The sequence below is a fragment of the Trematomus bernacchii genome, unplaced genomic scaffold (assembly GCF_902827165.1).
Source record: "Trematomus bernacchii unplaced genomic scaffold, fTreBer1.1, whole genome shotgun sequence".
Classification (NCBI taxonomy): Eukaryota; Metazoa; Chordata; class Actinopteri; order Perciformes; family Nototheniidae; genus Trematomus; species Trematomus bernacchii.
The window spans coordinates 1,601,470-1,664,114 of record NW_022988098.1 but is presented as its reverse complement, the minus strand read 5'-3'; the positions used below and the strand labels follow the sequence as shown (position 1 = coordinate 1,664,114).

General features: G+C 42.2%; 1 protein-coding gene across 1 annotated transcript; it reads right to left on the bottom strand.

Moving 5' to 3' along the window:
* Nucleotides 1-3,356: 3,356 nt before the first annotated feature.
* On the bottom strand, nt 3,357-62,288 carry slc25a26 (solute carrier family 25 member 26). Its single transcript, XM_034121897.1, is given in 11 exon segments — nt 3,357-3,805; nt 10,045-10,118; nt 13,474-13,538; nt 18,827-18,896; nt 22,538-22,582; nt 44,435-44,482; nt 44,956-45,060; nt 52,766-52,840; nt 52,842-52,885; nt 54,562-54,718; nt 62,154-62,288. Coding segments are annotated over 11 exon segments (813 nt in total). The 5' UTR covers nt 62,187-62,288; the 3' UTR covers nt 3,357-3,708.
* Between the last annotated feature and the right edge of the window lie 357 nt (nt 62,289-62,645).

The window sequence follows — 62,645 nt, the reverse complement described above, 5'->3', positions numbered from 1 at the left end:
CTTTTACCAACATTCAGCTGCGGTGCCTTAATGCATGATCAAAGACAACTCATCTTGTAATAGCGTATATCCAGAGACTTTGTGAGAGACAGTGGTACACTCTTATAGCAAACAAAACAAACACTTGATTGCACTTGAATGTTTTTTCGCTGCCAAACATGGCCTTACAGAAACACAGTTCACATTCGTTGTTGTTTTATGAAGGAAGAGCTTTGATGTAAATTATTTTGGTACGGTTCATGCTGGGATATTTGTGGGCGGTCAGTTCAAGCACTTTTTGTATTCACGTCATAAGCAAGCAGATTGTGAACATGATATCTGCCAATGGGAATGCAGGAGCCTCCTCTATGTGAGGAGACTATCCTCTTATTTTGACACGGTAAAGGATACAGTACACACTGTACCATTAAGGCTCTTCCACCTGTTTCACAATACTACAAATTACTGCCAAGCTGTTCCGAGGTAGAACATGTTCCTCTCTGAGTCTGATTCGTTTCTTTATTTGTCCAAGAAAGGTACTTTGGAGACAAACGTTTGTAAGTTTTCAACAAAATGTGTTCAAATTCATTCTAACAGCTCATTTAAAAGCTGCGAGAAGCCAGTAATGCTCAATTCAGTTTGGAAATGGAACACCTGCTATGTGTTCTTGTTCACGTTCATTGGGAAATCTACAGCTATGTGACATTTAATTGGCTGAATGCTTAATTATACAATTGTTAATCCATGCAGACATTTTCTTCAATGTCCAGAGAATCAGGTCTGCACATTGTCCGGAGTTTCCCTTTCACACATGCGAACACACAACAGGAGATTAGTCGTGTCAGACAATGTCTCACTTAATGGAAATATTTAGTTTGTTTTGTAGGAGGCCCAACATGACACATCACACTGTGATCATGTAGCCAGTTTGTAATTTGGTCATAAGCCATCATAAATGTGTCTGCCAATTCCGATGCCAGCTAGAAGTTTGAGAATCTGGTCTAAACCGTAATCATTATTGTAAGCGTTTTTTAAAAAAAAATTGCTTTCTGCAGTTTTGGGGCGTTCCTTTTAAGTTTTGCTATAGAAATGTCATCAACGCCCCCAGACATCAGACATTTCATAGACTTCGTACTACGGATCTGGCAGGTTAAAGTCCGTTTTTATATTTAGTCTTCCTTGTTCTGGCTGTCCTAGTTAAAAGTTGCAGTGCATGTGTGAAAGGGGCTTTAGAAAGACGGAGAATGTTTAATTGTTTTACTGCTGTAATGTGCCTCAACATCCACCATTGTGCATTCACAGGCAAACGGCCAGTACTCTGCCTCTGTCTCATCACCACAGTCACAGTGTAACAATAACTTCATCATCATCACTTCAGTTGAATATTGTTTAAGGTATCTAAATGGTTGATGCTGTGAACAGTTGGGAAGCTTGTGAAATGTGCTCTAACCAAACTATTGGAGGAATAATGCAGTCGGGTGTGTCTACAATCCCTGCATACACTGGGTCAGAATTCAGTCAAAAGTAGTTGCATTGTCTAATGTATTCATGCGTTTCGCCAGTTGTTCAAACTGTGTTCCGTTACCAGTGGCCTTATCAAGGTAAACTGGAGGACATGCTCCTCTGGTTACACCTGATGGCACCTATCGGAGGTGATTTTACCAGCAGGACCAATCAGAGATCCCGGTTTGGAAAGCTAATCCCAGTGTAGCAGGTAAAAGGGACAAAAGGGAGGGAGGGGCAGTTCATGTTCTGAGTAATTTATTGAAAACTGTTCGAAAAACCGTTGTACCAATGTCGAAGCTGAAACAGTGAAGTGTCTAACATGGCATTGAAGTGTCTAATAAAAAATCACATTTTGCTATTATGGGATGTGTCTTCATGTGTTTCTTTGTATGGAAAGAGTGACAGTAGTCACAAACAGCTGAGTTAGCATTTAGCAACCGTCACGTCACAGTGGTCATGGAGAAGCCATCAATTAATGGAGCATGCACCAAGACATGAAATCCAAGAGACCTTGATCTTCAAAGCACTGAAGAAGCTTGTGCCTGGATAACACACACACACACGTACACACAACGCTAATCTTCCGACCAGGAATGTGTCCTGGCTCCCTGAAGCTCCAAAGACAGCAGGCATACTTTTTCCTTCTGCGGGCTGTTTAAAATATTTGCCATTGAGTCGGAGCTGACTGAGGGTCAGTGGCTGGCCAGAATGTGCATTCCAGATGGATGTTTGTCACCGGATGATTGACATGCTCCCGGCCATGGCCTCCACCAATCACACACTGACCATTGTTGTCCAACAGCCCAGTGACAAGCAGCATGACAAACGCTCCCACCTGTGAGGCCATCCGTCTCCTGACAGGATTTAAGTCTTCAGTTTTACCTCCGAAGGACAACACTGAGCTCATTCACTAAATACAAGAAGGGAAAACACTTGACTATGGCTAACTGTTCCTGCATATGTTTAAATATTCCTTCTTAAATCAGCGTAGGTTATCTTGGTGTGCTCTCAATTTGAAAAGAGGGAACATTAGTGGAGATTGGCAACAATAAGTATGCATTTGACTGGCTGTTGCAGAGGAAGGTGTCTTTTTACTACAGCGACAGTACAAGAAAAGATCATGTGTAACTTAAACACATAGGCTACCATTAAATGAACCTCTGAGAAAACCACCGACATTATACATTTTAAACTCTTCCTCCTTTTTCCTATAGTAAAATGTGGATACGATATCCAACATACATTAAAAAAAATACCAATACCTGATGCCTGTGCAGTAAGCCTATGTAGCTACAGCTAGCAGACTGCTAGCTTAGCCTAGCATATTAAAGACTGAAACAACGGAACAGCTAGCCTGGCTATAAGCTAGTAAGTTAGTAGGCTAGGTTAGTAGGCTAAGTTAACAGCTAATTGCTGTATTGTTGAATGGCTGTTGTTGTTTTGTCAAGCTAACTTTTTTTAACTGGCAAGTTTACAGGTTTGAGCTTTAGGAGTCACTCTACAAGGTCAAATCAATCAGGCTAACGACCTGATACAAATATTTCACAATAAACCAGACAGCTATATCCCAAACTGTAATACACCTGAGGCTAATAATACAACTAGAGCCTTGTTAATTTAACAAAGTGCTCATTGTTGTAGGGATCCTTAGTATCAAATGAAAGCCCTTGCAGGTGGATGAGCTCAGTTGTGCTCCAGTGGGATTGTAACAATGGTGAGATATTACTCCGTCTCCCCCCTGGTGGGTCTTAAAACAGGTGGCCAGACTTAGCTAAGAGAAAAATATGGATTAAACATTAAAATGATCATGAAATCACATATTGGAAGCTTAACAGGGCCTTCTATTGGGGATCAAATCAACAAACCTCACCTTAAAACATAAAAAGAGTCTTTAATTACATCACTCATTGGTTCCCACACATACATGTTGAACAGTAAAGATGCTAGACTTGTGGGACAGGGTGTGGCTCCATTTAACACGCTACCATTTGTTACAGGAGTGTGAGCTCAGGCTGTTAAACTCAACAGCACTGATGAGCAGGAATGCAGCGATCAGGCCCTGGACGACTCTTCCCTCGAGCACCAGGTGTTCCTTGCTTTTCGGGGGCCCAGCAGCATGGAGGTGCAGGGGCCCCCAGAGGAAGAGGGTGCTTCTCCAAGAGATGCTTCCTCCGCTGTTCCTCCACCAGGCTGGGGCTCAGGATGCTGTCAGAGGACGAGCTGCTACAGTAAAGTGCTGCAGACTTTCTCGTAAGCTCCCAGGAAGATGAAACCGCCCACACTGATGAAGGTCATCCTCGGTATGCAGCCTGCAAACAGACTGCAGACAAAGAAGAGAAAGAACGATACGTGTTATTGCTGGAATCACATTTTGTAAAAGAGTTTTGCTAAATGGTTTTCCAATACTAAAACCAAGAGGACACATGACAAACATTCATCTCTCACTGTTGTGCAAGGCAGTGTTAACAAGTGTGTATCTGCATTAATAAAGTTGAACTGTGCAGGTTCAAACCAAACACTAACACACTGTACTGCACAGTGATGGAGGATCATACCACAGTCTATGGCTAAAGAAAAAGCAAAAAGATAACTTGGGGCTAAAGGTGAACTAGTGTTGGAGCTAAGTAGTCTCATTTTGCCACTTGTTAGTTTTTTTTTTCAGACACATCAAAGATTACAAATTCACAAGTATTTAGGCGGCTTACCAAAAACAACTCAAAAAGCACATTGAATTGAAAAGAGATAAGGTAAACAAAAGTGCAAAATCGCTGATTCATTTTCTGATTTGGGTTGGCCTTCTCACATTTTTCGAGTTTTAAGGATTTCAGGATAACTGTTTCTAACCAAAAAAGAAGGCTTCACTATGGCATATAGTTCATTTCACAACACGGCCCGTACTAAGCGAAGCATGAATATGAGAGTTTCATTTCCACAAAATGTTTGGAATGACTTTTCGTGATCACATCTCCAAAATGTACCAGTTGTAGCTTAAAGAAACCCTTTGAACAGAGCTGAGAGCTGCTCCGACTGTCTCAGGTACTCTTCCACAGTATTTGTGGGTAATTTACCGTGCCTTCAGGTGTGGGTCAATCATGCCACCTCATAGAGAGCAATAAGAGCCCACGTTACAGCGACTAAGGCAAAATAAAAAGCTGTTGACGTTGCGGGGGTCGAAGGATGTGATGAGCTATGAGAAAGCACCAGTCTCCCAAGAACCCCCCTGCCTCTCCCCGCTCCACACAGCTGTTTTTGGGATTAGGCATAAAGCCCCCACCCTGAGGCCTCCCTGGAACTCTCACCCCCCCCTTATTTCTCCCTCTGTGCATGACTGATGGCCGGATGACATCCACACATGTCCCTCCGCTGTCCTCCGTCTCTCCGGCCAGCGGCGGCCCCCTCAGCTGGCTCCATTGTCCGGGGCTTTCTCCTCCAACATCTCCGTTGTCTTGCTGCGTCATCCATTTCTCAGACACATGCTCACGTTGTCCAGTCTGCCTTTCCATGTCTCGCTCTTCTTTTCAGTCCACTATTCTCTCTGCCTTGTCTCTCCCTAGTCGTGTATTTGCCTACCAACACCTTCTGCTTGCCAACACGCCTCCACGCTCACATAGTCCGACCCGGGCCAAGCTCGAAGTAATGGATGAAGAGGATTGTGCCTACAGGGATGTTTGCCTGTAAGTGTGTGTGTGTCTATGTGTGTGTGAAGGGAGATGCACACAAAATGTCAGTCTGCATTCATCATTTGGGTTGGTGTTTGTGTAAGTTCTTGTGTTTCTGTCCCATTTTGTGAAACTTATTAAGATATCAGAAACGTCTGTGTGTTTTCCATCACCTGTGGGCGAGCAGATGCTGACGAGAGGCTTTTGTATGGTCCTGTTTTTCATGGCAGAGGTTTGAATTGTTATAATAGAAAAAGCACAAGTGTTACTCATAACTGTAACGATGGCTCTGTTCTGATCACTTGTCCAATTGAGTCATGAAACAACACCAGGACCCTGAAACTGAAGCAGCTAAATGCAATTCAGTAATTTTTGATATAACTTTTTACAGCTGTGCTTTTCAAACTGTCAAATGTTAGATTATTGTTTCATGAGATAAAACCAATTACAGAGGCAATTGGACGATCATGTGATTTAGTTTTGATCTAAGTTTGAGATGAGCAAGTTTGGGCTTTATTTTATGACATCCAGTCTCTGATTCAACCGATTGATGGGAAATTGAGGACTTTTTTTCTCTGATGAGCATTAGACATGAAAGAACATGTTGGGTCGCAACACCTTCTCAAATTGAAGGACTATCAGGCCCACTAACAGTAACATGAATTGTTAAAGTTTAAAATAACATGTGACCATCGCTCTTCACAAGGCAGGCGGCACGTGATACAATGAAGGAAGACCCATGCAGTGGATTGCAGTCTATTGACTAAGGTTAAGAAAACAAAATATCAAAAGAACATGAGTCATTTTCAAAACGCTCAAGGACCCGTGGGAAACAGAGGATAAGTCTTTCAAAAGATCTTATCATCACAATTTGGCATCTTGGATTGATCTTAGCTTGGCAGTCCATTACAGTACATTATACAATGATGCACTAACTTTTTTCCTGACAACCAAGAAACAAGAACAAAAAGCTACTAGGTGGATCTTAAAGTGGACCTATCATGCTATATTTGAATAATATATTGTAGGGCCATACCTATATAAAACATGTCTGTGAAGTTTTTTTTTCAAAATACCAAACAGATCATGCATTTTAGCCATGCCTCATTTCGCTCTATTTGCTCTTTTCCAGCCCTGTTTTTGCAAGGGCTGATTCTGTGAGAAGTCTTCTTCGCTGCTTTTGTGGCAGACTACAGCGCTACTTACAGGCCTGGCATATGTACTACAGCGTCTCCAGCGCTTTCGAGCGGCAATGGCCGTGGCCGTGGCCCAACCCCCCATTCCCCTGATAGGTGGAGAGTTGCCCATATAGGCGGAGCTCCCTGTTTCTGACGTCAGGACAGTGTTCAAATCTGTATCAGCTCTGTTGCAGCCCCGTTTTTAGATATTTGGGTATGGAGGAAAAGAGAGAGGGTTGTGTTTTCTGACACTTGGTGAGTTCCCTGACACACATATTCATGTATAAAAGACGTACAAAAGTGCATTTTGCATGATATGTCCCCTTTAAGTTGAGGTTTTAACACTTCAGCTTTCACTGTTAATGTAAGATGTAGGTCACCAACAGACACTGCAAATGCAAAGCTGTACAAGGTGCAAAGCATGTCAGGGATCTCTCAGTCATCCCAAGTATTCACAGAATGCCAAGGCCCGGATCGGGTGTTTTCTAAAAGACGTCAAGTGAAGTCTTTAGTTGTGTGTGGGAGAGGCAAAAAGTGTGTTTGTGTGAGACAAGGAGAATCCAAGTGTGTTTGTGACTGGTGTAAAGGCTCAAAATAAAGAGCGAGACATTAGTCAGAGGTTGCTGTCCTGCCCTTCAGCGAGCTCTTTCCATCCCAACACAGCTTTCCATCACCATCTGCTGAAACATAAGCCACAGGCCCGCTGCAGGAAACTACTTAGCATTACTGACACAGCAATATTACATATGATATCCAAAGCTAATCAAAGAGATACAATCACGTACACAGAGCAGCTGGGCAGCTAAACAACGTGATAGACACAACAAGTCTGGACGTATTCACCTCTAACGTCTCATGTGATGGATCTGATCGCCAGCAGTGTGAGGAATGAACTAATTTTAAACTCAACGCTCTTGTTTTGTCTCAGCTCCGGACTACTGTTACATGTCCTGTCTGGGATCAGGCCCACCTGTGGAGTCCGAGACGTCAGAGCAGAGCTCAGATATTCCCCCTCGGCTCCCCCGGGTGCCCTGACTCGCTCTGACATCACAGCCTGGCCAGCCACTCAGAGCTGTCAGCCCCCTATTGTCGGCAAATCACCTCTCCTGAGGATCGGACTAAATATAGTTCCATTGCAAGACAGGAGAGTGCATGAGAACAGTGGTAGACTCCAAGAAAGGGAGTAGAAAAAGGCTGGGGTACTCGAAGAACAAGGGTGGAAATATCTTAATGTATATTAGAGTACATTTGTGGTACTTGTTGAAGAGCAGGAATGAAGAGGTTAACATTTTCAGAGGATGAGTTCAAAAGGAAGAGACTAAACTAAAGAAGTTACATCAGTTTGATGTTTTACACATCCCTTCAGTAGAGAGTGGGTCTACTTGAACTTCTGGGACAAAACGTGAGAATAACATAAATAACAAAAAGTAAGAAACACATGTACCGCCATGTCTCTAAAAACACGATACCTAACTTTGTCAGCCCAAACAGACATCGCAGGAAAAGGAAGAAAACACCTTCATAAGTCTAGTATTCAGGCTTGGGGATAAACAGAATGCATGCAATAGTGTTGTTTTATTAGGATAACAAATAAACTGTACAAAAGAATAATCAGATTGCCGATACATTTAACACAAATGGTGGTTATTAACAGGAGTTTAAAATACATTTTGTAATAAAGAAGGATATACAACCAACCTATACAGTCTATTAAAGGAAACAATCGCTCCAATGGGTGAACAACATTTTGCCAAAAAAAACAAAAAAGCCTAATGCACTTGAATTTTTTAACAGGATGGTTTGCGAGGGATTCCAGTTAAAAATAAGATCACGATAAATGGTTTTGCCGAAAACGTCCAAGCTTGAAAAAATGGTTCTAAAATGTAAAGCAGACTTCTGGTCTAGCAAGCAATTCAGGACAAACAGGGACATTTGCATCTAAGTTAATTAAATATGATTTATACGGGTACTGCTGTCGCTCTAAGTTAAATCCAGTAACAGAGATGCACCGAATGATTAGAGTCCCAGGATGATGACAGCATTTAGACATCTGGAAGGCAGCACTTGCACTGTACTGCGATGGTGTTCCCCTTCTGCTTAAGAAAGAGTGGGGAATTCTCTGACTTTATTTGCAGTAACTTAATAATTGTGATTCAATCGGAGTACTGACTAGATTTTCCAACAGGTAATTAACCTCAAAATGAAGACAGACAACTTTGTTAGTAATATTATATTTTTCCCTTTGTCAAAAGTGCTCAAATCGCCCAACTTACCTTTTCTTTTTTTAAATGGTGAAAAACAAATATTCCTTGGGCCATACAAGTATAATTAAGTTCATTCACAAACATCCTTTTGTTGTGTGTATGCGGCACAAACAAGTCCTTTGTTTACTTTTCCTCCATTTTGCTTTACATGAGGCACAAAGCAGACGCAGCCCGGAGGCCATGTTGCTTATTAGTCTTTGTTTTGACATGATTCCTGGTGCAGTTTGGTTACTAGAGATGGAGGGGGGGGGTGCGGGGTGAGCTCCCCTGCTCTCTGCTAACCCGGGGTCTCTGGGGCATGGCACACACATGGAAGCACTTTAGAGCTTCACTACACTGCAATTGGGCCTATTACCATAATTACAGCTTTAAAGCCCCAGCAATTTGTATCAGGCATGCACCAGCGCAACCACCAGGCCTTTGGCCCTGCGGAGAAAAAGCCCCCTCCCCCCTCCACCCTTTTTACTTTCTACACTCCCCTGTCTCTGCATTTCATTATATTAGTTGCTCTCTTTCTTCTCATTCGTCACCTTCTCTGGTTACATCAATATCAGAGGAGTTTCTTCAGGGGTTCATCGTGTTGTACGGCTTATAGCGATGCACATTATGAGTGAGTTTTACAGCTGGACCCAGGGGAGCGCTGGAGGAGATAGAGGAAAACTTCAAAGCGTGGTGCAGAGGTGGGGGACTGGCATCAAAGCGCTCCTCCGTACATTACCATGGGTTACTGTTGCAGCTGGGAGAGTGGGATTCAGGCTTTTTCCATCGGGGCCCGCCAACTATCACCTCATCGAGATCGTGCAGTAGTCTCAAACATGATCTTTATTAAAATTGACGGCTGGCTTATTACTGATGCTCGAGAGCGGTTTGTAGGGAATCACCCTTGGCTCATATTAAACACAAAGCTGAAATGTAATTTGTCTTTGATTAGATTCCAGCGCTGCAGCCCGCACAAACAAACACAGAGGTTTGTGTTTGTAAGAGTGTGTGTTTGTGCGTCCCACTGGTGCTTGGCTCAGTCCCAAACCAAATCTGCTATGAGCATTAAGCCGAGGTGCATCCTAACTAAGTGATGGCGGCTTGTACACAAGCGGGGCTATTATTCACGCCGGCTGAGTGTTTGTTTTAGTGCTGGCAGCCCTCGGCGGCCCCATTAGACCTGGCCTTTTGTCCGGTGCGCATCATAAACACATCACAACACTCAAATAAACCCTTCCACTTGGCCCCTGTAACACCTTAATCAATAGGCCGGTGCAGCGAGTGGGCGGGAAAAGCTTTTATAAGTCTCATTTTTCAGCTGCGGCTGTAAATTCGCCTGCCCCCGGAGTAGCGATTCTATCATCAAACTTGATTACGCGGGTTGAATCAAATCATGTAAAATAAGAGTTTTTAAAAGCGGTGTGTGTAAAGAGGCTGTTCAGCTGTCACGTTGACAATCCCTCTGAAATGAAGACTCACCCTGGTAGGCCGCGGCTCCTCCACACGTTGCAGAGCACCCTGGGGATGTTCCCCCCCGCCTCGCTCGACCCGGCCTATAGAGAGGGAGACAGAAAGAGAAAATAAAGGTATGATGACGGATGGATCGTCTCCTTCCCTTCCTGCCCCCCCCCAACGGACACCCTGTTTAGTCTTCTTCAGCCGAGCTTCCTTCACCTCCCCCTCGCTTTTTTTGTATCCCTTCATTTCTCCTCATGGACAGCTGGGTCAGCGAAGGTGACACCTCCAACACCCACCCAGGCACCACCCGTTGGAGAAACACCCAACCATTTGCCCACCCAAAAACACACTCGACAAGTTCTCCCGCCCCCCCCCACCTGTCAGTCTAGAACTTTTATTTACATAATAAGGCTTAGCCGGCCAGAGAGTTTTTAATCCATCACTGTGGAGTGGCACAGGGGTCTGAGAGCTGCAGGAGAGGGGTGCCGGGGTTAAGTGAGGGGGGGCATTTCTTGCTACTTTGCACTTCTACTCCACTACAATTCAGAGGTCAATAGTGTACTTTTACTCCACTTTTTAAACAACTTTAGTTACTTTGCATATTTGGAATAATGATGTGAAATATAATCAACACTTGAATAAGACTTTAGTTACACCTGGAGTCAAATTCCCCATGCTATCCTGTCGTTCACAAAGTGATTAAAAGCTTTGATCATTCCTAAATGCAGCAATATTTATAATCAAAACATATGCTATAATGTATATCATTCTGAAATTGGCCAATCTGTATAATGAGTACTTTACTTTTGGTACTTTAAGTAGATTTTGATGCCAATCATTTTCTACTTTTACTAAAGTGCAAAATTTGAGTACTTTTCCACCTCTGCCGACAGGAGAGGGAAAGAAAAAAGGCAGGAGTGTGTGTGTGTGTGTGTGTGTGTGTGTGTGTGTGTGTGTGTGTGTGTGTGTGTGTGTGTGTGTGTGTGCATGCACGGCAATCTACAGCTCACTGAGCATGTAGGAAACAGTTTGTAGCCACTGCCGTAAATTGTGACTCCCAGATCTGCTGAGAGGAAGGAGAGGATGATTTCCACATTTCTTTCAAGAGAGCAAGGGGAAAAGAAAACACCCCTATGTCTTTTGTTTCTGTTGGAGACAGGTGGCTGAGAAACGACTCTCTCCTCGTCTGACAAGTTTTCTTTTCCTTTACCGCTGGAGGAAGGAGGGAATGGAGGAGAAAGGTGTCCAAAACACACACACACACATACACAACCCCCGTGTAACTTAACGCTGACATAAAAAAAAAATGAAATCTTTAAGTTTCTTCCTGCTTATATTGGCTTGCTGCTTTGTTATCTGAGTTCCTTACAGTTATGTGTGAGTAGTAAAAACCTTTCCGTGTTCTCCAATAAAACGAGATGACTGATAAACAAGGTGGCGCACCAGCCTGATGTTGGCTCCTATGTTTGGGTGCATTGGAGGGTGGAGAACATGGCACTGATGGCAGCAGTGTGGTGAACCGGCAGGAAACACGCCAGCCCCGAGGAGAAGAGCCGTGTTGTACAGTAGCAGCGTGGAGTGCCAGGCAGCAGAGGAGCCCTGGAGAGGGGATTTACACGTCCAGCTACGCCCTGGACATCCGCCTGCTGTACAACACCGCTCTTTCATTCTGCAGGCCGTAGAAAAAGAAGGCTACTGCTACTGCGGTGACAGAAACTAATGTGACACGTTCCAGCACCCATACTTCCTCCTTTCATCCAATCCAAAGCATCCATACCCATCAACACCAGCCCGCTCTCTGCCTGTTTCCCTCCTGCCTGGACCTGTCAGCCTCTGCTGCTGCTGCGAGAGTTTATACAACTAAACCAAGCTTAGGTCTGACACCCTTTTAATGACATGTTACCTTTTTAGGCGAGGCACTTTAGATGCAAATGTTATATAGATTTAATGTAATCATTATAGTCTTGTTCCAAACTACCGTCATTGACCATCATTTGCTAGATTCAACTTCTTCCATTGTGAGGTTTTGTTGTTTTTCTTTGTCATATGTGATGAAAAGTATCACATTTTATAGTGTTGGTTGGCTCAAATAAGACATTTCTTTACATTAATGGTACTTAACGATGAATTTTTAAATGAATAACTAATCAACAGCTCAATATGCAGTAAGTGACAATGTACTGTATGCACCAGCTAGTTCAAATAAGGACAGAACAATTATGTTTTATGGCTAATATTGAGCAGCAGATTCCTATTATTACTTCCTGTAAAAGGTTAACAATGTAACCACCAAATCCAGCATGCTGCTTGTGTTCATAACAAAAACGTAAAATATTACACAAAGGAATGTATATATAGAATATACCAAAAGCAAAAAAATACTATTCCCGGTTACTTAGGCAATTCCAGGTTACAAAAAAATGTCAAAGAATGTAGGAAAATGCACCTTGAACGGATTGAAATATACCTGGCTTTATCATCCTGGCTTTTATTTTGTAGAATACAAAGTAAATACATAGCGCTGGGGTGCTATCAGCTAACTTTCGACTAGCAAAGCCTTAAGGAGTATTGACTCTCACTCCAGTTTATTTCCCAGCTTAACTGTCGTGCCTTCAAGTGCATCAACATCTTGGCCTTATAAAGTTATAACTGAACCCCGTGGAGGCAGCACAGGCCACCTCTGCTGGTGGTGAATTAGCAGCTGCATTTCAGATCATGTTTACAGGAAGCTTTGTAAACGCGCTGTTCCACCTTCAGCCAACGGCTTCTCAGCACAGATCAAGACCGTCTGAGTGTTTTGTTAATTCCTGTATCTCATTAGTTAGGATGGGGGGGGGGGGGGTTGCTGAGGAATGGAACACTGCGTCTTCTCCTAGGACGGTCTGTTTGTGTGTGTGTGTTTGATTGTGGGGGGGCTGATTGGGGGGGATAACTCTGAACTCACTACCCTTTTCACACACACATCGTGAGGGAAGCCAGACGTACAGTTGCGGCGAGCCAAGAGTGGAAGAGGAGGGGGAGAGAGGGAGAAAAAGTAGGGACACCACTACATGGAAATAGAGAGAGAGAGAAAGAGAAGGGGGGGGGGGCTGTTTGAGAAGACGGAGAGTAGAACAGGAGGGACAGTGGCCTTCTGCTTCACCTCTCAGTGACAAGCAGCCTTGAGATGGAAATTCCTCTGGAGCAGCAACAAGTTCTCGTTCTTACAATAACCATGCACCCAAACATGTCTTACCGAACACTGAGCATAGTCCGGATCGGATGATGGATGAGTGTGTGTGTGTGCGTCTCACTCCTGTCCCGGTGCTACCTTAGCTCCGTCCAGTGAGCGGACACTGTTGAAATTTGCTCAGGCTCTCTGCCTGCGAGGCATCACCTGACAGCAGTGTTTAAAAGTCGCTGCCAGAGAAGGTGGTGTGTGTGTGTGTGTGTGTGTGTGTGTGTGTATACCTTCGCGAGTATGATCCTGGTCTTCGCCACGTCAAGAGGAGTGGTAACAAATGCCGCTACCGCACCTTAAAGAGACACATACACACACATTAAGTGCAAACATAAAAGGCCCTCTCTCTGCTCTCCGAAGAGTCTTTAGTTTAAATACTGAAAATAAAACCATAAAAACGTCCAATTACTTAACCACAGTTACAGAAACGTATTATTTCAGCAATAAAAAGTGGAACTCTCTGCCCCTAACGCTACATTAACTTCATAAAAATGATAATATTCCCCATTTGAGACCTTCACTGTTTTTAGACCACTAATACTGGACAGTCACACTCTTATTCCCAACCCCCCCCCCCCCCCCCCCCCCCCCCTACTGCCTCATCCAAGCCACACCTTTCAGAGGTTTATATCTTTCTTTTTTACAATATAACATGAGTTTACTTTCAACTGAGTAAGGGTATAAATTCCCTAAATTCTATATTTCAACATGTTACACAATTTTCCTTTCAGACAAAAAAAGGTAAACAAATTAAAACAAAAATAAGACGTGTGAAAAAATGATAAATTCTGATGCATGAAACGCATATAAACACAAAGTCACACACACACACACACACACACACACACACACACACACACACACACACACACACACACACACACACACACACACACACACACACACACACACACACACACACACACACACACACACACACACACACACACACACACACAAATTAATTTTATAGAGCAGTTACACCCCAACTTCCTTCCATCCCTCCAACTTGGAAGCTGCATGGGCGGCACGATCCAGAGGTGTCCCCACTGAGCTGCAGTGTGTATCTAAAGTGAGAAACTGTGTGTGTGTGTGTGTGTGTCACTCCGCCACAAACATAGCAACTGCTCTCAGTAAACATATCCATATGGGCCACCGAGGAGCAATGTGACTGTAAGTGAGCTGAGGAAAGCGCTGGGATTATTGTGAAGTAACACACCGTTACATTTTACTAGTTAATATAGTTATAAGATTTATATGATTTTTCCCCCTACTTTGGCAGATTAAACTTCATCGAGCATTAAGTGTACAGCCTGTATTGCAGCCTGTGTTTTATTATTCTTGGATCGCAGTAAAAAGGATGCATTAGAGAAACAAATCTACATGCCGAGCGCTGAATTTGGAGGATCTAAATTTGTCTGGAAGAAACATATGATGTGATGAAGGTTAGGATGAATCAGACGGTGATGTCATCCCGTCTCGGGCTGGGGAGATTTGTTTTGTAGGCGGTTCAGACCGGGTCAAGTCCGTCGTAAGTCAATGCAGGGTTCAACTGGAGATATTTGGGCTGATTAAAGGAGTGAGCATTTCCAGTGTTGGCCAGATGATGTGTGAGGGGAAGAGAGTGTGAAGCGCGATGTAAGAGGAAGTGACTGAAACTCGAGGATCCCTCTTGGACAGCAGCTCCATCGCAGAGGGACGTGAACTCGATTCCCACCATGGACCCACACACCCCCACTACCCCATGCCCCCACCTTCTCTCCTCCTTGTGTTTCAGATTGTTATCTTCCAATACATATTTCTCAATCATTTTGCCTTCATATCCCAATTGACAAGTCTGCCATTCTACTGGATAATAAGGCTGCCTGGTTGTTTTGAGCGGTTACTTGAAAAGCTAAGAAATCCAAAGTACATCTTTGTCTCCTCTTAGCTATTTATTCATCTAAATTGTTTTGATACAATTTGCCAAGTGTTGTGAATATCGGCCTAAAAATGTCTGTTTTCTATCAAAAATGTATGGAACTAGATGGCACTTGGCTTGTGTACTCAAAGCACCAACAAATACATTTTCAAATCTGAATTCATGACCATTTCAGTCAAGAAAACCTACAGACCTAAAAGGGAACGGTTTCAGGCAGGGACTGTTTTATTTTTACCAGACTCAGCAAACCATAAACGTGCCTCTACTCATGGAGGAGAGCTTCATGCTCATGAAGGTGAGAGATGTAACTATTAAACACAATAAACGTAATGCTACCTAGTTCAGAAGAGCCTTGTTCAAAGAAGATACACACTTCTGTCTGCTCAGTGACCCAGTAGAAATAAAACAGTTCCTAAAGAAAACTGTAGTCTGGTATCTTTAGGAAATGGGTCATGATTTCTTGTAAGAGAAATTGCTGTTGAGTTTTTGACATATATCTTCTTCACTTTGAGTACCAAAAGTCAAGTGCCTTGTAGATCCATTATATTTCAGAGGAGGAAGACATCACAATTCGGTATCTCCAACAGTGCAACTCACACTTAAACCATCTCGATTGAAAATAGCACTACAGGTAAGAGGGAATACTAAAACTGTCCTTCTAATAGTGCACATCTTAAAACGTCCATACATATTTACAACTACTATATTATCATTAAGAGTTTAATCTTCACTCATAATTCTTTAGTCTGAGCCTGACGCCCACTCATCCACATCTCCTGGCTCCTCTGTTTCCAGGCTGGGTGGCGCATGGCCACGTCTCAGCTCCTTAGGGTGCTGTTTCCTTATCCCCTCTCCTCTCCTTAACTTCCATCTCCATGTCTCCATTGCCCCTGGAGAAGCTAACCTCAGTCTTCCTGTCCTGTCTGGCGCGTCTGTGGCGTCGCAAGAGTTATGGATTTAAATTGTCCAACAAATTCTCCACTTCTGCAAAACTGTTCTTCTGAAAATATGTATTTTGGTCGTGGTTCTCGCTTTTCATCGGGGAAAAAGGTGAAGACTGAGTGGAAAGATGGATGATGTGTAACATTTTTTACCCAGGTCTATCATATGAACGCTACACGCTATGTTGCTACATGCACCCTGTGGGTTTATAGTATTGTCTCTGGTTGCAGAGATAATGTACACTACACTGAATGCAGAGAGTGTTTTAGTTAAATAATGATTTATTTCCCCTGCCAATGCCTCTCCATCAATTTTACACTTTATGGAGGACAATCTAACTTCCTAAAAGCAGTACAAAATATCCAAAAGCACAAAAGCACACTTATAATATACACATATAAGTAAAAAATATATGTAATAATTTAAACAATCACCTGAATGAAGTGCACCTCACATCCACACAGGTGTTTTCACTTGATGGACTGATTAGACCTCTGCCTCATAGAGGGAGGAGCTATGATGTCTAGACTCTACGAGCCAATAAGAATGATTGTTGTACGAGACACTGTAACTTGTCCCGCCCCGACATGATGCATCGGGGAGAAGCCAATCACCTCCAGAGTGAAATCAAGCGTATTAAGTGAAAACACCTGTGTGGGTTTAACCGGGGCTATGCAGAGGCTTTAAAATGAATAAAGTTTGGGACTGTGCAATGCAGAATAAAGTGCTTTTATAGAATTGCACATTCCTACATGCTTATTAAAAGCCTTTCAATAACAACTGGTATAAAGCAGACTCAGGAGTCCCGTTGTTTTATTTGTATCTAAAGTTGGAGTTTAGATAAAGGCTGAACTCTTTGGAGTGGATGAGCGGGGCAGGGAGCATTACTTTTTGCTCATATGTACATAATAAATGTCCTGAACATAAGCTCTACAATCACTACCACCTTTGTTTTCTTGTTTATAAGACAAAAGCAACCATAGCACGGTGAGTAAGGGAACAAGCACTTCTACACCTTCTTGTGAATACTTTAAAAGTGTGTCTACAAACTAAATTCATCATCAATAAAAGTGCAATATATACATTAAAATGTATAATCATAAAACAATGGTCTACCCAGTGTCAGGGTAACAATGGGCTGGGACTTATCTCATTTGTTTGTGAGACCTTTAACTTGACAAATTGCACATTTTAAACGCTAACAATTTCTGACAAACTTATTTTCTGTATCTCTCTCATTTTACAGTCTGATCTAATCCATAGCTGTTGTCTTTTCCTTTCCCCTGTTCTTCTTGTTTTAGTCCACTCCCATTCCCCTCTTTCACTCCCTTCCTACGCCTTTCTCTCTCTCTTAAACCACTTCAGGCCCCAGTGCTCAGGAGGTCGCACAGCTGCAGGGGCCCATACCCAGGAACCGGCCCCTCTCATACCGGCTCTCTCCTCCCTCTGTTGTCCGTCTCTCCCCTGATACACATCCGGGCTAGGACAGAATCATTAAAGCTGGCTATGGTATGCTTTTCATTGGCTGAAGGGCATGGGAAATGTGATAATGAGATGTCTTTTTGAGACAACACTGCAGAATCACTGAGTTGAGGAGATGGTAGATTAGCGCTGTAAAAAACATTGTTAAAGGAAATAGCTCGAATAGCCTATTTTCATTACCTTTATCCATTCGTATCTACTTCTTTTTTTTGTGTTGCTTTAATCTGCTGTGCAGGTGAGAATGGGATTTGCAAGCTGAGCTCACCTTTGAGAAATCTTACAAGAATGTGTAAAAAAATTCTTGCTTAAAAAACTGAGGGTTAGGCTAGGTTTCTTCTACAGGAACAAGTCCTGTTTCTCGCTTGAGGCCAGGAAAAGGCTAGTCACTGTGACCTTTTGACCTGTGCTGGACTATGGTGATTTGATTTATATGAATGCACCTGCCAATTGCCTGGTCAAGTTAGATGCTGCGTATCACAGTGCACTGAGATTTGTGACAAACTGTAAAGCATTAACCCATCACTGTACCCTGTATGCAAGGGCTGGTCTGCCTTCACTAACTGTACGGAGGCTCAGTCACTGGTACATTTTTATATACAAAGCCATGTTAGGGAAACTTCCATCCTACATCTGCTCCCTGATCTCACGGCGAATTGTAAGTGGCTACTGCCTGAGATCGCATGCTGTGGTTTTATTAAATGTGCCAACTGCTAGGACTGTCTTAGGGAAGATAGCATTTAGATGCGCAGCTCCACTGTCTTGGAATAGTCTGCAATTGAAATGGAAACTGAGCAATTTGGTGCCACTAAATGTTTTTAAAGCTCGGTTGGATGCTACTCAATCGGAAGCTGTTGGTACCTGTTCATGTGGATAGTTATGTAAATTGTAATCCCTGTAATGATGCTGTATGATGTCCTTTTTGTTGTTCTGTTTATGTTTTTATGTTTCATGTGGAACCTACTTGAGCAGGTCTCCCTTGAAAAAGAGATCAATGATCTCAATGGGATACACCTGGATAAATAAAGGTAAAAATTAAAAAAAAAAAAAAAAAAAAAAATGTGGCTTTGGGTAAACTTGTTTTGACCCTGTGGCCATCTCTTCACCTACCATCCCTCCATCCCTCCTTCCATTGATTTCACTATCCATTCCTCCCCTTCCTTCTTCCACCCCTCACCACCCCCCCACCCCCCCTCCTCCCTCTCCGCCTCTTTCCCAAAGCAGCAAATAATCCTCTGCACCTGCAAAAGCTCCGCACACTGCAGACTGCCAAGAGTAGAGCGTGTGACCTTGCCTCCGTGACCACAGAGTCTGGGAAGAAAGAGAGGGAACATGTCGAGAGAGAAAGGGAGAGTTTGTCGATAGAGGAGGATGATGAAAGGGCAAGAGAAAGGGAGGGAAACAAAGAGAGAGAAGATTGTAGTTAGCGGAGATATCAGACACATTGAAAACACATTGTGAACCCTGGTTTGGTCGGGGGTCCAGCGCGCGGCTGGGAACCGGGCTGTCGGGCTATTTTTGTGTTTCTTTTCTCCCCAGTGATGTCATGCTACTTGTTTCCCAAGAACTGGGACAAGAGGGAGAAAACATGAGAATGTGCTGCAGGGCTCTCACTCTATCATCTACACAGTATGTCAACGCTTACAGTGTTAACATATCAACACATTCTTTAATTTGTTAACATTTAGGAAAATATCATTAAAAAAGTAGAGTGATATAAATATAGGCTATATAACAGGGGGCTAAACAAATACTGGCCACTGTCTAAATTGTACGGTCCAAGTGGGGCCACTTAAACATCCTAAAGAACAGAAAATAGAAAAATATGCAACTATATACACTAGGAAACCTTTTTCTTCACGTTTCCCTCCTACATAATATACTCTTGTGCAATTTCTATTATCGTATTAATAGATATATTATACTCCTGGAGAGCTGTAGCGTGAAGTAGCACAAAATTCAATATATAAAACTAATTTGTCCATGCCTCTTAAAACTGTCTGTGCTCCAGTTCAACTTCTCTTAAAAGTCTTTATGTTGACAGCGGTAAATGACGTCAAACATCCAATAAAGAGGCAATTTTTTGGAGCATTTGGAGAGCCAATCACAGGGTAAAGTAAACTAAATTGTAATTCATGATGGGGTCCTGAGCATAGAAAGAAGTTTGATGAAAATCAAGCCAGTAGTTATTCCGTAATCCTGTTGAAAGACAAACAGACATACCAAGCAGAAAACATTCCCTCCTTGGTGGAGGTAATAAGAGATTGGGGGGGAGGGGGTGTTGTGAAACTGACCCGTAGTCGGATGTGGTCTGGTAGTGGGGCAGCCCTTCTTTACAAAGGGTAGCTAGTTTTATTAGGATTTTGTCAATGAAAAATACATGAAATAAAGTTGAATGCAAGCACTTTGTGTGTCTGAAAAATGCTCACACCACCGGGCAGCTTGGAGTGAAACCTTTGAATATTCCGAGAATAAACACTTAGTTTTTTCTCTCCCCTAACTAGTTTCAGCAAAGCGATGAGGAGAGCGACTACGCGGGGTTAGCCTTTGTCTGAAATGCATGTGGACAGCTGTGGTGCCTCGGGCTCTTTAAGGTATGATTACTTCTCAGGGAGAGCAATTGAGCAACAGCATGGAGCGATTACTAATATTTTCTTTGTCCATTCCCCCCCTGTGAGTTTAATCGGCAGCACGTTATCTCATTCTCCTCCTCTCTCTCACACACACATGTGGACATCACAGAACCCATGTGTGTGTGCGCAACACATGCAGACACAAACAAGTAAACACGGGGAGAGGAGAAGAGCTGGCAGAGTGCGCGCTGGCTCAGGATGTGTCATGTGTGTTCCATTAGACGGCAGATTCAAAAAGGAGATTTTTTTTTTTCCACATCAAAGGCTTCACGCTGGGGGACTCCTCTCCGTCTCTCTCCTTCTGCGAGTCCCTCCCTCCCTTCCTCTCTGTTTCATGAATAAATAATAAGGGGTAAACCTGGGAAAACAAACTTTTTGACCTTTGAACCCTTGTGTCAGGGTCGGAGTTTGCACCTGGACGACTTCCCACAGGAAAGCAGTTGTCTGTGTGCATGGGAGGGTTTCAGTGCATCATGTTTGTGTGCATCATCATTGGTTAATTTGGAGTTCCCAGCATGCCTTTGGACGCAGATTCCTTGAATTTTCTGCGGCCTCTTCTTGGTGTGCAGTCCTAAAAGTGTTACACCCTCCTGTTTTGCTAATGTTGTTTTTGAGGTCTCAACAGATGGTGTTAACTATAAGTGTTATTCTACAGCTGCTGTTGGAAAACAACAGAGTAAACACTGCAATATTATGAAATGAATGTGAGGAGGAACAGTGAGAATTATTCACATGGATAAGGAATGGAATAACATTATTTCATATTGTGTGACTTTCCTGATGATGAATTTATAATCTTTTTAAAGAGGCCCTATAATGCTTTTTGGCCTTTTCCCTTCCCTTTAATGTGTTCTATAGGTTTGCCTCTATTTGAGTGCTTTGTTTACGTCCGCAAAATAGTGACATCACTATGTTAAACTTGCGCTTCTATTGGCTAGCGCTCCAACACATTTAATATGATAGGCTAAAGGGCAGGACATCTCTAAGCAGTTGACCAATCACAACAATGCCTGCCAGCTAACCAATCAGAGCAGACTGGGATCTGATTACAGAGAGAGAAAAGAGGTGCTGCAGCATCACTTTTTAAACATGAAAGCATGTAAACATGTCACAGTAGAGGCACAAAATACAAATATGAACCTGGAAATAAGCGTAATAGGGCACCTTTAATATTTAAGAAATGTACGGACATGTTGAACTCAATGCTCTCTACGATGTGTCTGCTCGCTCCTTTTCTAACAGGCCTTTAATTGGTTGGTCTTTCTCCATTTCTGACGCTCTCACTGACAGCTGTGCTGGCTTGGTGTGAAATAAAGAGGGAAAAGGCCATAACGCAGCACATTACCATCCCACGAAACAGATGTGAGAACTTGCCACACACATGCACTCGCTCTAAAATTCCTTCACTCTGGCATTTCTCATATTAAATCACATTATTCTTGATAATGAGAGCCTCTGAACCTCTTGGTGGTCACTCCAAAAGGATTGGCAGCAAAACAAAATCTTCTTTGGTTGTTTTGTTCCTCTCCTTCCTTGACTAGTCAGCCAGGCTGTGCCATTGTAACTGAGGAAACGGCTCATTAGCTATTCAGAGCAGAGGATACATATGGGAGGACCGGGAGTACTGAAGCCAATTGGATGGAGAAGAGGACAAGGAGAAAGAGAGGAGAAGTCCAGATTCCAGCAGTTCAGCTCTCCGCCAACGGACGTGTCCAGATGGCCTGGAGAGAGAGGGCCTTTGACTGAGGCACAAAGAGACACTTGTGAACGACAAAATCGGACTCTCACAAATGTATGGACGCACACAGCTGTGAAGTGTATTGTTCGTCTTAGCTCGGCCGTTAGCTCCTAATGTTGGAGGAATGTTCGACTGTCCGCCTCTCGCGCCCTTGAGACATGATGTCACTCCGACAAAACGCCATCTTTATCAAAGAGGGACAGCTTTTTATGTGGTTAGGGCCAAACAATGAAAAGAGAGAAAGGGCAAGGGGGGACAACGCTAGGAGGAGACATAAATGAAGGGCCGGATATTCTCTTGATAAATTGAAATCCGGTTTGATGGCAGTCGTGACAACCCATTAAAGCCGTGTGTAAAAGTCCCATTTCCCCCTGCCACAATGAAAGAGGGGAGTACAGAGGGTGAGCCTGCTGTAAATGTGTCAGAGTGTTAGCACACTATAACTTTACTGTGGATTAATCACAGAATAATTACTGTAAACGACTGTGCTGAGGAATGGTGGAGAGGGGAGGGGATACAAACAGATGGATAATAAAGAAAGAGAGGGGATAAAGCCAGTTAGGCAAAGATCTAATACATACCTTTAGATATTCCCAAAGTGGAAACTGCACCAGCGAGAACGGGATCTGAAAAACAAAGAGACAAGAGTTTTAATTAGAGTTGTAACCCTGTAGTGTGTTGTTTAGGTTTGTGTGCATGTAACGCCTCGATTAGACTCCTTGTTGTACTTCCGTAACATAACGACAACACTATGTAACATTCAAGCTATTATTGGCTAGCACTCCAACACATTGTACATGATAGGCTAAGGGGAGGGACATCTCTAAGTGGTTGACCAATCACAACAGAGCTGGTCAGCTAACCAATCAGAGCAGACTGGGCTCTGGTTTCAGACAGAGGGTGAAAAGAGGTGCTGCAGCACAGGTAGTACGGTAACACAAAGACCTTTTTGAACATTAAAGCATGGAGACATGTCACAGGAGAGACATAAAATACAAATATGAAACCATGCACAGAGACAGACACTAGATCAGATCAATAAAACAAATATCAGGTCACAAACCAGCTTGTAATGAAATAAAATACACATATGAACCTGAAAGAGAGCATTCTATGGCCCCTTTAAGGATCATGTTTCATCTTTAACCTCCAATCTCCTGCACTTGTCATTCCTGACACCTTTCTCTGTTTTCTCTCTTTCTCGTCTGACTGCTCCCTTGTTCCTTCTCACTGCTGATGATTAATGAATGAGACGGGCTGTGGTCTGGCAGTTCTCAATGGAGAGACGGATGGATGGATGGATGGCCAGATAGATGGAGCAAAGTTGGAGGAATAGAGGGAGGAAACTAAAGTGATGGTTGGAGCCAGAGTTTGGCCATTGAAAACACAAAATCAGCTCAGGCAGGAAGATACAGCGGGGGAAATGTGCCAGCATTACCATGGCAAGGAAAAAACACAAACACACACACATATATTTAGACACATGAAAAGGAATGGTCACATTTTATAGAACATATAGAAAACGGATTTGGATTCGGACACACACACACACACACACACACACACACACACACACACACACACACACACACACACACACACACACACACACACACACACACACACACACACACACACACACACACACACACACACACACACACACACACACACACACACACACACACACACACACACACACACACACACACACACACACACACACACACACTGCAGGAATGGGGCAGAGCGGGACAGGAAGGAAGAGAGGGGAAGAAAAACAAAAACCAAAGAGACAAATAAATAAAAGTGACACCGAGTTGTGTCATCAGTCTTTGATCACAGGAACAAGAGGATCATTCATCTATCTGCTCCGCCTCCTCCAACATGTTCCATCAGACTACGTCAGCGCGTCGGTGTAAGCTGAACTGATACAACTCAGAGTCAGCCGAAGAAAGAAAACAATACATGAGCTGTGTTTACGACTCTTAATAAGCAGCTCATATAAACACAGTAACCTAAAGGAATGTGCTGCATCTGCCCTTCGAGAGAATATAACGTTTTAAAAATCATTGAAACAGTGTGCGTGTGTAACCTTGCAGAGGTGTAGATTAAATTGATGAGCAATTTGTAGTTCAGGGCAGGCTGGAGACACACAAACACAAACACTTTAAACGTGTATGAACCTGAAGCGTAAAGCAGATCGTAACTTTCTGTTTGTTTATCTGGAGTTGTGAGATTTAATATACAGGGTGGAGGACACATCACTGTTAGTTCATCACTGCAGTGTTCTTTCTTCCAGTGCTGAAACGCTTTCTGCTCGTCTCACATCAACACGCTCCGAACTACCAATGCAATGCTTTCACCTGATGTTGGAAGTGATGGAAGGAGATGACAGATGTAATACATCTCTAAGCTGAGTGAGCAATGAGAGACAGACAGAGAAGTGGTGAAGAAAGGGAAATGGACAAGTATTTCCATCTGTATTTCTTTTTATCGTCTTGAACCAAAGTATCATCCCAATCAAAAACGAACCTGAAGCATTTTTATTTTCTGTCGTGGTGAGAAATGTGTGCAATAGGCGCTTTCACACCGGAGTACTTTTCCCGATTAGTTCCGATAGTTCCTGGGATTTTGCATTCACACCAAAAAGAGAATTTAGTTCATGAGAACCTTTATCCCCTTTTTAGTGCCTGCTAGAGAGGTGGGACTATCCTGGGGAGAAAAAAGTTCCAATTTCTATTGGCTGGGTGAATTGCAAACCACGCCCCGTAAAACTCTGAAAAGTTTTGTGAAGCCGCCATTGTATTTGCTGGCATTAGCATTATTAGCATTAGCATTAGCCCCGCGCGCCAATGGAGAGAGAATAATTTATGGCAACACAAAATAAAACATGGGAGCGGTGGAGATGAGGAGGTGTCGGCGTTCTGGCGATTTACTCTGAAGGCTTCAGTAGAAGCTGCTGGGAGTCCCAGCAGCTTCTACTGAAGCCATTCCCCAACTCCGGGGACTCCCGGCCGGGGACTCCGGGTGGCAGTATACGGCGTGAAGTTGTTTGCGGCCTGCCAGTAAACCCAAAGCAGAAGAAGACAAAGTGACGTCAGCGGCTTCATTTGCATAATCTTCCCTCAGGGAACTTATTCCGGTGTGAACGCGATCGGCTCTTAGTTCCATGGGGGGTACTAAGTGCTGGGAACTACAGTAAGTGCTGGGAACTAAGTAGGGCAAAGTACTTGGTGTGAAAGCGGCTAATGTGTTACCTGCTGTGGAATGAATTTCAAAACAACTTCAATCCTTGTGTCACTGCTCTGACTTGCTTTAAAAAAACAAAACAAGCAAGCTTTCTGAAAACAGCCCAAGGGAGCAAGCTTTATTTTTTTTTTTTGCGTCTGCTATGGTTTTTGAGGTGGGGTAACCCTGGAGATAGACTTATGCATCACCACAGCACCTGATAGACTGAACATTGCTCATAACCATACTACTACTGCAGTTTTTAGGGGAGGAGAGATTATTTAAACTCAGAGATATGTTGCCAAATTAGTAAAAAGGCCGTATTCTGCTCATTTTCAGGTTCATATTTGTATTTTGTGCCTCTCACACTGCCTGTGCTGCAGCACTTCTTTTCACCCTCTGTCTGAAACCAGAGCCCAGTCTGTTCTGATTGGTTAGCTGGCCGGCTCTGTTGTGATAGGTCAACTGCTTAGAGATGTGTCGAAAACGACTCGCCACGTAGCCTATCACGTACAATGTGTTGGAGCGCTAACCAATAGTGAGTGTTGTTACACAGTGATGTCCCTATGTTACAAAAGTAAACAAAGGAGTCCAATGGAGGCGTTTCAGGCAGAGGGCGAGTGTGTGGGAGAGAAACTCAGTCTGGAGGGAACTTTGGGATTTTAGCCTTTGCAGACCATTTACATGCACACAAACCTATAGAACACACTACAGGCAAGAGGACACCCCAAAAAGCATAATACGGCCTTTCATGAATTTACCTGATAATACATTTTAGGCAATCTACAGGTTGTATAATAAACCTTTAAAAGGTAGAAAGACAAACCCTCACACATCATACAAGAAGTGCATACAGGAATTATCATCACAGTGTCTGATCCAGAATCAGAGTTAGACATTGTGGGAACTGAGATGTTAAATCTGCGTTCAACTCCTCAGGCAAAACAGATCATCTCTGCGCAATATCAGAGATTAGATAATAAGCTCTTTAAGATTAATGTGTGACGGTTATTATTCGATTAGATTGTTGTGCAAATGCCTTAAGGTGGAATAACCACACCACAAACTCTGCCGCTGAGAGAAGATCCAAAATAATCACTGTGTTTCTCAACCGAGGGACAGATAATAATCAGTACAAATAAATAACAAAAAAAACATCTGTATCAGTTCCAAGTTTACTTATCTAACATTTAATGAAACTTTAATGAAGTTTTCACTTTAAGTGTAGCCTCTCAGAAGACACACGGGGAACCAGGGACTGCATATCACTCCATCAGAAACAACTCAGACTAACGGTATTTCATCACAATGGACATTAATTATTGTGCTTTGAAACACGTTTAAATGGACTGTATGTTATTTTAAAAATATAAAAGTTAAAACAGAAAAAGATCAAAAAAGTATATCGTTAAAATGTGGCTGGAAATCGTATAAAATGTCAAATTATGACAGATTCTGGCAAACAAGCACCATTCAAATGCATGAGGATACAATGTTTCAGGCGACCAGAAAAAATCAAGTTTCTCTAGATTTGAAAATTGTAAGAAACATTTTGTACATGTCCGCTTTGTTGACTCAAAAGCATATAGTTATAATACTATATAATAGATTTAGTCGTTTTTAGAGATTGGAATGCTTTTAAATGTTAGTGCGTACGGCAGTAGTTGCTAATCAAATATGTCAAAGCTTCACACTAAATGGCTAGGGACCTCTAAATAAGTTACTTTACTTTGAAATAAATGTTATTTGTACCATTATTTTCCTTTTTCGTGTGTCTGTGTTTATTATACCTTACCTATTTTAAACCAATCTTTAGACTGATGAAGTATATGTTTTGAAAGTATTTGGTTAGTGTGTTTGGAGTTAGTGTTTCTTACCTTGTAAATGTTTCTTTATATTACTACTCCTTACACGTTTAGACGTGTTGTTCAGATATAGTGCCAATGCTTTCTGTTTTAATGTCTGGGCCCCTATTCATATGTTTTGGACAGCTTATCGGGATGTCCCATTTCACATATCTACATTATGTCTTAGGGTTCTACCTATTTTTGTAATGTATTTTAACCGTTTGTGAATAAATGAAATAAATAAAAAGTTGAGTATGTATTTTTAAATCAATATCAAAAAGTAAATATTAACCAAACCATCACTAAGCTTTCATTCCACACGCCTCATACAGTTACACTGTTACCCTTTGTAGTTTGTGACTAAACGATTTAGGGGCTCAGCATATTGCTTAAGGACAGTGTGAGGGACCACCTGGTTGTAAATGGTTGCAGGTGCTGAACTTGAAGTCAAAAGGGGACATTTTCTCTAACCAGTGGACCAGTGGCAGAAACGCATGGTTTTGATATTCTAGAGTTACACAGAGGTCTGCTCCACGTGTTGAGGGCACATTTAGACCTGAGCTATGTCATGGTACACTAGCACACAGCCACGCAGACGGCCAGGGTCGTGCTACGCTAGGCTAGCATAAAGGCAGCCAGGCAGCATAAAATCCACACTGCTCCATGGTGCTAACTGCTGACTCTGTCTCACACCCCTGCGTAGTATAATGCCTCAGCTACCATGGCCTGTTCAGAGCCATGAAGCCAAGCCAAATTCACTAACCCTCAACCCAGAGCTGTACTGTTAACATAAAAAAAAAAGCAAAACTCCATGAATGCAAGTAAAAAAAACGAAATGTCTGTTAGCATCGTCGGGACATAAACAATCTGGACCCCACTGTCAAAATCTTTCCTTGCAAAGATGGGAAAACATATTTGGTTTTAGTGTGTCATTTCCATGCATGTGTATAAAGTCATAAAAATGATCAGTTAGCAGAGGAAATCACCACTCTGAAGGCAGAGCAGCAGTGATGTTTATGTCCATTGAAAACGACTGAGGTTTTCCTCTGCCTGCCAAAACTTTACTAGCGCACTAAACTCCAGCTTGAGCCAATCAGTGCACTTGCATGGCCATGTGAGCAGCAAGCGAATCGTAACGATAACCATGGCGACGAACACACCCAGTGCGTTTTACACATTGTTGAGGTTTGCAAACATGACCTTTCACTTAACATATAAAAATGTTGACATATAAAACACACTTTCAAGAAACAGAGGCATAAGCAGGCATTTTTCTAGAGCTATGGAATAAGAGGGGTTGCAATTGCAAAAAATGTACACAAACTGTAGTGGATTATTCAGACATGCAAGCAATAACTATTGGATGCTTTGATAAGTTGTACACATGTTCCCCAGAAGATTAATTCTTACTGACTGTGATTTTTCACAGTGAATTGCAATTTTCATGGTTTTGGACCGTAGCTTATTTATATATATATATAGAACAGATTGTGGGATATAATCATTAGCTGCAGCTCTATTGCCTGTGATTCCAAATTGCCAGGGGAAGTACAAACAAAAAACTCCATAAACCAAACATGACAGTCCTCAAGGCCTTGGAGGATTAACTATAAACGCATATCAAATATTTATGGACTTTTTTGCCTTATTACAATCCCTATGAATATACCTGGAACAAAAATATGTATAATAATGGATTAAAGGTTGCATATACCGTCTGTTACCAATTAGATTCTCTTGTATAGATATATTTACTCAAAACTAGATTTGTAAGAACATTCTTACACATAATAATCTGTAAAATTGAATCATTACTTCACTTAAACATTTATATAATTAAAGTTATTGTATTTGTTTTTATCATTATTCTGGACAGTCCTGTCTGAAATACCCTGCCTATAGTTACACACATGTGGAGGTGCATGACCAGGCGCCACGTCAACGTCACGCTTTCATGCTTTCCTTTAATACATCTGGCCTTCTGAACTACTGTATATCTTCCTGTTCACCGTCTGCTTCAAACTCCATCAAATTCTTCCTTCTCCGTCTACCCTCTCCATTCTCCTGACCACTATCTTCTTTTGATGCATTTTGCTGTACCCCAAAGTCAATAAATCACAATTTGTCACTTTTTTTGGAAAGAGCTGCATTAATATATTCACTATATACCTCCTTTAGATCAAATCATCCCCAAGTATGAGTGTGCATCTTGGCCACAAAGTGAAAACAGTGCAAAGGGGAATTTAGCAGCATCTGCTCCCAAAACCCACAAACATCTGTGTCATCCAGCTGGCCTCCAGGGAGCGGATTCCACTGCTGGGAAACACATGACCAGCTATCCTGCGTGTGGGTGTCTGCATTTTGGTATGAATATGTCGGCATGCTTAATCATATTTCAGCCGTGCGTGTGTGCTGAAGAGCGGGATTTAGTGTGAGCTGGCTGACACATTTTGTCCCTGATCAAAGGTGACAGCGCCACTTGCTGTGACTGTCAGGTACTATATAGGAATATGGAGATTGCGTCGGCTGTGTCATTTTGCTGACAGTGCTCCAGTTTGTGTGTGTTTGTATGCGTTCTTGCCAACTGTATTAGCGCTAACTTTATTAGCATTCAGAGCGGCTCAGGGCTGTCACAGGTCCTTAGGCACTCAGCGGAGGGCAGGAAAAACACATGTCAAAATATATTCACATTGAGCCTGATTGCAGGCAAGCCAGTTGGCTGCAATTTGACAAATGACATTTAATAGGTCATACTGCACCCTCTGCATACTGATGAGTGCTTAGAAAGGGAGAGAAAGAGTGAGGAAGATGGATGTGAAGATGGAGAGACAAGCAGACAAATGTATAGACGGCCAAATCAACAGATGGGACATTATTCATATTTTCCAACAGATCCCTTTCCAAAATAAAGTACCTCATGTCTTAATGTTCGCAGTTTTTCTACTTTAAAACATCTACCTGCTGGTAGTGTGGCATCGCTGTCCAAGAACAACCTTACTGGAAACAAAATATCTGATGCTTTCCAACAAAATGTAAGAATTGATCTCAGCATGTCTTATAGTTAGCATGAAATAGAGCCACTGAGGTGATATAGAGCCAGTTTGTGTGACCAAGGTAGTTTTTGGTCTGTTTAAAGTTGGCGGAAAAAACCTTCCATTTCATCTCAATGATTTGGAGATGAAATTATCTTTTGTTCTGTAGTTCAACTTTTAGCTGGCACCTTCTGCATAGGCATGCAGTCGTGGAAAATGAAATTGAAATGAATGAGATTGGGTTGCTTTTATTCAGGCAGGGCTCAAGCTGATCTGAACGCAGCTAAAGAGTGTAACGACATGCAAGTGCCTCTGAAGCCATTTAGCTAAATGTTTAAGTGGACATGTACACCATCTTAGCTTGGGGTGTTAGCAATTAGCATGCTGAGGCTGATGACATTTTTTGACAAAACAATATGTACACGTTTAAAACAGAATATGGAAAAAATAAAGAGATATCAACGTTTTTACAAATCACTCTCAGAGGAGCATGAGTTTCTGTCCCAGACTTAGTGACAATGCGTCAAAAAAGTTATTGAGACATTTCATATTAAACCACAAACCAGTATGAAACCTGTTTGTGGTGCTATAGAGGAAAAGTCCTTGGATCATCGTAGTCATGAACATCCATCATCTGTGCACCATCTGTAACTTATCTCATGACAATCCATCCAATAGTTGTTAAGATATCTCAGTCACCCGGGTCAAACGGGTCCGCGACCACCCGTTTTCGTGAGTGAAGAATTTCTTTTTGAAAAATAAAGGTTTCTTTTCTTCTTTTTTTTGGGAAAAAAGGCAAACTTTTATTTTGAAGGCCCGATTTTCTAACGCTGTGCATGCAGTAGGCGTTGGACTGGAAGTACCGACCATAAACGCCGGTTTTGAAAACTTCTGTCACGTAGTGATCATCTTCTCAATAAAACATCTTTGCTGATGTTTTTTCGAGTCCAAGTCCCCACGGAGAATAACTTTGCGGTAGAACTACTCTTGTCTTTATACATCCATGGGTACAACTTCAGATAAAAATTAACACATAATGAAATATGACCCCCGGTTTGATGATTGACAGGTCACAAAACAATGGGAGCTATCTACCCTAACCCACAATTGAAAGTAATTCAAACAGACTATCTACTCTTTGCTCTTCTCTCTGTGAGGAGCAGCAAGCTGTCAGAACTAAGTGAAAAACAAACAATGGCATAAAATATTATTAATATGTCGGGTAGCAATAGATTTATTTACCAGAATGCGTAGTTTATATGTTAGTATTTCTAAAAATCTCCTGGGGGCAGCATGTGTGCCTTTTTATGTTATACAGTTCAGCTTTGATACCATCATCTCATTAAACCTTATTTAAAAGCATTCTTCAGTTCTGTGAAGGGATATATGGACTGTACTTCACTTTAATAATGTATGCTGAAAAGCGTATATATTATAGCGATTTTTTTGTTGAATAGATTTGAGTGGTTCAAAATTTCGGGTCGCGATTGATTGACAAAGGAAAAAGTGGGTCCCGAGGCCTGACCAGTTGAGAACCACTGTTCTAGTATACCTCAACAATGGAATTAAGATCAGTAGAAATGGCCATGACATGGGACCTTTAAATAGCAAAAAGCTGCTCTAACAATTTGAATAAATTACTTTGTATGTCTTTATCTGGTACCGAAAAGCCTGTGACAACAATAGTTTACGATTAATGACATTGTTTACTGTCATCATCACAACTCAAATGGATACCCTCCCAGATTGTACTGCTTTATTATGAAATCCCAGACACAAGTGACAGTATTCAGAAAACCACTACTCGAGCTCTAACTCAGTCAAGACACTGTGGTGCAATCCTGAACCCCACAATGTGCACACTTGCAGCTCATTCTGCTCCGCTGTGGCCACCAGATGTGCAGCAAATGATTCATGAGCCAGAGAGGGCCGCTGTTAGTATTTGATACTGAATAACCAGTCCAAATCCATTTAGAAAAACCTCCTACACCCACAGATTTGGAATTTACCAAATGTACCATTCAAATGAGACCATGCATACTCTCTCAAATTGAATTTACACGTGAAATAAAATAAACAAGGTCTCCTTTCAAATGTTAAGGTAGTCATTTTAAGAAATATTGAGTCAGTGACAAGTTCAGGTTGAGACTAGAGAGGAGAGGAGAGGAGAGGAAACGAGACGAGACGAGAGAGGAGAGGAGAGGAGACGAGAGAGGAGAGGAGAGGAAAGGAGAGGAGACGAGACGAGAGAGGAGAGGAGAGGAGATGAGAGAGGAGAGGAGCTTTTAACAGAAAGCAGATGGAAGTCAGATGGTGAAGCGATCAACAGCAGCCTTATTCAAAATGAGGAATCACTATAGGCCACGTGAAGACCATAGAAACACATGAAAAAACCTCATATGGACTAACCGGGCGGAGCAAAGCTGAGCGTCTAAGTCCACATTTATTACCTGCTAATGCAACAGGGCTGTACGCTGGATTCATCGCCAAATTCATACACAGAAACATTCAGACACACCCACATTCCTGCTGCTGCGTGTCACTGAAGTACGAAGAGGAACTGACTGCGGTGACACGCCGATAGCAAAGAGATCAGATTTGAATATGTTGAAGGCTGATAAAGTCATAAATCATGAATGAGAGGGAGGCAGGTGGTGTTGGACACTTCTATATGTGACTGTGCCAAGTTTTAGAAAGAGGAAGCATGAGGAAGACAGACCTGTTTAGAAGGTTGAAGGACACTCTGGATGCATATATGGTGACACGCACATGTAGGAGAAATACAAGAACATGCACTAATGAAAAGTATAAAATAAATGTGCTTTTTTTAATTAAGTATGACAGATTTGCGATAAGGATCCATGCTGCAATATACCAAATAAGCTTTGAGTAAATGCTGGAAGGCAATCATTATTTCCTTAAAATAACTCCAGCTGGAATGTTTTTGAATTCCAGCTGAGGAAAGGGCATGATATATATATACACACACTTAATAATATTGTTTAATGTTGAAATATATAATGATATGGGGAATACAAAAAAAATCTTAAACAGTCCATATTAATTTACATAACATTTTATGTTATTGTTTTGTATTTATTTATATATTTCTCTACTTTATTTGTTGTTGTCCTTTTCAATGTATTACATCTTCACTGATATGCTTTGTTTGCACGCTCCATCTTCCCAATTATTGAAAACTATAATTTGATTTTGATCAATCAATAGTTCTGACGAATTGTTGTAAAAAAAGATTCAACATTGTCCCTATTCATTTTCAACTGTTAATTATTTTCCTATTAAGGTCAGAACTATGTTATGCTTCTTAAACACAGGACACTAGCTGGCATGCGCACATGAGCTAATGTCACACTTAGTTACTGCCGTGACGACGCACATTACACCCAGCAGTGACGCTGCAAAAACCCTGGCTAAACATAGGAGCACAGCCATTTGTACAGTCCAGTAAGAGATACAGAGAGTGTGTGTGTGTGTGTGCGTATGCGTGTGTGTGTGTGTGTGTGTGTGTGTGTGTGTGTGTGGCACCTAAGTACACCTCAGGGACAGAGGGGTTCAGGGCCTTTTAAATAAATAAACAAACACATAAATAAAGTCAATCGATAGAGGGAGCCTGATCCTGCACTCCGGGCCTGTGTTTGGCCTCTCACTTCATAAGAGAGGCCTGGGGGAGAGAGAGGGGGGAGAAGGGGAAGAAGGGAGGGGACAGGGGGGGAACTGAGAGAGAGAGAGAGAGAGAGAGAGAGAGAGAGAGAGAGAGAGAGAGAGAGAGAGAGAGAGAGAGAGAGAGAGAGAGAGAGAGAGAGAAGGTTGGATTACTTCTCTCTTGGTGGTTGTATAGTGCTGGTTAGTGAAAGCCAAGGCCTGCTCTCCCTATAACAGAAAACAGAACCCCCCCCGTCTTAAACACACAAATGCACACACACCTGTCTTTACACTTCCCTGAGGCACACTTCACACAAATCATATGCTTATCTAAACTTAAACCTGTAACACATACATCAGCATAACTCCCCCTGTGCTCAGCGCAGGTTCCTTAAAACCTAAATTTGTCACAGATTAAAGCGTATGAGGCCGTGCATCCTGCAGCAGGAGCATGCGTCCCTTAAAGGCCTAAACTGTGCAACTATGAGGAGTGTTCTGCCTTAAGCGACTAGCAATCACTCATCCCAACGTTCCCAGCTCCCCGGTGCTGTAAAAACTAGAATGAGAGTGAATGCACTTGCTGAAGAATTCCATCTGACAGTTTTGAATGTCAAGGGCAGCATGATGTGTCTGTGTGTGTGCGTGCGTGCGTGCGTGCGTGCGTGCGTGCGTGCGTTTGTTTAAACAAGCCAAACTAGGGAGAGGTTTAAGTATCGGCATATCTCCCGTGCGCAAAACTAATCACACCTGGTCCTCGCTCCCGTAAACCGCCGCAGTCCAGGCGAATGTCGGCACAGGGCAGTAATATTTCCGACAAATTAAGACTTGTTCCGATGTGGAGGTGGAGAGAGGGGGGGAGAGAGGGGGAGGTGGAGGGGGAAACAGTGTGCTGGCAAGGATTCAAGTGAGCAATTCCATCGACATGAGAGAAATGCTTCCCAGAAACTCAGAATAATATTTATGTTGTGCTGGTGATTTTTTTCTTCCTCCCACCTGTGTGCAGCTTGTTGCTTTAAAATGGGAGCCTGATACAGCAGAACAGGCAAAGGCACGAACGGGAAAAACAGAAACCTTCTCCTTGACAGACGACTTGTTTTTCTCCAAAGCTTTTAGTACATGGAAAAAGTAGTATAGCCTGCTGCTTATGTAACATTTTAGTTAAAATTCCCATGTGACGTTACATTTTAAATGCTTAACAAGATTAATGGGACTCACTCTGTAAAAACATATTCACAATTTGCGTATAAGAAAACATATGCAGTTTTACCATATAATTTATTGGTTAAATATTGACCAGGTGAAAGATTTAGTTGGGTTAAAACATGACAGTTTGGATCTGTCACAGCCGCTGACTGATGACATCAATGGCAGAGTGCATATTAGCCAATGAATGGTGGTGTGGTGTGACACAGGATGCCCTGAGGGTCGACCAATTAGCTGCTGACAGGAAGAGAGATGTGTGGCTGCCCGAGGGTCTGGCTGAGGCGAGGAGTAAGACGTGGGAGAGTGGACGGAGAGAAAATGTGTTGGTGCAAGGCATGGGAGAGGTTGAAGGTGCAACATTACCCTAGCTACACAGCTGGTGGAGAAGCAAAGAGGCTATTGAGCAACATATGTCTCAGTTGGGAAAGGCTGGAGCTTAAAGGGAAATGTGCTTTGTCATTATCTCACATTTGAAGTCATTCACAGAGTTATTTCTCCCACGGGTCTAGCTGCCAATTCAACATGTTCATTTGACTTGAAATGTTGAATTGGCCTAAAACCTGCTAACATGGGACGACCTTAGCCAACTCTGAGGGACACAACGCAAGAAAGGGATCACTGATACTCACTGACTTACCGACATTAGCCAACGGCAGGCCCTAGCTTGGTGTATCAGGGCATAAGATGTACTGAGCAAAGATGGATGATTAAATATCTCATAGCTTTTGACCTAACTATGTAAACACTTTAATTTGTAGCCCATCAATAACCCAGGTGTAGTGGGTGTATGGTGTAGTTACATTTACCACAGGCTGATTACTTCTGTCGGATTCTATTGGGGACGGCAAAGAATGTATTGTTTACAACCATAAATAACGTGATGAAGATTTGCTTTTCCATTTTACAGAAAAATGTCAATATTGTACAGTTATTTGTATTTTAACGCTATGCAAAAATAGGGGTGGTTTTGTCAGGCAAGACATTTGCATGCTAATTGTGGTTTACTGGAATAGGGTGGGACTGTGCAGGAGCAGCAATGCAATGAATACTGGTTATTTTATAAACATTTCAAATGAGCCAAAAGTTGGCTACAGGCAGAAAGCATTACATGGATTTTCCAGTATTATATTTGAACATGAACACAGGTAAATTCAAGTCTGTAAGATAACCTGACAAACTAGAGTGAAGCGTGCAGGTTGGTCCAGAAGAATGCTTCCCGCTTTGATATCTCCAGCATGGCACACACACCGATGCCTGTATTAAACACACACACACACACACACACACACACACACACACACACACACACACACACACACACACACACACACACACACACACACCACACAACACACACACACACACACACACACACACACACACACAACACACACACACACACACACACACACACACACACACACACACACACACACACACACACACACACACACACACAACACACACACACACACACACACACACACACACACACACACACACACACACACACACACACACACACACACACACACACACACACACACACACACACACACACACACACACACACACACACACACACACACACACTATGTTTTCTGGGAGCATTGCCCACAGCAATAAAACGCAGACCACAGTACTTCCAGCAAACCAACCGCTGCCTGCCGGCCAACTGAAATGCTTCTCTCTCTGTTTCTCACTAACAGAAACATCTTATCAGCTGGGAATCAGATAATAACAGCAGCAGCACAGCTGGAAATAACAGAATCTCCATACTGAGAGAAGTGTATACTGGCAGTGACGCAGCTACTTTGAAAAAGCACACACAGATACACGAGTTGGTCAAACAAAACCTTGCATGGACCTGATCAATCTGTTTCACGGCCTCGGCAAAGGCTGCTCAACATAAAGCTGAGCTGCACTATCTGTGGATATGAAAACACCAGCCTGTTATGGATAAGACACCCGAGCTGTTTTTAAATATTATCTAACTTCTCATCCAGTCACTAACTTTCTCTTTTTAGGCAATACAGCCAAAATACAATACATTCATAAAATGAAGGTGCTAAGCTAACATGATATTCAGGGTCATTTCAGTCATTTCCACTTCATTGTGTAAGTCCATCGCTGCCCTCTTATTCGCCCTTTTCTGGTGACTGAAACACAGAAATCATCTTTAGTTGATGTGAAGGAAACTGGGGGATAAAACCCTCATATTTTTGTTGATGGAATTTAAATTTTCTATGGGCAGTGCCAATTCTTTGGTTAGAAGCGATCACAGTCAGAAAGCTTTTGTTCGAGTGAAATCCATCCTCTGGGGACCTTGAATATCTAAACCAAATGTATACGTAATACTTCCAATATTTGCCTCATTATTGATTGACCCTAGCAATGATAAGATGGATAAAATTCAGAGGATCAAGTCAGTAGGATTCATCCTCTGGGGAGCATGCATGTCTGTATACCTCAGTTCCATCCCATGGTTGAGATATTTGTCTTCTGGACCAAAGTGGTAGATGATCCCAGCCGATTGGGCTAATAATCTTGTATAGATGTGTTTTACGACTGTCTTTTACAAGAACACTGCTCCTTTGTCTGGTAAAGACTTACTCATTGCTGGAACCAAACATGTACAAAAAAAAAAGGTGAATTATTGTATTAATCTGACATGGTTTGAATGACTTCTGTGGTATATTAAGCTCCAAGTATTAAACCATGTAAGCCCCTTGGCTCACATAAACAGCCGCTCCAGGTTTCACTGCCTTGAATGTAGATGAGTGTTGAATTATGAATTGTTTTGAACCCCTAACCTCTGCAGGGGTTGAGTGAGGTGAACGCTCGTGGTGCTAGTGACACTTTATATTTCTCTCTTTCCATTAGACATTAAGCAGTGACATCACAGCGTGACCCCTGACATTCAGGTGGTCTGTTCCAGATGCTTGTAGGTCGTAAGCGCTGCTGCTAGCATGATGATGGTTGTGACTGAGGAAAAAGGGGGTAGGCATATGAGTGGCTGTATGGGGGGGGGGGGGGGAGCAGGTGCTGTTTCTGGAGAGACTCATACGACTGTCTTGGAAAATGGGCAACAGAAAACCTAGCAAACTACAAAACAGTGTGGAAAGTATCTGCAAGTCACAGTGGATCATAGGTTTTATTGAATCCAAAGTTACTGTGAAATGAGAAATGAGACTGGTTTTGAAAAAGTGAAGGATATGCATCATTGTAATCCTTCAGTGTAATAATTACTGGTTGCTTCCCCATGTCTGGCTATAGCACAGCACTGATTTATCCTGCTTCCACTCCCTTAACTCTCACTTTCTCCTGTCACTCCAAGTGAAAATAAGGTGTTACTGTTATTTAAAGTGGCTCTGATTGAAGGTTTACCTCGTGTAAAGGTTTCCTACAGTGACTGTATAATAGGCTGGCTGATTGAGATGGGATTACCGTATTTAGGCAGTTAGGGTATTATGTCACTTCAATGCCTGTGAAACTCAAGTGGAACAGGTGTCCAATTCAAACAAAATCTACATTGCAAGAATTGCCATCAGGGGAATAATGCATCACACTCAATCGTGTGTACTGGCACCAGATCCCAGCGTAAGGGAGCAGACTCTTGACACGAGCTTCCTTCCACATGACATTTAAAACCACTGCTGTCCCTTTTCCCTCCAATCCAGAACTACTACCCTCCTCCGTTACATACTCACTCTCCTCCCCCCCCCCCCCCCCCTCCCAGTCCCTTGCCTGGCGGTTGAGGCTGTGCATTATTAGAAACACATGTGGAGTACCAAAGGTTTTCTGCTCGGATTGAGACAAACATGCTTTAAGTTGTGGGAAGCAAACATAGCCCCGAGACCCGGAGAGACACACTGACTAATACTGGCTGCTGTGGTCATGTTCACAGCGCTCACACATACAGAAGAGGGGAGACACATTAAAACAACTTTATCTGTGTAAAAAGAAACATTGTCTTCATCCTGGAAAAAAAAAAGTCTGGCATTAGGATCTGGTAATACATCTCCACAGGGAGACAAAGAAATGCACAGAGAATTCCTTTCTTTACATATTACAGTGTAATGATGGATTTGAGAGTGGATTGAAGAGCTCAATGGGGACACACGTACTTAACATAAGCGTGTGATGCATGGCTCACAGTGGCACAGACTTCCAATGCATCATCCTCAACAGAGAACCGCAGAGAGCCACTGTCCCCTCGGCCAAGTCTGCACCGAGCAGAAAGCACACATGTGGCTCTGACAGCATGGCAGCTAACTCCTTAAATACATCCGACTGTAGAGGTCATTAATAACACCACGTGTTGATCTTAGGAAGGTACTGAGGTTTAGTTAGATTACTGTAGCAGGAAAAGCCACCAAAGTTCACCCCAAGGAAGGCCAGATGTTTTAAGGGAATGTAAAAAAGAGGCCAGCTTGGATGTAGGAAAACGCACAAAAGAAAGTGAAAACACAAAATTGGATACCAAAAACAACACTAATGTGAATGACATGTGCACTGTGAACAGAAGCCCATCCATCCGTCATCAAGATTGGTGTAGGGAGTAAAGCATTAATCCCCAGAGGGACATGGTGTGGTAAAGTGATAGAGATCACGCAGTGACGAAGAGGCGTCGTTCTCTGAAGCTTAAGAAGGCCATCAGTCTTCTAACAAGGGTCAGATCGACCTGCAAACAACTCAACAAGAGAGAGGCGTTCCAAAATGATATTCCATACCTCCAGCAGGAAGACAGATAATGATCCATCAAAGAAATGAATGCTGGGAAAATTCTAAATGTGAATATAAACTTCAGGTTGAGGCCTCTCTTTAGCATTTCATCTTGCTACCTTTACATTCATGTCAAATCCTTTTATACAAACATTTATACAAAAGTTTCAAAGTTGAGAATCATTTAATGATGTGCTAATTGGCATTGCATATCTAACTGTGTCCACAATACTGTCAAAACACCTAGATAGAACACACTCTTCTATTGTTTGTCCTTATCACACAAGAGGTCAAACACCCGTCTATAGGTCAAGTCATGTCAAGGGTCAGATCTACAGAGGTCAACAGGTTTTCTCAGGTCTCTTGAGCTTCTTATTGATCACAGAGTAAACAGATAAGGTAGCACCAGTAGCTCATAGTCTTTCAAACATTCAGATCCATCTTTGAAACCAATAGAGCCATACTTCATTTAAATGGTTGTTCAACTGACTTGCAAAGGCTGTTAAAATATTATTCGTAATAATTTGTTTGCAAAGAGCAACACATTGAAACACAAATCTAAGTTATCTCACTGGTAAGCATTACATCCCACTTCTATATTGATATCTTCCATGGTTTAGCATTTTATTATTTCAGGGTGATCTTATGACATTTTCCATGAAATGTAATCCAGTCTTTGAGGTGTTGAAGCCTTTTAGAGGAGTTGGTTTGCCGTCAGACTCCGAGACAAACGGCAGCAGCTCTGACGATGTCCAACTCTAAACACAGTGCAGGAGGAAGCCTCCTCGCCTTCACACTTGTCCCACAAATCTTGCCTTTACATACAGTATGTAGCGCAAAAATAAACACATTTTGCCTCCCCTGGTCTGTCTGTCTTCCCTCTTTCTGCTCTGTCTCTCCTCTGCCTAAGTCATATGAGGGTGTATAAACACCAGCCTCTGTGGTTCAGCGAGCACAGAGACAGGATATGAGAGTGATTCCCCTCACCTCTCCCTTTTGAACATGCGTCACTGACGGTGAAAGGTGGCTCTTTTCCAAACAAGGGCCACGCGGGGGTCAGATCTGCTCTGCTGCGTGTCTGTTAATACAGTTTCAACCTCAGCATCCCAGCAGAGGAAGCAGAAACCCCCTCACTGCTCAGTATATGGACCCTTCACAACTCAATCATATCTCAATGTACACACTTCAACAACTGAGATGTAACAAGGGAAATCAAACACACTGAAGGAGGTGGAGGTTCAACTAGGACCCTGGAGTAGCAAAAGGGCCCAGACAGGATTATAAGAATTAGAGTGAGAACATAAGGGAACGGGGGTCAGGTGAGTGCTGTGTCTAGAGAAATTATTAGGCAAATATTTTGATAATAGGTAAAGTCATTTTTAAGCAGAAATGCCAAGTATTTTATTGCTTCCAGCTTTAGAAATGTGAATATTAGCAAATATTCAGAGCTTTTCTTCATACATAAAATGAATATCTGTAGGTTTTGCATTGTCACTCCGACAAAAAATCTCCTTGGGTTTTATTTGCCCTTTAATCTTGTTTCTAATGTTTTAAAGTCCAAATGATAAGAAACTAAGCAAATAGTTGCAACAGTAGTCCAATGACAGGATAACAATCAGCATTATGTAACTTGTTTAGGCAGAAATGGTTCCAGCTAATCAGTACTCTGCTGTTTGTTGTATCTTCCATGATTTCAAAACACGATATCTTTGGGTTTTCGCACTATAAGCAGTTTGTGTACAGTATGTCCATTTGGGATTATAAGAGTTTTAGTGGACACAGACCAAACAATGAAATAATCAATCAAGAAAACAATCTACCGATTAGACCTTACGACAGCAGTTTCAATTGAACTCTCTGCCCTTTGCTGCATGTTGTGCACTTTTGATTTTTTCCGGGAATTCCTGTTTAACTATTTTATCCAATAACAAGGCAGAAAGCCAGCAAAATAAATTCCAAGAATTGGGGAGGGAGCTCTGAAACTGATCTTGAAGCTTGTAGTGGCCCAACACTTAGGTAAAACATTGTTTGGGTTATTTGGTCACTGATCCGTAGATGGAAGGCAACTCAAGGACAACTGATTGCTTAACACAGCTCTAAAACTAAATATAACAGCAAGAAGTTGGAGCAATGTAATTTGGCCTGTATGTAATAACTCAAATCAAATTTTGGCAAGTCTTGCCTTACAACCAAAGCCTCTGATGGAGGAAGCAGCGAATGAATCAACCAGGGAATTGAAGAGGAGGAGAAGAAAGAGGAAGCAGAGATGTGTAGGGAGGAGCCTGGATGCAGAGGTGTTTCATAAGCCCCCATCGCCAAATCTTGAACCTCGGGTTGCCAGGTCCTAGCTGTTAGGGTGGAGAGACTTTAAGGCTGATTCACAGGAAAAGTGTACATAACACCGGTAAATGGAAACCGGGAACACGTTTTTCATTGGTAAGTCTCATTTAGCCAGGCCAATTACCTTCCTTGTCTGTGTGCTTACCCACTTAAATATGTGAAAATGGATTTAGATAAAGTGGCTATCATACTGAGTGGGTGAAAGAGCACAAGTCTGAGAGATATATGTAGTGTGGCAGTAAGCTGGATCCAATCAGACGATGTTCCGGGCTCTTAAGTCGACTGTGTCAGACACTGTCAGCTTCACTTACACCTATCCCTGCACAGCCCCCATAGCACCACATTACTAAATGACTATCTAATAACCCATCCCAGGCTCATTACTCAAACTCAAATTGGAGCAGTTTAGATCCAATCCAAGATCCCCTCACAGCGCTTTAGATCAGAAATATACAGGGCTGGCCATTAAAAAAAAAAAGTCATCATTTTCAGTGCAGTGACTGCTGCTCATAAATGTCATAAAGCTGGATTGGTGTGATGGGGGAGCAGAAGCAGGGAAGAAGGCGAAGGGGGGAGTACAGGAGAGAGGGGATTGGAGTGAAATGAGAGAAAGTAAGAGACACAAATCTAAAGCAGTGATAATGTTAGCATGCCATCTAGTGGTAAAAGGTATTTATTTTCCTGAAAGAGCTTGGAATACATGATTTTGTGAAGTGGCCTGGCATCACAAGATGATAACATGTAGAAAAAGTCGAAGTATGATTGTATTTCCATAAAATGAATACAAATGAATGAAGACCCAGGCAGCATGAACAGCAGAAGTAGACTCTTACTTCGAAACAAAGTCTTGGGAGCTTCATGATAAGACTGTGTTTTTCCACTGAATGAAGTCAGCCGTCTTACTTGAATAAAGTGTTTTTTCAGCAACCAATATTTCCACCGCAATCTGAATCTCATGATTTCATGCTCTACTCAGCTGGAACCCAACAGTTGCAGACACAGCAGACAACTCGACAGTTTATTCTTAAGGAGAGTGCACACCACAGTAGAGATCAATGTGGTCTAAAGACAAAATAATTACTTTCAGTCAATAATCCAGATATGGTGTTTGATTAAAAGCATTGTTGGCGAGCGCTGTGTGAAATCCCCCATAACTCTTTAAAACTTGTTCTGGTAGGGATGATTATCTGAAAGTCGGCTAATGTTACAATGTGAAACGGATCGGTCACACCTTCCATGTCCAGGCCAGCCTCACACATCCTGCACTAATGTGATATCATGCCCATCACAAATGCCTTCTGAAGCTTAATGAATATATAGCACAGAGAGGACCCCAATTAGTGGACCAGCGAGAGGGGGGAGGCGCCACGCCAAACCACGTAAAACAAACTTATCCTGACAGGGTCGCTTGTACAAAAAGGGGGGAGATAGGCGGATAGCAAAGGAGGCCGAGAGAAAATGAATTGCCTTCCTGACACACGTCAAAGCCAATCACCGAGGAGCATCCCTCTCCGTTCCCGCGCCCCAAATCCCCGCCGCCACCGTTGTGTTTCATCTGCTAGTGTTAGTATGCACACAGGCCGTGCGCCAGCCTCCAAATGTATTCATTTATTCAGAGCCCCTCGGAGAAATCACAGTGTCTTGTTGTCCTTTTTTTCCCCCTTCCTCGTCTGTCCAGATGGAATTTGCGTGAATAACATCAGTTTAGTGAGGCAGAAAATAAGTACAGGCTAGCACAGCAGAGGGGACTAGATTACACCCACCTCCCCAAAAAATAGGATGGAAAGACAAGTGTCACCTTCATACACTTCTCTCTCCGTCTCTGCCTCCCTTTCTCATTTTCTTCTCCGGGTCTATTCAAACTAATCAGGCGGGTTGAGAGATCCGTGCAGCTTTTTGCAACATTTATTTTGTATGCAGGTTCAATTAAACAGAAGAACATGAATCAAAGAACTAGAGCGGCTTTTTCATTACAAAAAGGTGAGAGGCCATCAAGGGAGTGCAGCCCAATGCTCATTTATCCGTGTTTTGTTTTGCATTTATAACGCAACTAATTGCATTAATTAATCAGATGTAGCCCTAATAGGAGGGAGAGCATCTTGCTCAAGTAATTGAATGAGATGAAAAAAAACTGTAAATCAATATTTCCAACCTCAATAAAGCCCAGAGGAAATTAAAACGTCTTCAGTCAGAAGAGTGGAAAGCCTCAATATTCGTTGAGCCTATCAGAAAGAATTCACTACACAGCCTTGAAGGAGTAATTGTCTTTAGTGCAAACTCTTGAAATTGATTTCAATAGAATCTGTAAGAAGTGCTTCACACGTGCCTGAATCTTTAACAGAGAAAGGCGAGTGTGTGATCTCATCGGTGGTCACTTTGGTTGTGATTACTATGAATGATGAATATGTGAGAGAGAAAAGCAAACTGAGAAACCTACCTCTCTGAGGACCGTGCTGCTGTATCCTCTGTACAAGCCTCGGAAACCCTGTGCAAAAATAACAGGACACAAAAAAATTACAATAACAGAAATACAGAAAAATGGTTAATGAAATCTCAAATTTGAACTCAACAGCACAAGACAGTATAACAAAAGTGATTGTTGTACAAGCAGCAGAGTTCAATATACACCCAATCAAATGTTTTAGTTTAAGATTCTGTAAAACAAATTGGAAGAAAAATGGTATAATAGTTACAACTTTTTATAACTTATTTCTCTCAATAAGGCCTTTAATTTCTACCATCTTTGGTGACATTTTAAAATGTCATCATAAGCGGCAGAACATATTTGACTCATTAAAGTTACTGCTGAGAGTTGGGTTGGGATTTAGTTATTGCTTTGCGTCAACCAGAGAAGTTTCCGGATGGTATTAATGATAGGAATGATGACTAAATCCACAAAGATCAGAGCAATAATAAACTTAGAGTTATGATTTGAAAGTGCCTTTGACTGCTGCATACCTCTTCTCTGAGTGTAGCCAGCAGCATGTTGTAGGTGGAGGAAGATGGAGAGGCCTGGGTCCTCTGTTTGACCACCTCTGTGGGCACCCGGATCAGACACGCCACCTACAGGATGGAAAGAACACGGATTATTAACCACGATCAAGGAAGAGCGCCAGGCATTGAAGAAGATTTTGGTGGTGACCAAACCAAAGAATTACAACTTCTGTGTCGGTCACGTGATGCCATGCTCAGCATTTTCAATCCTGCAAATTGAGCCGATATCCCACATTTGATTGACAGTCGCCATTCTAAAACTTGCCTTTTATCCAATGGCTAATTCAGAAAGCAGGATAGGGCTATCACCATTGCCTGTGTCAGATCAATCAACACAAGAAAGGGTGGGGTCAAGGGTTCACTAACCTGTTTTCAACGTAATATGATGGAAGCTATGACAAAGAAAAGGAGTTGCAGCTACAAAAAGTGTGATGAAAGTATTTATTTATGTGTGAAGTCGGGGGAAAGGTATTCTCTTAGAGTTTTTTGTCAAATTTGCTTTAGTTTTTTTCCAATCGCGAATGCAGGTGATTGAATATGATTTGGAGCGACACACCACATGCAAGACTATTTATACGCTAATAACTCTCAGCACCTAAATTATTAGGTTGCAAGTTATTTTCTGTCCATATTAATGATCATTGAACAGCCAGGACGCAGCGAATGGAAGCAGGCTTTAAGGAAAACACAAGCTTTATGGGCACCATGGATGGGGAAGATCACCTGAAAAAATGTTTACACTCAAAAGTTGAGCCATTTTGACTTCATGTGCCACTGAGCAGCTTTTATTATAATGAACGCGGCGCTGCCTCTTACGCTGTATCCAGTTAGCTCATGCTCATCTTTTACAGTAAAGCAAGTGAAGACAACATAATCTTTCCTTCATACATCCATGGGTGGTAGCAGATAATGTCCAATGGTTTTGCCTGAATAAATACAATCTTAATTTACACTGGGTATTTCCTTAAAAAGGGGTTTTCGATATCCATATTGTTCTTATTGCAAGTGGGTGTGTCAGGAGTCACACACACTATGTCCCAGGTGCGGCCCAGGTACAGAGTGCTAGCCTGTGTTTCTTTCTACATGGCAGGTGGCCGTGATGTGGCACAGCCTGAGGAGAGCAATTACATCAAGCCGGCGGGCTAACGAGTGCTGTAGTTAGAGTCGAGCCAATTAACAAACTAGTACACACAGAAGACATGACACCTGAGCAACAGGTTAAAAGTTCACCTGTGTATCTGTGTTTGAAAAACATGCATGCGCTGCCATCAAAACTCATCGTTTTAGGCTCACCTCAGTAACCACACTCCCCGCTACAAATTCCAACCCATCCGCCATGTGTCAACAAAAATATGGACTGCCAACAGCTAGTGAAGATAGACATGAATATTTATGCTTCAAACTCCCATCGCCCTAAAGGCAGGCAGGCAGGCGGGCGGGCGGGCACAGCTGCCCACCTGGCGACTTGATTTTCCATTTATCCTGCACCGGAGCGGAAACACCGGCTAACGGAGAGCAATCTCACAGAGCGATTGGTGAGACAGCCCCCTCGCTGCGACTCCCCCACGTTATAAAGATGCCAGTCTGCTAGTGCCACCCTCGCCACAGCAGCAAAACGAGTGATGTAGGCATTGCAATAAAGATACAAATGCTACCCAATCCTGTTCTGCTCCATCTCCATTCAGCTATCCATACTGATTTAGCGTTTGGGCGCCTCAGGTAGTTCTGGAGGTGATGGACCCTGGAGGATAAGACTCTTTTGCCATACTGTGCGAGGGGGGGAGAAGGCTACTCCGACAGCTGTTAGAGGGCTCCCCGTCTGTCAACCACTCTACCCTCCCCAAGACACCAAGGACACCTTATGAGCAGGAACGTGAATATTTGTGGAGCACAAAAGGAGAAGTCAGCAGTCCTGGAAGTCAAGTGAAATCACAGACTAGGCTGAAAGAGACCTTGCAGACATGACATGGAAAAAGATCATGCGTCTCTTAAAATATTATTGACTATCGATTACTATGCTGCATTACTTTCGTTTGACCTTCGCTGCAACACTTTCAGTGTCTGTTCTTTCACTTTTCAATACAAAATGAGCACATAAACCCTCATTCTGTGTACATGAGAGCAAAAACAAAAGAGCGATCCTGTTTGGTATTTCAGGTGAGTATGACCATAGTCTAGCTGCAGCATACCCATGGTGCAACAGTACCACCAAGTGGCCTGACGTTTATCTGCATTGCCTTGTAGAGATAACTAAAGCCGGCTGCATCTATCTCAAAGATCTCATTTGCCCTCCCTTTGGTCAAGTTACCATTTATAATACATTGTACATCATTTTTCCCCCTAACAAATTCTCCAAAGGACCGGAATAAGGCAGCTAAATAGAAAGAAAGTGCCTATGACAAGTAATTACTGATGTAATTGGATCGGGGGCCTGGAGTTGAGACCGCCTTTCCTCCGCTGTCACTGCAGAAGGGAAGGCAAAATGAGCCAGAGATTATACTAAATAAATTAGGGACATTGTTTATTTGGGAGTGATTTGTGCGTCTAGGGGTGGAGAGAATGATGTTGAGTGGATAGAAGATAAACCTCGAAGCCTTCGAGACCCTTTCAGAAGAAAGCAGCAGCAAATAGGGGAACAATGCTGATACATCCAGGCATGATAAGATAAGGCTGGGGCTTGAAAAGGATAAGAGTCTTATCGGTGTATGTCATCATATTTTTAAAAGCCCACCAAAGTAAGAAATGAAAGATTTAGGTATGTGTCCCTCATGTTTAGGAGAGGGCTGTACGTGGAGAAAGCTGTCAGGAAGACAGACGCCCGTTTCTTCACCTACTTTGCCTGCCCTTCATTCTCGATGCTTTCCTCTGGCGTGTAGAGTTATTATAAATCCGTTGGCAGTCTTTTAAATTCCTGCAACCATTCATCTTTATTTACAAGCTGTTAGGTTTGTCAGGCAGCGTTAATTAGGAGGCTGCCTGCCTGTGATCGGAGCCTCTCAGTTGCTCATGCTCTGTTGTTGTTGTTGTTGTTGTTGTTAATCCAAATGACAGAGCGCGTTTTCAATTTCCAGCCCTGGCTGGCAAACAACAAGGTGAGAAGACGGCGCTCAATCACGGGCGAACCACGGTGAGGAATGGGAAATTAGCAGAGACTCACAGCACATTATGGGCATAGACGGCGAATCAATGCGCAGATTGAGTCATTACATCTCTCAGACCCCCACCCCCCCTCGCTCAATCCCTCTTTTACCGCTCATGGAGGACACAGTGGTCAGTCAATCAAGAACAGAATTATCATTTGGCGCCATAAAGAGACTACAACAGGTTGGAAAAACATATCGGCAGCCAGAACTGTTATGGGCCTCAATTATTTGGATTTATTTGTCATTCAAATATACTGCATTCACAAAACAGACCATTTGCCAAACAGGAAATACTGCAGTCCCACATGTGAAGAGAAAAATGGTCCTGGCCTTAGCTTACTTTGAATAAACACAATAAATCCAGCTGAAAGACTCTCACTTTTCTATTGATCATGAGACAATACGTTGGACTAAAGTTGAATGGTAGAAAAAGTGTGTCCACTCATTGTAATACAAAATTGCAATAAAGCCCATGTTAAACTCAATATCTCCATCTTTGCCCCTGAAACACACTACAGTATGTCCCATCACATGGACCATATTCCCATGACTTTTTCAGGATGTTTGCGCACACGCCCACAACTAGATATGCATGATAATACCAAGGTAGATTGAAATACGGGTTGACAAAGAAAGGAAAGAAGAGATGGAAAAAAAAAAAAGGGTCATGAAGAAAAGGGGAAGAGATGAGGACGCCGAGTGTCTCCAACTTTGAAACAACAGCCAATAAATCACAGAGCGTGGCGCTGCTCGAAGGCGATGCATGGATTATTTCTCAGTGCCAAGTTAAGTGGCTGCCAGTTTTCTACCCCCAAAACTCCTCCCACCTTCTCACTGTCCCCCCTATCTTGTCATGTCACACTGTATCTTCCAGTACATCCTCGCACAGACATGTGGTGGTGAGGTGTTGGTGGAGGTTGTGGTGGTGGTGGGGGGATTTATAGATGCGAGAGAAACCCGCCGCCTGGCCTTGACAAATGAGCTTTCAGGGCAGACGTCGAGCGAATGGGAATGAAGATAAATCTGATCTAATGGCTGGATAACAGCTTGCTAGAGCCTGACAGACGCCATCAGCTTACACATTCTTTATAGGAGCGTCCCAACGCCGCACTCACACAAACACCAGGACGCTTGAGCGAGGGGAGATTTCTCTCATTGTCTTGACCCTCTCTCGTTCTTTTATGACTTTCCTCCTCTCTGTCCTCACTGTTTCGGTCTGTCCTGCTTCTGTCTGCAAGTTAAACAGGGCGGTAAGTAGGTTCACATTGAAAGGGAATTAGTTATGACATGTGAAGACCATCATCAAACAGCTGGAGTACATTTCTGCTTTATATCTGTACCCTTAAGTAGAGTTGCACAATTAACCCAAAAGATCGCAATATGGATTACATTTGCAATATCCAAATCGTTGTAAGCTAAATATTTGGTAAAAGCAAAATATGTGAAAATATCCTTCTGATTGAAGTATTGTGGAGCTGAGATAAGTCCCTAATAACCAACGGTATTCTACAAACTTTATCAAATAACCCTATTCGTAAATGGTTATCTAAATAAAGTTTCAAAAATCGTCATTCTCCCTAGTTTGGTGAATCATATTACTATTGAAATGTCAGTCAAAACAATCGCATTTCGTTATTTGTTACGAATCATAAAGCCATCTAAACTACACAAAACCGAATTTAGTTGATGAACTTTTGTAGTTAGTGAACTTTAACCCTATTGTAAAAAAATGGTTCATGGAAGTTATCAATCTTCTATTTCACATATTACTCTGATGAGGCTTTTTCTTACTGTTTATGCTGGATGAATATCTGTTAACCTAAAGGCTCGACAATAAAGAAAAGAGTGCTTGGATGCAAGTATGTCCAAGAGTTATCTCATACTTCCAACAAGTTATATCTCCCTCTGGTATGATCATAACACACTGAAGTACACATCTAGTAAGTGTGTGCCAAGTGGAGTGCATCATAGATAGAGGAGGGCTTGGGGGGGTTTGGATTATTAAAGCAAAAAGTCCCATAAAACCCCTGTTGTGAATGCTGCTGAGTGGAAACAGTTGGTAAAACATAACTAAATGGACTCCTGGGGAAAAGGATGAGGGGCTGATGAAGGGGCGGAATGGGGAAGTGAGGACATAAACCAAAAATCAAGTAGCTTCTCCTGCTTCTTTAAGTTTCTGTGTGTCAAAGCCTGCCCCCACCCACGCAACAGAAAGACCAGCAGGTGGAGGGGCACCAGGGAAACACAATGGTGACCCTTGTCTTTTACTGGCATGACGGAACATTTAATGCAGAGTGGAAGATAAAAATAAATGTTGATGAAAATCTGTTTGAGTTTGCATTCATGTTGACAATGCAGTTTGGGTTTAACCATTGTCTTTGTGCCTGTGGGCTTTAAATAAACCCACATAAGAGAACTTCCAAATGGAGCTGCCATTTAATTACATTTCACACTGAAATTAAACAAAATAAAACCACAAAGTAGAGGATAAATAGGCAGCACATGATGCAGAGCATAAAAAGGAATAATTTGAAAAGGCTTTTTCCAGCACTTTATTCATGTGCATGTTGTGAGAATCTATTAATCATAAGGTATGGCTTGAATGGTCTTGCAGAGATGATGCAACCTCAACAGAACTCATAATGATAAAGCAAAAATAATGCAATATATTATGCAAAACAATGTTCGATGGAGAAAAACAAAGGATTAGGGATGAGCAATTTTTTCTGTTCATTTTCAATATAGCTTAAAAAATGGCAGCTACAATTTTTCAGAGGCCAAACTGACTTTTATAAATTCTCTGTATTATCCAAAGCCAAAAGTTATTCAATTTACAATTACAACTAACAAAGACAAGTGAAGAACACTGCTAATTCAATGAATTTCGATAAATAAGTAAATGACTACAGTTGTTTCATCACGAGACGAAACAATTGCATCACACCCACTTGCCCAAGACTCAGCAAACTTATGTAAGACCCTTGGTGAAATAACTTTTAATCAAAAAATCTCAGTCATATGGCAGTAATTGCATCATAGTGCGGGCGTTTAGGCCTTTCATACGAGTCGAGGGCAACACCGGGGTAGGCCTTTCATGGCTAAGCCTGAAGATTACTCTCTTTGAGCAAGACGTATCCAGTTTTCTTCAGAATGCAGTGGGATACCGCCCCTGCTCTGCTGAGCCCCACTCCGAGGATTTGTGCCTTTGATGTGCTCAAATCCAGAACAGCGGGGAAGGGGTTAAAGGTAGCCGCAACCTCAGCCTCACCTTTCACACTCAAGTTCCACAGGGCCCAAAATGTTAAAAGATACACTCCTGCCTTATCTGCAAAAGAGTGGTGCAGGAATGAGTCCTAAAACCAGTAATGAGTCAGCATTTTAGCACTTCTGGGTTTGCTCGTCTCATAGTACGTAGTTTGTTGGTTAGTTGTCATCGAAAAAGGGCGGTGGTTAATACAAGCTTACTAGATTTTTATATTTCGTTCAAAGACATTCAAATACGTCAACAAAGATCTGAAACTTTTACGCATTTTAAAAACAGAGATTGCTAACAAGTGGCTAAACGGCAAACGGCAAACACAAATCCCCATTTAGCATTGCGTTGGTGCAACCAAGATTTAGTTTGCCTAACATAAGCTATTTACCTGTGCCAATTGCATTTACGCCTCAATTATGATAAAAGTGGTGTTAATAGAGACTATCTTGCTGAACATAGAGGTATCAAAAAGTTTGTTTGCCACAAAGCTTTTTCTTTGATGTAATGAAAATATCCCATTGCCTTTTTGAGAGAGCACTTGCAATGCTTACTTCCATTCAGCCTTCAGAAATACGTCACCCCTGCACCAGTCTTTAGAGTAGCGTGTCCTCTGTGAGACACCAAGACACCGCTAAACTCAAGCTGAGTCAACACAATCCCATATGGAATAATCCATTTCATAAACATGCAAAAACTTGGCTAAATTACATCCATCCAAAAGCCATGAATACTAAAAACCCAGTATTTTGAGGAAAGCCATGGTGGTATAGCAGGGGGGCATTCCTCTTTCCATTCCTTCCCCATCCCTCTACCCCCCTTCATGCCAATGTGAATACGCGTGGCCCCCATATGGCTCAGATCCTGAGGTTCACTGCGAGTGATTGGGACAGGATGGACTGAGGAAATTGCGCCGCTCCTCGTTTGGTTTCAAGACTGAATTCCCCAGATTAAATTGGAGGAGTCTGGGGGTCTGAGCTGGGAAAGTATATGAGTAAATAGGCAGTAATGAGTTCTTATTTACCCAGCAAGTGGGGGAAATGATGGGACAGTCTTGAGGAAGCCCCCTTAACTCGCCCAGCTGGACTACGTGGCCGAAAGCCAAAACTGCATACTCACCCTGCTCCCTGCTGCCCCCCCTGTCTAGTGGTCTGTGAAATCTTAAAGGCAATTACGTCAACAGACATGCCAATGGTGTTCATAGGGGACTTGTGGTTGTGGGAAAGAAGCAAAGAGGGGAAAAGAGTGCGTGGAAGAGCAACAAAAATACAAAAGGCAGCTGGCCTTCTGGAACGACTAAAAGGGGGTCAAACAAACATGATTTCAACAAAATCCAAAAGTAAAGGAGGCAAAAGTTGGAAGAATGAAGGACACTTACCACTTCTCCGAGGGAGGCGGCTATCATGTGAGTGACAGGTGCCGCTTGTGGAGCTGCTAGCCCCCCCCCCAGCGCCGAGCAGGGACTTTGTGCATTCGTAGGTGACAAAGAAAGCAGCGGCTGAAACCAAGCAGAACCACAGCCATTTAAGGCCCATTAGTCAACCAGCATACAGCAATTAATATCCCTCACTACCACTGACAGGGGAGAAACTGCGGTGTGAGTGTGTGTATGTGTGTGTGTCTGCTTGTACAATTAGGGTAAAAGCTAAGAAAGTTAAGTGTGTGTCATGCGGATGGAGTTCGGTTCTTTTATACTCCCATTAGTCACGTAAATTCACACGGCAAGAGTGTTAATTTATAAACTGCAGCAAATAGGTTTTATTATATTCAAACCAACACGATATGACTTTAACTGGTATGCACTTCAAAAAGGGCAGTCATGCTGATTTTTGCAGCTGTTTGATTGAATAGTATCATTGATTATGACTTCTTTCAATCGAATATTTTCTTTAAAATAAGAAATGAACTTGGTGCATTTTCAATCACAAACATGTAAAAGTTTGTTTATGCTGTGAAGAAACTTAAATTAGAGTGGTGGATGTGTTGAAGCTTCTAAAATGCAGATGATCTGCTTCCCACCAACGGGATTATCAATATGTTTGACTTCAGAAATCTTGATGAGCAAAGCTTGGATAACAACATTGACTGATACTCTACATTTGGAAAGAATTTGATATATCCTAAAAGATAGACTGGGGGAATTGGAAAGGATGTGGGGTCCAATGGTTTCATTCATAAGGGGGACGGTCGGCTGAAATGCATTGCACAAACAATCGTTTTTTTAATGGCTTGGGTGGCACTGTTCGGGGAGGGAAGGGTGGGTCTGGTCTCATTTGGGTGTAGTCTGGTCTCATTTGCGCCCTTTAAGTTTCTTTGTATGTATACTATTTTGTATGTTCTTTCCCACTATGATTATGTGTGTCATTAAGTATGGTATTCCTGTCATGCTATGTTTTTTCTTTATTATTTCTTGTTGGCTGTTCTGTTTGTCTTCTATGTTGAAAAAGAGAAGCATGATTTCCACCCCAAAGAAGTCTGTACTATTGCTTACACTTGTATGCTTCTTCTCAATACAAATATTTTAAACGAGCAATCTTGGTTTCTTGGTTAATTCTTCAATCAGCACTCATGCCTGTATTTATGTTCAGAATATAGACTTCATGTATCTTTGGTTGTAGTGCATGTATTAACTAGGTGACAACAAATAGAGCGTTCAAGTTTTAAATGATTTAACTGGGCAGTTTATATTTAAGTTTCATCTTACAGTACAAGCAAGCTTTCAATGATTATGTCAGTGTAAATGTAATTCCAAATCTTCATTGTCATATGGACCTAACAACAGGGCTGCTGCCATTTTTGGAAGTTATTTGGACTTAGGACTTATATGACATCCTAATTTAGTACTCACGTGTGTAAATCCCATAGTTAGAACAGTTCTGTAATAGCTTTCCTATCCTTGTGTGTTTTTTTCTCCGAAATACAGTAAGGAAAAATGCTTCTGTAATTCCATGTCGCAAAAAAATCCTAAATGTCATCCTAAACTGGGTTTAGCTCTAAGCTCTCAACACAAACAATGGAGATTATGATCAGCACAGTGCAAGGTTATCTCTGGGAATGACCCCCGCCCACACACAACGAAAAATAACTTTAATTGGGTGGTATGAATATCAATTACCAACAACAATGAACAATGGAGCTTCACATCATAGATCTAGCTATCACAGAGCGTGGTACCATTAGGGAAGGACCCGACAGCAGCAGATGGGACTCCAGCGTAGACGCCCCTGAAGCCTCCTGCCTTTTGGAAGCCCTGCGGACTCTGCAGTCGTGTCTTAATGGTGTCCAAGGGGAAGAGGGTCAGATCCACACACATCCCCGCGCAGCCCCCCGCCTGGAGAAACAATCACTTTGTGAGTTATAATGCCGCTTTACACACTCAATCACACCAGTGGTGGGAGATACAGATATTTTACTTAAAGTAGAATTACTTGTTTTTTTGGCTACTTGGGGGCAAGCTGTAAATGCAATGCTGACATAATCATCTTATTGAGTTGATAACTACCAGACTAAGGGGCAGTTTCATCCCACAGGCCATAAGACTGTTAAACACCTGCACTTTTGAAAGAACATCCATAACATTCATCTGTTTGCAACTCATATATATTAATATGCCAATTACTTGTATATAGACAACTCTGCACTATTATATTATATATTTAATTGTATTTACTTGCACTATTTTATATGTGTTATTGTGTTGCACTGTTGGAGGAGCATGTGACCTAAGCTTGTCATTGTCATAACTACACTATGCACAAATGACAATAAAAGCCTTGAATCAAACATGTTAGCTGTTGCAGACACAGGGCAACATGAGTCATGTTCTTGGCCACCTGACTTGTGTAAAATAGTAAAAACTCTCCCACTCCTGATGGAAATATCTGCCCTTTTAGCGGCTAAATCGTCTTACTTGGTTGGTCTTTCTGAGTTTGGTACAGTCACAGTAGCACAATAATGACAAGACAAATAAGTTGAATGCACTAAAGCAGTGGTTCTCAACTGGTGGGACCCGTTTCGAGTGGGTCGCAGATGTGTGAGTGAAGAAAAAAAAAAGTCAAACTTTTATTTTGAAGGCCCGATTTTCTAACGCTGTGCATGCAGTAGGCGTTGGACTGGAAGTACCGGAGACCATAAACGGTTTTGAAAACTTCTGTCACGTAGTGATCATCTTCTCAATAAAACATCTTTGCTGATGTTTTTTCGAGTCTTCTGGCCAATCAGAATCAAGATTGTTGCCGGAAGTCCCCACGGAGAATAACTTTGCAGTAGAACTATTCTTTATACATCCATAGCCGCGTTCACACCGGAGTACTTTTCACCGTACTTTTCGCGTTTAGTTCCGTTAGTACCCCTTATGTCGCGTTCACACCAAAAATCGTACTTAATCTCGGGAACTTTTACCCCCATTTTTAGAGCCCGCTGAGAGATCGTACTTTCCTGTGGGTGAAAAGTGCCCCAGTGCTGATTGGCTGGGCGAATTGCAAACCACGCCCCGTACAACTGTGAAAATGTTTTGTAGAGCCGCCATTGTTTTTCCTCGCTACAAAAACCCAGCGCACCGACGGAGTTGTTTTTTAAAGCAGTTATGGCAAGCATCAAGAAATGATGAGGAGGTGTCGGCGCTTCTGGAGATCTACGCCGAGGACGCGACCCAGGGAATGCTACTGAAGCCAGTTCAGTAGCTTTCACTCGACCTGGGAATCGTGCACAGCCCCACGGCACACCGGCTAAAAATAAAGAAACTCAGGCAGGACTACAAACGGCGGATTCAGTGGCCAACGATGACGACCACGACGAAGGTAAAATCAACTACATGCACTGGGGTTTTAATCTGCACAATAATGGTCTCAGATGTACTTTTATTTGCTCAGTAGATCAAGCTAGCCATGCTAGGCTGAATAGGCTAACACCGGCCCCGAGCTAGCTACATCTAGCTAGCTAGATATTGTCGGCCGCTATGAAAACGTTTTGACTTGTGAATAACTGTGTAGTGTTTCTGTAATTTGCTTCACTAACTCATGGCACCAATCGTCTGTTTCAGGCGAGGATGGACAACTCTCGGGATTGGAAACAAGCGAGCTTTGCATTCTAGATCACAGCACTTGCTCGTCCCCCTTACCAGCAACCAAACGCAAAGGTACACAGAGGGTGTTTCTCAATCGCGAGTACGCTTGCTTGGTAGCACATGTCTGCCGAGCATCTTGCTTCAGAAGCGAGTCAAGAATACTTCCTGGCATTCGGAAAACGAAGAGTGGAACAGGCTAGCAAGTGTGCAGTTGTGCGTCATATGAGAGGCCCCGCTTACATCTTCCGCCACAGATTTGGGGAAATTGGTCCGTGCGCAAAGCATTGTGGGGATTTTAAGACCGCGGAGTCTACTCATGTGCAGCCTCGATATTTCTCCAAACGGAGTACGCCGGGCTCGGTAGATTTCCAAGTATGCTGGAGATTGGAACAGTACTTCGGCGGCACTCGATGACGTAGTATGCTTGAAATAGTGGCTCTGCAGCAGCTTTACTCGCGATTGAGAAACACCCACACTGTAACTTTGTCTTGAAAGAACGTTACGCATCGAACTGATGTTCACAATCATGTTTATTTCCTTCTTGGTACAATTATGAAACAGCATGAAAACGTATTCGCCAAGACCGGCATTTACAAATGTCCGCGCCTTTTTACTCTCTCACAAACATTGTAAACATCCGGGCTAGAGGTCACATGACTTCCGGTACGAAAACTTGCCTCAACAACATTAAACAAAGGTCAAGCATACATGAAGCACAATCCTCCGTGTTTGAACCTCTTAAATCGCTGCATAGCCGATTTATTTGGACTGGATTATCCCAGAGAGGCTAAACATTCTTTATAACACAGTTTCAGATTTGTGAAACCTTAATTCTATTTGTGAAAATACAAAAAAGGGAGATTTCAGTGCTTTTTTTTTTACATGTAGACCACATTAGACCAGGTCCTGATCTAAAACCACTATACCTAGACTCATCAAATCTGGACTGGATTATCCCAGAGAGTCAAAAGATTCTTTATAACACAGTTTCAGATTTGTGAAACCTTAATTCTATTTGTGAAAATACAAAAAACACATTCCTAGTATGTTGTAAAACTACATGGTGACTAAACAGATCTTGTATCTTGCTTATTTTCCCCTCTTAGGAAAGCGGACACGGGATGCGAATCTCTTTGACACCGTCCAGGCGTTGGAGGACCGGCGTGCCGTGGTGAAAGAGTCGATGCACGGGGATCAGATGGTGCTGTTCACCAAGGCCCAGGAAACGGAGGACAAGATGCTCACCAGTTCATTTTATATTATTGTTATTACTGTTATTATATAGTCTTGATACAACTGACACTTTATTTTATATTGATAATGTTAATTTACATGTACAACTTCTATTTTATTTACATTAAAAATGTGAACTTCTATTTACTGTTAAACAGATCCTGTAGCTTGCTTATTTCTCCTGACACTGTATCTTTAGTGACCTGTGTAGCATCCTATACATCACATGTAAGTGATTATTCTGATACCATCATGTTTCATCGGTTATAAACTGGCAAAGCTTTATTTGTCATTTATTTATCATCAATGTTGCAACCTTGTGGAGGAATGGCAGGGGCACATACACAAATATGATCATTTATATCATTTTAAATATTATTTGACCTAAAACTAAATGTTTTTATGATTGTCCTCTGAGGAGGACATGGGGATTTGCAAACCTTTAATTCCCCCCCCCCATTTTACACAACACAAAATGGAGTCCACTATGGGCCGAAACTAACATGTATGTTTCCATAGTGTTTATGGCAGACGGATGCAGTGGGTCTCAGAAAGATATATAATAAATAATAACGGTGGGTTTGCTGCTGAGCCTATTTACTGTGCATACAACACACCTGGCACAGTTTATTGTTATTATATTGCCACACTGTACACTATTGTAATGTTGCCTGTCTTGACTGGAAAATAAAAGAGAAACAAAAGCACTGTACAAAAGATCAGCTTTATTGTCAAAATGTTTACAATTTACACGCTGTTCAGATGCCTCATAAAGCTGGGTCGCCGGTAAGGCAGTCCATTCGTCCCTGTACTCATTACTTTCACAAAGGTTATGTAATATGCAACATGCTGCCACCTGGAATGTGATCTTGTCCATCTTGCAGTCGTTTCTTTTCATCAAGCACCGCCACCTGCCCTTCAGTCTGCCAAAAGCGTTCTCCACCAGCACTCGTGCGCGGCTTGTTTTGTTATTGTACGCAAGTTGCTCAGGCTGCATTAACTCAGTTACAAAGCTGTATAACATGAGCACAAACAGCACAACTTCAGTCGACTCCATCTCCATCATGTCTGAGGTCGGAAGGTAAACAACAGACGCCTAATGTACAGCGAGTGGGTGGGCGTCGCAGTATACGCGGGAAGTTTTTCTTCTTCTTCTCTTGTTTTGCAGCGGATTGCAAACAACTTTAAGGTGCATACCGCCACCTACTGTACTCGCCGTGAAGTGGTTTGTGGCCTGCCAGTAAAGCCAAAGCAGAAGAAGAAGAAATGACGTCAGCGGCTCATTTGCGTAATCTTCCCTCAGGGAAAAGTACTCCGGTGTGAACGCGATCTGTACTAAGTGCCCTGGGGTTAAAAGCGCCGGGGCTCTTATGGCGCGTTTCCACTACAGCCCGCAGCCCGGTTTAAGAGGGCTGTGACGTCAGCGGCCCGTCTTTGGTTGCGTTTCCACTTGGCCTAGTACCGGCCGGCGGGTCCTAATTCACAGTTTTTCTGGCCTCATAAAATCGTGGGTCCAGGGCCAGAGACAACGAGGCTGAGTCGGGCTGAGTATGCTAAACTAGAGAGAGCGTCGCTGGCAAGGGGGCAACAACTACAACAAGATGGACATATTTGACCGTGATTTAATTGTAATACACGTTTCAAAATGATGCCGAAGTAACAACATACTGATACCGGTTAGTAAAAACCATGAATTAATGCTTTGTCAAGTCTGCAGACAGACGGCAGGGGAAAAACCTTTTAAAATGCTTGTTTTCTAAATGGAGATTGGCTAAGCTAACGCAGTATATGCTCCGACCGTCCACACTCACAACAACGGCCTATACAGACATAAATAAAGCAGCGACTGTATTCACCATGACACAGACAGTCTGTGGTTTGTACTTGTTTAACTTTTGTCTAGTTTCTGAACATATATGAGGAGCTGTGAGCTCTGAGTGCTAACAGCTAACGGCTGTGTTGTTTTTCTGGGGTCCTCTGAAGATCACGTCACGGCTCCGCCTACACTGCGTTACTATAGATACTGCCCCAGTTCCTAAACTGTAATGGAAATGCGCCATAAAGTGAGCCAGTCCTAACGAGGCCCAGCCATACCGAGCGGGGCCGAGCGAGGCCGTGTAGTGGAAATGCGCCATTAGTGCCGGAACTAAGTACAGGAAAGTACTTGGTGTGAACGCGGCTATTGGGTACAACTTCAGATAAAAATGAACACATAATGAAATATGACCCCCGGTAGGGCTGCACGATATATCGTGTTGTGACGATAATCGCGATATGCGCATGCGCGATATTCACATCGCGTGGACGTGCGATTAAAAAAAGAAAAATGTAATTCTTTTTTTTTTGTATTTCTTTTTAAAAAATATTTTTTTAGGACTTGCGATATTCAGTAGGCAAATTAACTCAAACACGTCATGTTACAATTATTTTGCTGCTTGCTACAAAAAGGAAAACTTGCGCGGCTCTCATGTTAGGGGTACTTGAGTGAGTGACATGCAGGCTCTGCATGCACCGCAAACCACCAATCACAATCAAATCTCCAAAGCAAACGGACCCGGTGATTAAAGGTAAAAACACTGAATAAAGTAGTTTCATGTGTTTCTCCAGGGCAGTTCGGCGCTGCTAACCGAGCTAGCTCAGCTTGTTGCTCTGATAACTTAAGATCCAGACGTCCACGACTAAAATCCTTCATCCGGTTAAATATAGTTAAAAAAATACCAATTGTATAGCATTAAAGTTCAAGAAAGGATGGTTTGCGAAAAAGAAAACGGTCTTTTCTTCAATTCCTGTATGTTTTCATATCGCAATATATATCGCAGGGGGGGGGGGAAATCGCAATGTCCGTTTTTTCCAATATCGTGCAGCCCTAACCCCCGGTTTGATGATTGACAGGTCACAGAACAATGGGAGCTATCTACCCTTACCAACAATTTAAAGTAAGTCACACAGACTATCTCCTCTGTACTCTTCTCTCTGTGAGGAGCAGCAAGCTGTCAGAACTAAGTGAAAAACAAACAATGGCATCAAATATTATTAATATGTCGGGTAGCAATAGATTTATTTATTTTCTTCTCAGAGTGTACCAGAATGCGTAGTTTATATGTTAGTATTTCTAAAAATCTCCTGGGGGAGAAATCCCCCCCAGACCCCCTGCTGGGGTTGGGTTTTCAGCATGTGTGCCTTTTTATGTTATACAGTTCAGCTTTGATTCCATCATCTCATTAAACCTTTTTTTAAAGCATTCTTTTGTTCTGTGAAGGGATATAAGGGATTATGGACTGTACTTCACTTTCATTAATATTGTATGCTGAAAAGCGTATATATTACAGCACGATTGTTTGTTGAATAGATTTGAGTGGTTCAAAATTTCGGGTTGCGATCTATTGACAAAGGAAAAAGTGGGTCCCGAGGCCTGACCAGTTGAGAACCCCTGCACTAAAGTATCGAATTCTGTCTTTTAATATGCAACATTATTAAATGATTAAGACGTTCAAGAATAAGCACCATTTAAATGTTGCAGCGGGTCATAATGGAGCTAATTTTACCTACTTTATATACAAACAACAATGCGTCATAGTTTACAACAAGATCATACGTTATTTAAAATTATTGTTTGGTAAAAAAGGGAGAAAAAAAAGGAATGCCAAAGAAATGTAGGAGTAAGAACTTGAAGGTGGTGTAAGATATAGATGTCCTATTATGTTCTTCATCATTTATTATGTCTTCAGTAAATAAAGTGGCCTAATGCCACTATTTCTGAGTGGATAAGTAACACAATGGGAGAATAAAGTAACCTAAATATAAAAATGAAAAGGTACTCCAGTACAATACTTTTGTTAAATGTAAAAGTACAAAAATGTTGCACAATATCAAAGAAAGTAAAGGAGGTCACTACACTCACAAACATGTTTTCCCTCCAAGTAATGCCATTACATTACTTCTAATTGCCATTACTGGCCTTCCACCTCGTCTAAGAACCAGTAGAAAAACATCACCCAGTGTAGCAAACACAATGAAATGATACACTGGCGATAGACCTTTGCTACTCCTTGTTTAACATGGTTCATTTTCAAGAAAGGAACACAAAAGGTTGCAATGTTCCCAAACACTTGAACAGTGAAAGTAGAAGTCATTGTAATTTATAGTGGCCCCGCCCCCTGGCTCGTGCACACACACAGAGATGCTCGACTTATCCACAATAACTGTTTAAAACCCACAGTCTATGTTTAAAACAACATAGACTGTGCAGCTGGTTCAACCTTAAGCAAAAGTCTTTGTAGCTCATGTTATGTATGACTATGTCCCGTAATGTCCGACTATAATTTAGTATTTTCGAGGGTGTGTTACATTAATGTCAGTCGCTGAGCAAAGGAGATTTAACATGACATTAAACATGTTGGAATTACAGGTTGTGTTTGTAGAAATATTAACAAATAGCACGAATATCTGTTAAAATCTGCAAACTTACCACCATGTACGCGACCAACTCTCGTCTCTCCATGCTCCGCTCTCAAAACCCTCTCTATTGTGTTGCTTTGCCCGTAAATATGCAACTGTTAAGCATGTTTGACACCCGGCTATAATCAAAACATGCCTGTCAAGGACGCTGCCATCTTGGTTGAATCTCTTCCGTATTACGTCATGACGAAAGCTTATCACGTGACATGGAAAGCAAAAATAAATACATCAGGATAAATCTGTGCTTTCTGCTTTAACTGTACCAAGAATATGCAAGGTTTTGTATCGGTGATATCTAGTGGTGGGTAATAACAACGTACATTCACTCAAGTACAGTACTTTACCTGAGTTTTCTCAGTTTATTATTTTATTTTAATATTTTTGGGCCATTTAGTTTTATTATATGATATATTTATCATATTACATTTCCTTAAAGTTTTTATGATTGTATTATGTATTTTACTATTATTATCTAACTTTGTTTAAAGTATAATGTTTTCCC